This window comes from Arachis stenosperma, chromosome 6, assembly GCF_014773155.1.
Source record: "Arachis stenosperma cultivar V10309 chromosome 6, arast.V10309.gnm1.PFL2, whole genome shotgun sequence".
Taxonomy (NCBI): Eukaryota; Viridiplantae; Streptophyta; class Magnoliopsida; order Fabales; family Fabaceae; genus Arachis; species Arachis stenosperma.
The window spans coordinates 3,984,626-4,045,057 of record NC_080382.1 but is presented as its reverse complement, the minus strand read 5'-3'; the positions used below and the strand labels follow the sequence as shown (position 1 = coordinate 4,045,057).

Sequence of the window (60,432 nt, the reverse complement as noted above, 5' to 3'; positions counted from 1 at the left end):
AGTCTCTATGATGAATTAGGACAAATGGTTGACAGCCTTCGAAACAAGACTTCAATTAGCGCAGGAGGCCCTCTTTGGTTATTATAGCTTTGGTTGAACGCTATTTTTGAAAAACATATGAAACACAAGGAAATTGCCTCCACAGTCAAACAAAGCACTAAAGGACTTCGATTGATTACCTTGGAACCAAATTTTGTCAACTCTCACTCTACTAGTGAACTCTTCTAGGAAGCATTCTGAAACTTCATTCATGCAAAGACTTTCAAATGAAGACTTAAAGCTTGCTCCATTTGTCGACAAAAAATGTGGACCAACCTGGTTTCGACTCTCTTTGGTTCAAAAAGATGAGAATAAGGAACAACAACATTCAAATAACACCATGTGGTCCAATTTTCTTGCCATCTAAGTGTTTCCGACAGAAATTCCTCAATACAAAAAGGAACAAGTTCGAGTCCCACTACATGCTCCCTATTATGTTGCAAGACAAATGTGTTTTTCTCAAGCTATACCAACACTATGTCCAAGCAAGTCTCCTCCTCTTTGCCAAATAAATTTCAACAAAAAGAGAGAAATTCACAAATGTCTCGAGTGCAACGAGAAATATCAAAGCCACTACTTCCCACTCAACTTTGTTCGAAGCTTAATGTTACCAAGTCCTTTGTCGAATGGTGGGCGACTACTCTCGCTACAATCGATCACTTGATGATATCTCCAAAAACCTTATCAAGACTTTTCCAAATATCATCGACATACCCATTCAAAAATCTTCCAAAAGGAAACCTGAATCACCAAAACTTTGACAAGGAAAGAAAGCACGACCAATCTCGACAAAAGCTCCTCCGACTAATAAGGTAACTTTAGACAAACTTCAATTCTTTAATATGAATTTCAATATCACTAGCTTTCGATCCTAAACTCTTGAAAAATTTTCAAACATCAATGTAGGAAGGGTCATCTGATAAACCCACCATCTCATCTCCAAAAAAGACTCTCATTCATTCGAGTGAATCTTCTGCCACCTCAAGTACTTCAAATTCCAGCAGCACTTCGAAAAGCTTTGCTCACTCATCAAACTCTCAACCCCAAGAAGTAGAGGTATTCTATCAATTTTTGTTTCGCAAATAACTGTAATGATGAACCAAAACTAAAATTGAATTTTAAAACTGAACCATTTTAGATTGAGATTCCTCCTAAAAATTCATAACTATTTTTGACAACAAAATCTCCTATCGATGAAAAGAGAGGAAATTCTTCGAACTCCTTATCAAGTGGCCATGTCTTATTACATTACCTACAAACTAATCGAGAAAACCAACAGCTTGATGAACAAACTGAAGAACCTATCGAAGAAGTTGTCCATCCTGTCGAACAGATAAATTCTCCAAATAAACCAAATAAAGAGAATCCCTCAAAGGTTCAAGCAATAGAAGAAGAATTTTCTCCTCACCAAATTGATGTCGGTCCCACTCTTGTATCTTCTCCTTCTAAAAAAAATAATCCAATTGAAAAAGACAAAGAAATGAGCAAAACTACTTCTCACACCAATCCAGAAACCAATACTACATTCAATCCTGATAATCAAGCTGGACATACTCCTGAAAACCTCAAAAAAGTCATCAACCTTCATCAGTTACAATCTCTAGCCCACCAAAAGCATATTTAGATGAGTTTCTTTATGTTATATTTAGTATTTCTTACAAAATAGAAATTTCATCTCCAGTTCAGGCTACTGAAGAATCATGAGGGCATGGGATCCCTAAAGAACTAACTCCTCTTGCTATTGAAGGGATAAAAATTCTCCTTCAACTTTTGAAGCACATTATTGATGAATGGGTGAATCGAGATGACTTAAAGTCCATGTTCTCTGATATCTTGAGTGCTACTCTCGAATATCGAGTTCCTCCCAATTTTTTTGAATTGGTGAAAAAATTCTAGAAAATTGTCAACAACTTATTCATCTCCCACAACAAGCTCACTAACTTCAAGAAAAGCATGGCAAAAATTGAAACAGAATCTGTGCAACTAGAAGCTTCTTATGCATCAACACATAAGATTTACAAGAAGTATGAAATAAATGTTGCTCGTGCTGCCAATGCTCGAGAACAACTAGCTCGAGGCCAAGAGGAACTTGAAAGAGAACTTGCTAAAATTCATGAGGAAGAAGCTTTACTAGAAGGACCCTTTCTTAAAGTTGATAAACGGAAAAAAGACCTCAATCGAGACTCGAGAGCTATGTGGAAAGGAAAACAATATGTTGCCTTTTGGTTGCAGTTGCGCAAGATGGGAATCAAAACATTATACTGATTGCTTTTGCCATTATAGAGGGTGAGACTGTTGATGCGTGGCACTTTTTTTCCAGTAATTTACGAACACATGTTGTAAGAAAAGACGGCATGGGGATAATCTCCGATCGTCGTGAGTCAATCTGGGCCGCAGTAAATTATAGCAGAGGTGATTGGAAACCTCTGAGAGCATGGTGGATGTTTTGTCTTTGGCACATTGACAGTAACTTCTTGAGGGAATTCAAGGTTCTGTACTTGCAAAAGCTTGTGGTCAACATTGGGTATTCAAGGTCAGTGGAGGAGTACAACGCCAACTATAGGAGGTTGCAAGAACGAGGTGAGACATATGTTCGTTGGTGCGACAACATCGATCGTCTCCAGTGGGTGTTGGCGTTTGACGAGGGACATCGATGGGGTCACATGACGACGAATTTTGTCGAATATGGCAAACCCATGAAAGATTTATGTAATTCTTGGAGGACCACTTGGGGTTCGCTGCCGAATGTCGCAAGGCTCTGCGTGATCAAGAAGTCGTGACTACTATTGGTCCAACCAGTCACAACCTCTCCGTCGATTGGTAGGCCGAATATGTATAACACATCCTCCAGTGTCACTGACCTCATCCACTGGCATTACAAACGTATGTGTCTCCGGCCGCCACCTTTCCACAAGAGCAGCTAGCATTGCGGAATGTCCTCTGATCACTCCAACTCTTAAGAGCTGATAAAATCCGGTGGTCCGTAAGGCTTGCTCAACATCCGGATGCTACGTCTCTGGTTAGTCAAGTTTACGGGACAAAAGATTCCTATTAGCCTGATAAAGTTCAACCACAAAAGAAATTAATTTAATAAATAGCAATACGAATAAATTGATAACTTCTTATTACTCACATCTATATTCTTTGTTAGTTCACTATAACATATAACTATATATTATTGGTTAGCAAAATATATGTTTACAAAATATAAAATACCATATTCTAATAAATAATAAAAAATATATATTAATTTTGAAAAAATTAATATTAATTATAATATATATTAATATTTAACATTACACTTAGAATAATAATACCCAAATAAATAATAATCAACTACTAAATAAATGTTAACCAAGTAAATACTAATAAATTAAACAAAAACAACAAACTTACATAATTAAGATGTTTCAAATAATTGGCCACATAATCTTCAAGAAATGTATAATTACCTACCATTTTGAGTATTCTAATCTCACTCTCAACCTTAAAATTAACTCAAAATCCTAAGTCTTAATGAGTGAAAACCCCACCCTCATCTCCCTCAACAATGAAAGGAAACCCTAAATCTCCAACTTCACCACCTCTCAACAATACATGAGCAAGAGCCCTACCACCCTGTTAATATAGACGACAGCCCTACCAACCACCCCTCCCACCATTAACGATGCTTGTTCCCGGAGGGGGGCCTACCTCCTGCATGCGCTGACACAAGACAACACGCATCCCACGTGCTGCTGCATGCTAGACAAGTGGCGCAGCGACGTTAACACGCAACTTGCGTGTTGCTGCATGGTGGACAAGTGGCGCAGCGACATCAACAGCAGCCTGCGTGCTGCTGCATGGTGGCCACATGGCGGAGCGCCACCAACATGCAACCTATGTGTTGCCTTGGTGGCATGCACGTGTTCGTAGCGTCCTCAACTCGCATCCTACGTGATGCTTGGTTGGCCTGCATGATTCTTGGATGAAGAAATCTTCGCTTGAGTATGTATAGTTGCCTCTTGCATGGAACAAGGTTGAGCTAAGTATGTATGGTTGCCTCTTGTCGTTTGTCTCTTGTCCCTTGCAAGGATGACACGTAAGCACGAAGTTGCGTGGTGAGCAACATGAGATTTACGTGTTGGCCAGCATTTTTTACGGCTTTACAATTATGAAAATAATCTCCAACACCAATATTTAAAAAAAACACCATTGCTTTCTCTATATAAAAAATAATTTCTGTAATCTAATTGCATAAATTTCTTTCGATTATTACATCATTTAGAAACATTAGACGACTAACACTTTTAATATAAAAGTGAGATAATTAACTAATATTAATTCAAATATAATAAAATAAAAAAATGGCAAAAACTCAACCCATTCCATATTTTAAAACTTGCAGCAAAAACCAACTTGCTTAGGACTTCCAATGTTGCTGGTTTCATTTTTGGGACAAAACAAGTGTCCACAGAACCACATTAATGATTGAAAGAATAAATAAATACAAACCCATGTTACAAACAAAGATACATCTAGTATCACTTAATCTTAATGGAATAGACACAATGGACATCACATCCTACAAAATGGGAACATATTTCATATGGATTCAGATAACATGATTTATCCAAATTTTTTACTTACAAAACATCATATGCACTTCAAAAACGAAGAACGTCAGAGAATCTCTTCCCATCTGTGTATGAATTTGTGGAACCCATAATGTGTCGAGCTTAATTAATAGTTAATTTTGAAAGCAGCGTCATTGCTGTTGTGTCTGGTGATGGGTCTCTTACTACCAATGCTACGCGCTGCACGTGAACAAATTTCTGGATGTGCAGTTAAAGCATCACCGCAGCTCCGTCTCCTTGACACTTTCGTCAGGTTTGGTGACTTTGGCCGAGTCAGGGGTGACTGTCATGCATGAAACCAAAGGAATTACAGACATGGAAGGAAGAGATGTTTTGGCGACAAAAGTTCAAACTCTAACCGAATTTATTTTTTGGTGAGTTATACTGTATCTTTTATTATGGTGGCTAAATTGCTTAACTTTCTTTTAAAGATAAAAAATAAAATATTTAAAATATAAAATAAAATATTTAAAATTTATTAAATATTATCTATTTGTCTTTTTTAATAAGTTAGGCACTATAACATTCACCTTATTTTTTTTACTAATATCTTTAGTCATCATTTTTATATTTTTTTATTTAGCAGTCTAATAATATATTTTTAGTTTATATTTTATTGTTAATAAAAAATCATAAATAAAAAAATTTGAAAGATCAATACTTTTATTAAAATTTAGTCATTACTTAACCAATAAAAAAAATAATTTTACATTATTAAATATAATTTTATACCATTAAAAACAATAATATTTACTAATTAATAGTTAGAAATTACAAAATCTACTAATCTCTTAGTACTCTTAATAATAAATTATACCGATCCTTTAAATTTTTAGGCTTTAGCATTTTTTTTTCTGATTATTCAAGTTGTTTATTGCATATAAAGATAATAATTAATAATTATTAAATAATAATTTAATTAAATATGTTAAATTATTTAATGATTTTCATCCATCATTTTTCTAAGAAAACAACTTTATTTGAGTAGCAATCTTATTTTTTATTAAGTACATATCTTGTGACTTTTGAACGCTAATATTTTAAAGCAAAATAATAATGTCACTCGCATTTTTTATAATGTCACTCCACAAATGATTTTTTTGCATGGTATGTTTGTATGAAGTATGTTTGTAAGAATTTGTAAAAAGTAAAGTGGTATTATCAAAATAAAAGTGATAATATCTATTTTTTTTTAAAAATTATAATATTTGTATTCGATAAATTAAATTAAAAATAATTTTTAATAAACAAAAATAATACTATATTTAATAAAATATTTTAAAATTTAAAATAATTATAATAAATATAAAACAAAAAGGAATTTTAACATAAATATAATTTAACATTAATAATTAATTAAAAATAAAGTTAATTATTTTTTAATCCATAAAATTATATTGAATTTTTTATTTTAATAAATATAAATTAATTTTAAAAACATCTTCCAAAAACATTTGTAACTTTTAAAATATACAAAAAAACACCTAATCTTGCACCTTTAATTTCCAAAAACAAATTTTTACAAAGGCATGGTGAAACAGAGAGTACCTTCTTGAGTTCACGCTTAGGGGGAGGGTTCTCATAATAGAAGCTTGGTACTGGTTTCGCTCTGATCACCAACTTCTTTCTCAACTCCTTTAAAGCTGCCTCTTCCTCTTCCTATTATTATCATATTAATTAATTACATATTAGATTAGCATCAAAGTTAACTGTGGATTAATTAAGTGACCCAAATTAAATGAATAATAACTTGCCTTCTTCCTTGCCTCGTACTGCTTTCTTTCTTCTTCACGAGCTCGTTGTCTCTCCTCTAACTTCTGATAAAACTGGGCGCATAAATCAAACACATGATGATTAATTAAGAACACAGATCACGTAATTAGAGTGAGATTAATTGTTAAGCAAGACATTACCTCCCTCCGTTTCTCTGCACGCTCTGGGCATTTAAATGTAGGGGCTGTGCCTACGGTTACCTTTGATCTAAATGTTCGCATAGATCCGGTAGATTTCACACTGTTACTAATTATGCTTACTTAAAGAACAAATCATGATCTAATATACCTAAAATTCCTCTTATCATTTAAAAAATAACCACGAAAAGAAAATTGTTCATAATTTTAAGGATACGGTGATGTAGAAGATGAACTATCCTCATCATCACGGTGTTTCTTTCCATCACGTAGCAATGCCTTCTTTGATGAAAAAGGTGAGTTTGGCTGAAAACCAAAAGACACATCAAATGGGAAAATGTTTCCGGATATATTAGTCTAAGGTGAAAACTCAGGTGCAGTCGACTTCAGATGAAGTTGATATCTGAGAGAGAGCCGTTAGATGATTTGAGTGATTTGACTAAATTTTTATTTAACGACTCTCAAGTATCAACTTCACGTAAAGTCGACTTCACCTGAGTTTTCACCTTAGTCTCATTATACTTATCATGTAAGGTGAAAATTTAAGTACAGTCGACTACACGTAAAGTTGATAGCCGAGAACCTTTAGATAAAAATTTAGTCAAATAAATCAAATCATCTAACAGCTCTTAGTTATTACTTTCACATGAAGACTACTACACCTGATTTTTCAATCAGTTTTCAAATCACATGAAATTCTTTATTGAAAGAAATGAAATAATACCTGTGAATTTTTTGATGAATTAGGTGAGTCTATAACAACAGTAATTTTTGGGGACAACAAGTTTAAATCGTTAGGTTTTGGCAACAAGTCCATAGTTTGTGTATGTGTGACATGCCTTTCAGTGGTTTGCTCAGATGGTTGTGGAACAGAAGAACTTATCTGTTTATGTATTTCGGATTTTTGGCTCCTGTCTCTGGGTGATTCAATCTTTAAGGTAGCAACTTTAACATTGGGAAAATCTTTCTGTTCATGAAATGCTGCAATGTTGTTATCATCACCGGTTTTTTGTACCTCAGGTTTCTCAACTTTATCTTTCGGAGATTCGGTCTTCAAGTTAGTGATTTGAGCATTGAACAAATCTTTCTTCTCAAGAACTGCAGCTGCATTATCATCATCAACTATCTTCTTTACTTCAGTTTTTTCGTTCTTTTCTTTAGGCGATTCCGTCTTTACGGTAGCGATTTTAGCATTGAAAAAATCTTTCTTCTCATGGAATGCTGTTGCGTTATCATCATCAACTATCTTCTTCACTTCAGATTTCTCGTTCTTTTCTTTGGGCGATTCCGTCTTTACGGTAGCGATTTTAGCATTGAAAAAATCTTTCTTCTCATGAAATGCTGTTGCATTATCATCATCGACTATCTTCTTCACTTCGGATTTCTCGTTCTTTTCTTTGGGCGATTCAGTCTTTATTTTAGCATTGAAAAAATCTTTCTTCTCATGAAATGCTGTTGCGTTATCATCATCGACTATCTTCTTCACTTCCGATTTCTCGTTCTTTTCTTTAGGCGATTCCGTCTTTAAAGTAGAGATTTTAGCATTGAAAAAATCTTTCTTCTCATGAAATGCTGGGTTGTTATCATCTTCCCCCGTTTTCTGCACTTCAAATTTTTCGTTCTTCTCTTTTGGCGATTCGGTCTTTGAGGTAGCAGTTTTAGCATTGAAAAATTCTTTCTTTTCATAAAATGCTGATTTATTATCATCTCCCATCTTTTGTACTTCGGATTTTTCATTCTTCACTTTGGGCGATTCAGTAGTAGCAATAATCTTGGCATTAAAAACATCTTTCTTCTCAGAAAACGCTGATTTGTTATCATCTCCACTCTTTGGCGCTTCAAATTTCTCGTCTTTTTCTTTAGGCGACAACGATTTTGAATTGGCGATTTTAGCATTGAAAAAATCCTTCTTTTCATGGAATGCTGCTTTATTATTGTCATCGAATTTCTCGTTCTTCTCCTTGAAGGATTCAGTCCTTGCCATAGTCGCTTTAGCTTTGAAAAATTCCTTCTTCTCATGAAATGCTGCTTTATTATTGTCGTCGAACTTCTCGTTCTTCTCCTTGAAAGATTCAGTTCTTAACATAGTGGCTTTAGCAGCGAAAAGCTTCTTCTTCTCACTGAATGAAAGAGATTCATAAGATTCATTTTTCTCACGATCCATTGCTGCAATATTGGGAGAAACCTTCACACTACTGTTATCACTTAAATTTCCATCTGAAGCTTCCAAACCATTCGGCTTCTTGCCTACCATATGTATGCCTGCAACTTCCCTCCCCATAACACTGCATGATACAATAATAATTAAGAAAATCCATCACCTCCAAGATGCAAATTTCATGAAAAACACAATAAAAAAATGTGGAAACTCAAGTTAACTTCATGTAGAAGTCGATATATCTGTGAGAGTCAATAAATAATTTGATAGGTTTTACTAAATTATCATGTAACGACTCTCAAATATTGAATTCACATAAAATTAACTGCACCTGAATTTCTACACAAAAAAAGATGTAATTAATAAATATTATGATGTCATTACCAGAAGAAGTGTTTATGTCATTTTGAGCATTGTTAGCAAGTAGCCTGAAATTTTTGAAACAAAAATGAAAAGAAGTATTCATCTTCAATTAGTGTTGATTCATTATATTAAGTGGGACAAATTGCAGAATCATTCATTAACATGCATACAGATTGATTTAGAAGGGGAATACATGCATTAGTTGAGGAAAGAGAACGTACCGTAACAGCGGAATGGGTTGCGATCAGACAAGACAGGATCTCAAAGGAGTTGAGCGCTGTTTGTTCCTTGTTTGTTGTTGCGAAATGGAAAATTTTCAAGTTTGAGATATTCCTTTACTTTAGGGGAGACTCTCTTTTTAGTCTTCTTTTCCTTTTAATTCTTTTCTAATTCCTGTTCCTATTCCTGCGTTGCTCTTTGTTTATATATAGATATAACTAACTATACGTGTGAATTCCTTGACGCCGTTAATTAACATGACAGCGAGGTTTCAACGCCTGAAATAATCCCCAAGTTTGTTGTAACAACATACCAATAAAACTTAACTTAATCATCTCTATCTTTAACAGGTGATGGGACACTAAACTTTCTTTTAAAAATTTAAGCAATGTTTTGTCTCATTCACCTTTTGGAGTTTTGGTTACTACACTAAGTTCAGTTTTTTGGCATTTTTTGTGTTTGGTTACATTGCAAGTATGCATGTTGCAACTGCACCGCAATAAGGAATTGGGTAATTGACCGTGAAAGAGATAAGCACCAAAGTCAACGTGAATATTCCACTTTATTTTATTTTAACGCCGATACCCCACGTCAACTTCTAACTATATATGTACAATTGACTCGTATGAAAAAGATGTTTATCGTGAGAAATAGGAATTTACAATCTTAGTCATTAAATTAAAAACACGGTTAAGATTGGATTTTTTATCTATAACAATATATAATGGGAAAACTCATTTTTGGTGTCCAATTTTTCTTTTCATTTTTATCCTTTTTAGTAACCTACCTCCAGTTACTATTCCATTTTTATCCACGTTCACCTCATTATAACTTCTCCACGTTAATTTCTCTCACATCACGTTACTGCATCAGTTACAAAATTCTACTACTTAATTCTCCACTACTGCATCAGTTAATTCCTCTCACATCAATTACTCCGTCAATTGTATTATTCCCAATTTTTTCTCTTAATCTCTCCCACTTCACTGGTTACTCCATATCTCTCCGTAATAGAAAAAATTTCTTTCATTTTTCCTCTGTCTTCTCCTGCATTCTTCTCACTTCGCCTAAATATAATGTAAAATCTTCTGTAATTTATTTTTTGTCATTAAATAAAAGTGTATAATTGTTTTTATATGTTTCTTTGATTAATTATAGTTGACAACATACCAATGGAAGATTCACATGGAAGTGGTCGACGAACTTGGCAAGACTATGCCAGACAATGAAGACAAAATATGAGTGAAGAACAGAGGCAGCAACACCTTGCCAGAAGGCGTGCCAGTTACCGAGAGAGTATTAGACGAGGAAAACAAATCGATACATCAAGTGGACTAACATGGCAACACCATTACAAGATATCACAAATATACCTCCTCAACAATACTCTATATCAGGTACTCTAAATTATACTTCTCAGTAACAAATTTATATTGTTAGTTTATTATTTAATATGAATTATTTTTTACGATATATCTATGTTACTGGACTCTTAGTACGTACCAATTATGTATAATCTATTTCTTGAGTGTACCCTTAAATTATCAAATTACATTATTTTCATCTTAATAATGAATTTTTTACATATACAGATACTCACAATAACACCGGAGCTGGTTCAAGTAATATACCAAACGATCCAAATATGGGTAGGAATCTTATATTTATATTTATTTAATTAATAATAATTTATTTTTCCTTAAATTTTGATTCAATAACTCTTTTATTATTGGCCTAAATAATATTATTATATTATCTTAAATGTAATTTACATCATTATAACTGTATTATTATAAGAAAAACATATATATATTCACTGTTTAATAATATATTTGTTATTAAATTTTCTTATTCTGTAAAAAAAATTTAATAGATAATTCTGGTATATTTTTTTAACTTTTTTTCTACGATTTAGTTTGTCATTTAATTTGAATTATTTCTACAGTATCTCTATGTTACCGTACTCTACCGAATGTACTTTTAAATTCTCAGCCTACATTATTTTCATCTTAAGAATAAATTTTTTAAATATTTAGATACTCATAATAAAAGCGAAACTGATTCAAGTAATAAATCGAATGGTAATAAATATGGATAGGACTCCTGTATATTTATTTAATTAATAGTAATTTATTTTTTCATAAATTTTGATTCAATAGATCTTCCATTATTGTCCTAAAATTTTCTCGCGCCGTATCATTATAAAAAAATTAAATTAGATATATGTTTAATATTATAATTGTAGCTTAAATTTTTTCACTGTATAACAAAAAAAATTAGTTGATAATTTCAATATTTTTTTAATACTTTTCCTTCTAAAAAATAAATATATCAGAAGTGATTATTTTTTCACTACATAAATTTAAATTGATAAATTTACTATTTCAATATTATAAGTTATAAATGCTACCAGTTTAATATAATTTTTATATTCACGAATTATTTATCTCTAAAGAAAAATTATACACTGTAAAATATAATCATTTAAAATATATTATTGTCGTTCCCAAACAGTCCAAATATGGGAAGAAATCCTATATATTTATACATATATCTATTTAATTAATAATTATTTATTTTTTCTTAAATTTTGATTCCATAAATCTTTTATTATTGGCCTAAATAATATTATTATAGATATTATTATATTGTCTTAATGTAATTTATATAATTATAATCTCAATTATTAAATAGTTTAATAATTTTTTAATATAATATTATACTGCCAAACAATTTTTATAATTGTATTATTATAAAAAAAATATATATGTTCAATGTTTAATAATATATTTATTATTAAAATTTAGTAGATAATTCTGGTATTTTTTAAATTTTAATTCTACAATTTAATTTGCCATTTAATTTGAATTATTTCTACAATATCTCTATGTTAATGTACTCTTAGTACTATTTATTTGTAATTTATCTATCGAATGTATTCTTAAATTGTCAACATACATTATTTTCATGTTAATAATAAATTTTTTAAATATTTAGATACTCATAATAAAAACAAAACTGATTCAAGTAATTAGACTAAATGGTAATAAATATGGATAGAATTCCTGTATATTTATTTAATTAATAGTAATTTCTTTTTTCATAAATTTTGATTCAATAGACCTTCCATTATTAACCTATATAATATTATTATAAGAATAAATAAAATGTTCTCGCATCGCATCATTATAAAAAAAATTATATTAGAAGATATATGTGTTTAATAATATAATTGTAACCTAAATTTTTTCACTATATAACAAAAATAATTAAATTTTCGATATTTTTTTTTATACTTTTCCTTATCAAAAATAGATATATCAGAAGTATTAATTTCTTCACTACATAAATTTAAATTGATAAATTTACTATTTTTAATATAATTATTATGCTACCAGTTTAATATAATTTTTATATTCACGAATTATTTATCTCTAAAGAAAAATTAAATACCGTAAAATATAATCATTTAAAATACATTATTATCGTTCCAATAATATGATTGCTATTATTCACATGCTCATAATAATAGTGGTCCAATTAATATCTAATAGAATTTTACGTTTCATATCTTTTTTAATATTCTACAATTCTTTTAAACGTTTTATTTAATACACAAAAAAGGTTAAAATATTTTTAATAAATATATATAACATTGAAAAAAATAAATGATAATTTCTTCACTTAATAAATCTATTATACGGTTACACTTGAATTTTTTTTCAAATGGTGACTTCTTACAGGAACTCTAACTGCCTATCATGTATTTGTATTTTACGGTCACTATCTATTTTTTTAGTTATTCAGCGTTTGAATAATTATGATATTAATGGGTATTTTACGTTTTCTATTACTTCCAATCAATTTAATTTGGTATGATTTGTTTCTTTAAAAGTAACCTCTCAATTACCACTGATAGTGTACAGACTTAATTTAATGAAAAATTTTATAACTTTGTTGATGTGTTCTTTTTGCATACTATCAGAAATTCATGGAAATAGATCTGATCAAAACAGTAGACGTGAAGAAAATGTAACTGGTTAGTATTGTACTTTTTTTTCTTTATATATTTACTATTGTGACATAATTTTAATAGGTAAATAAATTTATAAAAAAAATTTATTTTATCCTTATCTGTTAGCATATTAATGTATTCATAGTAAACATTAAGTGTGAGCATAATTAGTGTTAAAAAAATTATTTATTTAAGATCATTACAAGAACCAATTATAAAAAAAGAGTGCCAGTGCCTAACAAAAAAAAATTTTAAATCTATACACAAAAATTTTTTATAAAAATCAATAAAATACTTAAAATATTTATTTGCCAATTAAAATAAAAAATATGTAAACTTTAGCAAAAATAATAAAATAGGTAATTTAAAAAATTTTATATTTTGTTGAATCATTCTGTTATAATTCACACAAACATGACTTTATACAATAATTAAATAAAATGTAAAAAAATTTATTTATTTATAAGATCATTACAAGAACTAATTATAAAAAAAGAGTGTCCGTGCCTAACAAAAAAAATTAAAATCTATACACAAAAAATCTATAAAAACCAATATAATACTTAAAATATTTATTTGCCAATCAAAATGAAAAATATGAAAACTTAAGCGAAAACGAAAAAAATTAATTTAAAAAAATTTTTTTTTGTTGAATTATATGTTGCTCTGTCTCGAAGTATTTCTCAGTCAACTACAAAAATTTTAGTCAAAGAAGGAAAAATAGATGGAACAAGTGGAGAATTTACCAGAAATGTAGTTTTCAAAGAAATATTGTTACCTTCCCCACAGGTAATTTATGTTCTTAGTAAGTGTGTGTAGTTACTTCTTGGTACAATTCAGTCTACATATAATTTTAATCTTTAAATCTTTTTCATTGATATATATATCTATGTATACAAACTTTAATTTATTGAGGATTAACGACTAATAATTTTTTAATAGACAATTTGAGTTCAAAGGAGCTCATCAATATATGCCAGGAGATAAAGACAACCACCTTGAACATTTGTTTTATGCAACAGGTACGTACTAATTATCATTAACTAAGACATACTATATATATACTAGAAATATATTAACAAATATCAATTATAGGAAGAAGGATTCCAAAATCTCTGGAGTGTATGGAAAGATGAGCAAGCAATTGCATCAATCCAACCAATAGACAATAAAGTAATTTTTTAAATTAATTACTGTCAAAATTGTATTCAATATACATACTTCTATTTCTATGTTAGTAATCATAATCATATGTTATCTAATAGGTTCATTCCCTTCAAATTTATTCTATTGGCTGGGGAGGAACGGTTAAAACAGACAAGACCCAATTCTGGAAGATGATAAAAAAGGAAATACTGCTCCAACAACATACAAGGTAACACAATCATCGTAATCAGAATGTTATTGATATGCCTATTATCTATCCCCTTCTATGTTCTTCTTTTACTAATAAAATATGAAGGAAAAAAGTATATGCCTAAAATATTAAAAGATTACTCTGAGATTGTAACGGAGATTATGTTTCTCATGTTGAATAAAGTTACAAAAAATAATTTTAAACTACGGATAATAAATTAAACAATTTTCTTTTTCCAGCAACAAACTCATAGGAGCGGAATCAACTGATGTTAGTAAAGAACAACATTGCAGGTACCTATCATTAGATTAAGAAACCACCCAAAATAGAGGTAATATCGGATACTTATAGATTTGAATGCTCTACAGAGCGTTTAATGGCTTCTTTTGTTGTGCATGTGTAGGAAATCCAACCTCAAACAAGAAATTTCAATTTTGCAGGTTTTATATTTTTTATTGTTAACTTTTCGTTCAAATATAATGAAATTTGTATTGGCATATGGTATATTTTATTGATTTCTAAATTTTGTAGTTCTTCAAGGCTCAAGAATCTATTGATAAGGAGATGTATGAGGAATTGCTAAAGATTTTTTCTCGGTACAAATTCAGAAATTACTTTAGATTTATCTTAACGTTTTTACTTATAGTTTGATATATAATCACAAAAAAAAAGGCATAATTATTTTTCTTCTTTACACTTTTTGTAGGCACAAGAAAGATTCTTCAAATACAGATCCGTACTTTGGTTTACCATTTAAAAAAAAAGTCCCTAAACAAAGAAAAAAAGTGACTTTTAAATATGGCTCATTTTTTGTAAACAATCGTATTTTTCTATTTATTTTTATGACTTTGAGTTAGATAGAAAAAGATAAAATAATATTGTAATAATTATTTTATATGAATTATGTTATTTGTAGATTTGTAGATAGGTGATGTATGTGTTTATTATAATTAAATCATTTTCATATTGTTATTGTTTATAGATAGGTAATATATGATTATTTTAATTTGAACATTTTTATATTGTTATAGATTATTCTATATTATTATTTTTATGTTATTCGAATTTAACATTTTAAAATTCATTGAAATAATTAACTTTAAATCCCATAAAAAAAGCGGCTGTAGTGCCTGTTGAGCCGCTAGTTTACATAAATTAAATATATTATTTATTAAAATTCGTAATACACATAATATTTATTGATATATACAATTTTACACATTTTGAATATAGTGACCTAAAACACGTTAGACATTTATCTTAATACTTCTGATTTAACAAAAATTGAATACATCACAACTCGAATATAGCATAATTGCAAAATTGTGCATATAACGGGTACTCAATACTTGAGATATAGGTATAATATATTTAATATTAGTGTATATGAGATATGTATATTATTTAATAATTTAACTATAATATTACGCACTCGTATTATTCTACTCGTAAATTAATTAAATATTCAATTTAAAAATAAAATTTGTAAATGCAAAAAATTAATTTTTTAAAATAATAAAAAATTAATAATTTTATTTGAACCGATTTAAAAAAAATAAAAACTGATCTTTTTGTTACTATTATTAATACGTATGCAATTTTAAATCACTAGTTTTAAATTAGTCAAGGGACACAATTCACTTCCAATTTTAAATCCCGCTTGCGTGATAAGGTTTGGGTATTATCCCGCTTGCGTGTTGATTTGATAATTGTTTTAAATAAGGACGATGGTATCATCTCGCTTGCTAAGAGCGTAAACTACTATGCAAAGATGGTGATTTTGTCCGGCCTGCGGTGAGGTTGGTGGTGTTATTCCACTCACGAGAAAATGAAATTGATTACTTAATAGACAGTTGGGTCTAAATGACCGAAGTGGCAAGGTTTGAGTGTTATACCGCTTGAATACTGATGTGATATTTATTTCGGGTAAGGTCGGTGGTCTTATCCCACTTGTTCGTGGATGTTAACTGAATACTTGTTATGGCAAGGTCGTGAGTTTCATTCCGCTTGCGTATTGGTTTGGCACTGGCATCAGGCAAGGATGGCGGTGTTATCCCACTTTCATGATTGCAGTGTCGTTGTGGAAATTGTGGTTTTGTCTCGCCCACGGTGAGAACAGTGACATTGCCCTGCTCACGATTAGGCAAGTTGAGGATGAAGGATTTCCTCTCTTACTATGATAGACAAGTTGAAGTGAATGATTCCCTCTCTTATGATGTGATTATGATTAATGTTGTGAGGACGGTGATTTCATCCCATTTATGAATAGACAAGTTGAGGATGAATGATTTCTTCTCTTGTTGTGATGTAGATGTGAAAAAGGTGGAAATACAGACTCCTTCGTATTAATCCCCCTGAGTTAAGGGAGGGTGAAAAGACACTCTTCTTCTTATTGATTTTTCTACATCTCTCTCTAGTTGTAAGGTGGAAAGACACACTCCTTCGATGTGCAAAGGCACACTCCTTCGTAATTCCTCCAAGAGAAGTTGGAAAGGCACTTTCCTTTGTTTATGTTCTTCCTAGGGGATGTGCAATCGATAGACGATATCCGGGTTAGATACCGGGTGTGTCGGGTTCTGACAATTTAATCGACATGTAAGCTCATGGCCAATAGGATAGACATACATCATGTGCATTCGTTTGTAATTGTTTGGGTGTGCATAATTGTTTGGTTTGCCTACTTGTTCATCTATCTGCTACTTGCATTACTTGAACTAATTGTCTTTGTTATGATTGACTTGTATATTTTGTTTGTGGTTGATACTATTGAGACTTGTTGAGACTATCGAGACTTGTTGAGAAAATTAAGATTTACTGGGATTATTAAGACTTATAAGACTAAAAATATTGATAAGGATCAGGGGCGGAGCTAGAAGAAATATTAGAGGGGGGCCAAAAATATTTACACACTAAAAAAAGACTAAAATAAAATTTTAAGGGGGGGCTAAACTGAAATTTACATATAATTTACATGTAAAAAATTAAAATTAGGGGGGGCGATTGCCCCCCTTTGTATGTATGTAGCTTCGCCCCTGATAAGGATGACTGTTTAGTACTGCCAATGTAACACCCTTACTATTATAATGTTACGCTTCCGACTGCACCACTCTAATAGTGAGAAGTATTATGACGACTTCATATACTTAATAATAAAATAGAAACCTTTGACTTGAAACCGTATCACTGTCTTTTTTGAAAAAAAAAACGGAAAATACTTTTTCTTGAAAACGAACAAGCATATACATATGTACAAAACTTCTTACTCAATCAACTTACAACTATTATATACATACATGTCATTACAGTCATGACTCCTATCCTTCTTACGATAATATAATAATATAGGGGAGGAAAATCTATAACATATGTATGCATACAGATTTAAAAGCAAATTATAAGTGGAATCTTTTTTTTTAAGTGCACAGATTTAATTTAGGTTTAAAAATCAATTCTTTTCTAGATTCTCTCTATCCATCTTTCTCTTCTTTTTTTCGTACGCTCTTTTTCTCTCTAATTGAGTACATAAATGGAGTGGTGACTAACCAGGAGGAAGAAACAAGGAGCTCACTGCTGATAGAAGCAATAACGGTGACTGCTGATAATATAAAAATGAGAGAGAGAAAGAAAAAGAGGCAGAACGAAGCAGAGAAGAAGAAACAACAGAGTGACGAGAGAGAAAGGAAGAGGAGTGAGGTGGCGATGGCGATAGAGGCGACGCTAATAGATTCGTAGAACAGCGTCACAGTCGCTTCTTTACTGAGGCAACGACGGCAGGTGCTGCAAATGCATCGAAGCAGTTCGTTACAATGTCATTATACATCGGGGATCTGGACCCTGACGTTGATGAGAACCTCTACGATTTGTTCGACCAGGTCGGACAAGTAGTTTCAGTTTGTTTTGTCCCCACTATTTTCTCAAAATTATTTTTGTTTTGTTTCGTTTATTTGAGTTTATTTTTTCTTTTTATATGATTGTTTGTATGAACAAATGGAGTGTCATTTATTTAGGACTTTTGGTATCATTGTGAAATTATTTTCAAGTTTTACTCTTTGTTGTTCATTTTTGAAATTGTAGATACAGTTGATTTAGGAAGTTTTTTCGGATGTTGTTGTAATACGAAAACAGCCCATTGGATTTTTATGATGAAAGAAGAGAAGAGAAGAGAAAATGCTTAATCCACGGATAAAGGCATTTGATTTAGGCAGTGACTTGACTACTTGCTGATCGCCCGATTGAGGTTACATAATTTCCAGTAAGTATAGATGATTTGTGTGTGAACTACTTTGGTAAGAATAATTGATTGAGACAAAGACAAATTTTTGTGTTTTTATGTGTTTGAATTAAGAAAAAACAGGTTGAAAGTAATCTTTTCTAATTGGAATTGTCCATGATTCCTTTAAAAGAAGAAGTTAGTTTAGTAATTTTATCTAATATCAACAAACTAGAAGAATTGATTTTCGATCATTGGAATATGTAAAATAGATCATTTGTGGTTTCTAATTGTGGAACTTAGGTAAACTTAAATAGTAAAACTCAACTCAAAATCGATTCAGTGAGTAAACATGTAAATTGAGGAGTGTTAAGGGCCATCAAGTTTTGTAAGTTGTATCAATTAATTAGCCATTATTAATGTTTTTAATGGTATGAAATTACATCTAATAATATAGGATTGCTTACTTTTCTTTTGTTGGTTAAGTGCTGGCCAGATTTTAATAAAACTATTGGCCCTATAGACTTTCTCTAATTTTAGAATTTGATACCCTTTCAATATCCACTGCATCATTGTAGCTATAAGTTGTGGTTATTTGTATACGTTTCTTAATCAGAACTAATGAATGATCTAATTTGTATTACTATTTTCAATCCAATACTGATTACTTGGAAGAGGATCTGAAGTGTGTGATTGCCGAAAACAAAAAATTGGCTGAAATACTTTTTTTGTGCTTGTCGAAATAATTTTATCTCTAGGTTTATTATTGTCATTTAATTTTTCAAAACTTTTTCTTACAATTCTAGAATTAGAAGTAGATGACATCCAGGTTGTGTGATTGTGTCCGTTGAAGTAGATCTTAATTCACTTCTCTTTTGCTAGAAAACTTAGTTATTGCAAAGTCATCTTTAACATAAATGTTTATAGACTTAAATATTAGCCTCTCAACTATGTTTATATATTTTTTAAAAGTTTATATAATTTTACTTTAGCTTACTCTTAAATATTAGAAAGTTACATTTTTATTTAACATAACAATATAAGAAAACAGAAAAAAAAAATTAGACCCTTTTTTTTTTCCTATCTTTATTATGCATGTGTTCTACTATGTTGTCTTAATTGTGTGTTTTTATCTGAAATGAAAATTAGTATAATTGATTCTGAGACCAAAGCTTTAGAATTTTCGGCTTTGTATGAGAATGATGATAGCACCACAAATATATCATTTACTTCTCGTAATAATCATCATGTACAAACATTACCTTTAATTTTGTTAATTTTTTTGTCTTTTAATTTATGTTATTTTAAACCATAGATCAGTATTAATGTTATTATTACTTTGGAATTTTGAAAAATTAAGGATTTTTATTTGAAATGCATAATAATTTTTATATTATCTATAAATTTAAAGCAAGACATTTATTACTATTAACACAAAAAAAAAAATATAATAATAATTATGTGCTAAAAAATTAGGGTGGTAAGTTTGGTGTTAGTCGCAATTTTATAATTTTATAATGTTTGGTGTTTTTTTACTTTTTTTTTATTGTATTTAAGTTTTTAGTAAATTTTAAAATTCACCTATTCCAATAGTATTTAACTATTTATATATGTGATGGCAAAATATTAGTTTTAATATATATATATGGAGATAGGTTTTTTCATGTGTATTTATGAAAGTATTTTTTTTTAATTGAATTTGGATCCTCTAAATTTTTAATTTTATTTTAGAGGATAAAGTGTGATCTTCTACTCTTAAATAGTTTCTATTTCATATTTACTTTTGGTCCCACTTATAAAATAAATGGTGAAAAATTACACTTTACTTTCTAAAGTAAAATTCAAAATTTAGAGAATTCAAATTTTTTTTATTGGGGTTGTCCATGGTTCTTTTAAAAGAAGAGATTCACTTAGTAGTTGCATCTATAAATCAGGGACGGATTCATATTCATGGATGTGGGGGCAAGTTCCCATTAGAGTTTAACATTTTTTTAACTAATACATAATAACAAATTTTATTTGTCCTCACTATATAATTAAATTTGAATCCACTATGATTGAATTTCACTCATCAACTTCAATTATGTAAAAACAAATAGTAATTCAAGATTCAAATGAATTTGTTACAATAACCTTTAAAAAGAAGGAGCGAAATAATTATAGATTTGTTATTTTATAATTGTAACTAATAAATAAATTTAAAATTTAAAAAAATCTGTTTATATACTTAGTATATATATACATACATACATATATATATATATATATATATATATATATATATATATATTATTTGTTCAAAATAGAGGTATCTACTAATTTAGTATCCAAAAGATTTAGGCGCAGATAAAATAATTCTTAAATGATTTAAAAACTGCGATAAAAATAACTAATACATATTATATTTATTAAAAGTGACAAAAAACTTTTGTATTTAACAAATGACATATCTATTTAATCTAAATTGTTTTATCAATATTTGAATAAATATTTAGAAAATGCACAAAAATATTTAGAGCAAAATTTGATCTCTAAATATTTTTTTATTTTTTTAAAAAAATTAGTCATTCACAATAAAAAATAAAAAAAAATTCACTTGACATAAAATTATAAATTTTTGAAAATGAAAAGATCTTATTTTTTTAATATTTCTTGCAAAAAATTGTATCAAAATATGACATCTAAAGTCTTTTTTTTAGAATATATATATTTAATGTATATCTAATTTTTTGAGACTTATTTGTTGTTAACACTTTTTAGAATTATTTTTTGTTAGCGATGTAAATTTTTTTATACTATTTTGATTGTTTACTCGTTTAAAATAATAGGTTTCAAAATATTATTCTCTCTTCTATAAATTACCACTAGATTAGCATTTTAATTTTAAAATAATAAAAATATTTGGTTGTCAATAAAATTTACTCCAATATTGATTAGATTTGATTACAAATATATAAAATTATTCTGCTAAACTAATTTTAAATTAAATAAATTATCTTCTTAAACTAATTTAAACATTAAATTAAGAATGACTAATAAAAATATTAATCTTATATTGACTATTAAATAAAAAATGGTTAAATAAATAATATAATAATAAAAAACATTAAAATAATACTGTTTATTTATTGGTGTTTTTTTTAAAAGTTAACTTTAGTTTTTTCTATAACAATATCAGTTGATTTTTTTTTAAATATGAATATTATAAAGAATCGATTTCATAATCGTATGAGAGATGAACTTTTAAATGATTGTTTAACAATATATATAAAAAGATAGACATTTAATTATATTGACAATAAAAAATTTAATTTATATATTATTTTAATATTTTAATTTATTGATTAAATAATTTAAAGATTAATTACGTTTATAATAATAAAATATAATTATAAAAATTATTATCATATTATGTATATATTCTCTTCAATCACAAAATTTTCATTGTTGTCTATTAATAATAATTTGGAATAAGTATGATTTTGGTCCTCAACGTAGGGGTTGAAAATATTTTTCGTCCCTCGCCTTTTTTTCGCTCCAAAATGGTCTCCAAAATTTCAGTTTGTTTTAAAATCGTCTTTCGGACAAAAATACCCTTCTCCCTTCACCCCAAAATCAACCACCACCACCACCACTAGAACAGAAGCCCAACCAGAACCACCACCACCACCAGTATCATCATGGTCATCATCATCATCAGAACTTTTTCCAAAATCAAACAAAAGTTCAAACTGAACAAGAACCCACCACCACCACCATCATTATCATCATGGTCATCATCATCATCATCAACATCAGAAAAATCAAAATCAAGCAACATGAATAATCAACAAATTCAGCAACAATAATATTCCAAATTCAAATTTCAGCAACAACAATATTTCACAACAAATTTCACAAAAAATCCAGAAATTTCACAAAAAAATCAGTTCACAGAAATGGTGGTGGTGCGGTGGTGCAGGGCGGTAGAACGGAGGGGCAGCGAAGAAGAAGAAGAAGAAGAAGAAGAAGAAGAAGAAGAAGAAGAAGAATAAATGGTGGTGGTGCGGTGGTGCAGGCAGCAGAGCGACGGGGCGGCAAAGAAGAAGAAGAAGAAGAAGAAGAAGAAGAAGAAATGGTAGTGGTGCGGTGGTGCAGGACAACAGGGCGGCAGGGCGGTGGTGCGACGGCGGTCCCCCTTCTCTCCCCCCTCCCCTTTCCTGTGCCCTCCCTTTTCTTTCTCTCCCCACCCCCTTAGCCCCTTTCTGTATCCCTTTCTTTTTTTTTTCTTTTTTTTTTTATTTATTTTATATTTATTTTATTTTATAATTTTTTAATAAAGGATAATTTGGTAATAAAAAAATAAAATTGGTAAAAATGACGATTTTAAAACAAACTGAAATCTTGAAAATCATTTTGGAATGGAAAAAAATGAAGAACGAAATAAATTTTCAGCCCCTACATTGGGACTAAAATCATACTTATCTCTAATAATTTAGTGCAATATAATATAAAGTTATCAAAAGTGCATTAGCTATTTTCATTGTTTATAACTTTCAATTTCACCTCAAAAGTATTAATAAATTAGAGATGTAAGAAATACTAATTTCCTCTCTTCTTGATAATTATTAATCATCTTAACATAAGTGCTTTTGTTGTTGATTCAACTTGGTACATTTTATTATATCCTACAAATATGATATATCTCTATGTAAATGTGGATTTTGTCTCAAATTTTATTTTATTTATTTTTTTTGTTGAAGGGTAATCATATTAATGGAGTGTAAGATTTAAACATGATAGCCTTTTTAGAAGCAAAATCATAATCATTTATATATGAAAAATTTTAATTTGAATATCTTATATTCTTGATAATTGTTGTATTTGTTTCGAACTATAAAAGTACTTTATTTATTCATGGATAATGTATTGAATATTTGAACATAAATTCAAACTATTTATTTATTTTAAAATATTTTATATAAAAATTGGTGAGTTTGAAATCATTATTGTATTTTTTTTTAAGTTAAAATATTGGTTATAGAATGATTTATGTTTTGTTATATATTCATATATGAGCTTTCTGCGTATAGATTAAGAAAATAAAATAAAATAGATTTGTGAAAAAATATACTCGAGAATTAGAGAACATATTAGAAAAATATTATGAAAAATGTGTTTTAAAAGTTACCATTTAAAAAAAGTTAATAAAAATAACTAAATTAATCATTTAATTTGTATATTAAATAAATTAACTGTTTTAAAAAATATATATTAATTTTTTTGCAAAAAATTATACATAAATACAATAAAATAGATTAAATACATAATTTGTGTGTAGTGGGAGCTAAACACTAAAGATCTAATAATATAATTAAATATCACTTAATTAGTATTCATTATTTATATAGCTACAATAATATAAACTATTTTTATTAAAATTTTAAACACACAAATATAATAATTTTTTACATATAAATAAAATTCGTTAATATAGACTAGAAAAATGATAAGATTATTTCGTCTAAAAAATAAATAATAAAACAATTTTATACACAGTACAATAAACTTTTATGCACCAAAATTTGTTCAAATAAAAAATAACAACTATTAATATAAATGATCATGTACCAATAAATTTTTATAATAGATTAACATTTAGTCTGCACTTAGCGCGAATAAATTTAAATGTACTGCATAAAAAAATTAATATTTTATGAATAAGAGTCTTTATTAAGTTTAGTTAATATTTTTTAATTAATATCTTTTATTTTTTTTAAATCTTAAATTTGAATTTTAAATATTTAATCTTTCAAAAAAATAAATTAAAAAATAATTTTATACTTATTGGTCTTTATTAAAGTATTTTTACTTAAGTTTATATAATTAATCAATAATCAATATAATATAATATTGTTAGAAGAGTTCCCGAAGATATAATAGCATAATACCCAACAATAGCACCATCGCCGGTGCGCCACACTCTCTCTCCAAAACCCCAAACCCTAGATTCCCCAATTCCATCCCTCTTGTCGTAATTCTACCTCAGCTCGTAACCAAGGTAGTTTTAAACAACACCACTCACTTCTATTCTTTGGTTGATGACAATGAGCTAGCTGGCATTTCTTTTTCTCGCATCTGATTTTTCCCCAAATTTCTTTACGATATTGTTTGTGTTGTAGTAGTGGAATCAGTGAAACCCTATGGCTGATGCTGAAGTTGATCAGAACATAGAGGAACATGAGGAGGAGGAAGAAGAGGAAGAGGAAGAACAAGACCAAGACCAAGACCAAGTGATAGAGAACGTGGAGCATGAGGAAAACGAAGGGCAGGAGGTGGCGGAGGAGGAGCCCGTCGCGGAGGCTGCAGCAGCAGCAGCACCACCACCAGAAGTAGCAGCACCAGCAGGGGGAACTGGTGGTGATGGCGGCGGCGGCGAGAAGAAGTGGCCCGGGTGGCCAGGCGAGAGTGTGTTCCGTATGTTAGTTCCTGCGCAGAAGGTTGGAGGTATTATTGGACGTAAAGGAGAGTTCATTAAGAAGATTGTGGAGGAGACACGTGCTCGCATTAAGATTCTTGATGGTCCTCCTGGAACTTCTGAAAGGGCTGTAAGTAATCCTAATTTCCCTTCTATCAATTGGAAGTATAATAACTTGAATGCATGCTGGTGACTCGTTAAGCTCAAGCTTCTTTATTATTGCCCTGGAAGGATGGTTTTGTTGTTGCTTAAGCTAATTGCTATTGATGGAGAATTATTGATATGGGATCTCTTATTTGTTCTTTCTGATGTTTTCCTTGCTCCATTTGGTTGATGATATTGGTTATTAGAGCAGTTGATGGGTGATGATATTATCTAATTTTTTACCATGGATTTTACTAGTGATTGTGGTTATTGCTTGCATGTTGCAATTATAAATTCAGGTTTATCATTTTTTAATATTTTTACTTGATTTAATATATATAGCAGAAAAAAAGAAAGAAAGAAAAAAGAGTGTGAATTGACATGTAACTATGTAACTTTGTAAGACTCTAGATAAATTACGTAATCTGCCACCCAAACTGCTTCTAAGTACTTAGAATATAAATAATGGGCAAAAAACACAGTTCATTTACATACTACAAGCATAGTTCTTTTGGAAGAAATGGAACATTATCTAATGTGATTGAAAGTTTGCCAAAGATGTTAGAGAGGAGAACAGAGTGAGGCTCTGTCTCCTTGTCAATCTTTAATAAAAAATTTCAGTCTTATGTTTTAGTAGGTAGATGTTTACATGAAAGTATAAAAGCAACCAAGAAAATTCACATGGTCAAAGGGGTAACCTTGCTTAAATGTACTACAATAGTAAAGAAACCAATACAAAGCAAATGAAGCGAATTCCAAAAAGAACAATGCTGGCAAGAATCCCTAAAATATTAATTTAATTCTAACAGAAAATGAATCTGTGCAGGTTCAATGTCCCAATTTTAAAGGCAACGACTCAATCATCATTTAGATCCCAATCTTGAAGAACCAAAGATCCAGATGCAAGGATCAGCTTTGAGCGTTGCAAAGTGCTGAAAAGTTTATTTATTTGTAGACATTTTGTACCAAAGTACCACGAAGCTCTGCATTTCATCTGGTAAATTCAGAACCTCGATGATTGATGTCTTGCCTCAAGCAGATTGCAAGCAATGAAAAAACAGCTTATTGCCAGCTCTTATACAATATTAAAATCACCATGTATTAAAACTGAAGTATTTTTATTATCATACATATGATTAAAAGAAAAGGATTAAAAAACTACCTAAGTTCTAACTATATCAATCAATTTTCCTCTTAACACACAGAGCTTCGCTATGTATTAATGATTTTAGTTTTTCATAGTAGTTCTTCAATAGAAATCCTTGCCATACTGATCTATAACAAGCTAAAATGCATTATACTAAACCAAGACTTGGTCATTGAAGAATTAGAAGGCACTTCCACTTTGACATGTGTCTTACATCTTGTGTTATGTTACAAATTAGTGGTAAACTATAAAGATTATTTTCCACTATGAGACTTCAACCTTTTGCAAGCTTTGGATTTAGTAAAATGTAAAATATTAGCTGGTTTAGTTGATCAAACAAAAATAGTAACTTTTTTTCTTAATGGAACATTAGGGCCTTAGGGGTTATTCCATACATTGGTAGAGGGAAGGGATATCATAAATATGGTTGAGGAAGGTTGTTCCTTCTGGTATTTTGCTGACAAGTGAGGATAGTTAAGGATTAGTTGGGAAAGAAAATATACTAGAAGGTGGATCAGCCATTGTTCTAAATCCTCTAAACTATTGAAATTTTATCATTGAAAATCGTTTCTTGTATGCTTTTGTGTTGAGATTTTAGCTGGCATGCAACATGCTTGGGGTTGGTGTGTTTTATTGTTGGTTAAAGATATATATATTTTTTCTTTTTTTTGCAAGCATTGGACAGAATGTTTAGGATGATGATTTTTGTTCACGTTGATCAGGTAATGGTATCAGGAAAAGACGAGCCTGATTCATCTCTTCCTCCTGCTGTGGATGGGTTATTGAGAGTTCATAAGAGGCTTCTTGATGGTTTAGAGAATGATTTCTCCCATGCTTCTTCAGGTGTGGCCGGGAAGGTTTCTACAAAACTATTGGTGCCAGCATCACAAGCAGGAAGTTTAATTGGGAAGCAAGGAGGAACTGTAAAATCTATCCAAGAAGCATCAAATTGTATAGTTAGGGTTCTTGGAGCAGGTTCTCGTTATATTTCTTAAAATTTTTGTTAATTATTATTATTATTATGTGTTGTTGCGTAATTATGTTTCTTCTGCCCCCACCGCCCACCCAAAAAAAAAAGAAAAATTCAAAACAAAAGAATTCTTTCTATCCATGAACTTTTATGGTGGTTTCTCACATATTTTGCTGTGTTTTTTCCTTTAGTCCTTGGTTAGGCTGTGACATTTTCTAGTTGCTAAGCATATGGTTGTCTACTTGTCTTACTATTCTGCAGAAGATCTTCCTGTTTTTGCTCTTCAAGATGATAGGGTGGTTGAAGTACTAGGGGATCCCACTGGGGTTCACAAGGCAATTGAACTTATTGCATCCCATCTAAAGAAGTTTTTAGTTGATCGCTCTGTAATTCCAATTTTTGAAATGAATGTAAGTGTGTGATTTTATCCGAATAATTTATCGTTTTGACAAACTGAGGCATTTACATAAACTGTTATTTCTCCAGATGCAAATGGCAAATCCTCATCGAGTGGAGCACATGCCACCTCACCAATCATGGGGTCCACCTCAGGGTCTTCCTCCAAATGCCGGTGGAGGTCCTGGTTTTGTACCTACTCCTCAATACATGCCACCTCCGCGACCACTTGATAGTTACTATCCCCCAGCTGAAATCCCACCTCCAGTGGAGAAACAGCCCCATCACGGTATATCTGCCTATGGAAGAGATTCTTCAATAGGTGTTCATGCGTCTTCAAATACCCAATCTGCACCTTCCATAGTGACTCAGGTACCTACTAATTGCAAATTTGGTCTCTTGCACTCTCCAAAAGTGAATACATCTTTTTGTTGACCTCATTTTGCACTTGCTATTTTGTCAGATCACACAGCAAATGCAAATTCCCCTATCTTATGCCGATGCTGTTATTGGAACAGCTGGAGCAAATATAAGTTACATTAGACGGGCTAGTGGAGCTACGGTTACTATACAAGAAACAAGAGGTGTTCCGGGAGAGATGACAGTTGAAATTAGTGGAACCGCTTCTCAAGTCCAAACTGCCCAGCAATTGATACAGGTAATCCTCCTTATCCTGCATTTAACGGTTTAATTTATGCACCCAAACCACGTGGGAGCTTTGTACATTATAGGTCATCTTTTTGGTTTCAAGTAAAAGATATTCTAAGCTTTGGGATAATCTTAGCTTGATTTATAAGTATTTTAACCTAATTAGTTTGCATGGGAATCAAGCAACGTGATTATGAATTTGTGGTGCAGAATTTTATGGCGGAAGCTGGAGCGCCAACAGCGGCGGCAGCAGCAACAGGGCAGCAGCCACAAACAGGGGGACCTGGTGCAGATCAAGGATATAATTCTTATCAGGCTCATAGTTCTGTTTATGCATCTCCACCATCCAACCAAGGCCATACCGGAGGCTATGGCTCAGTTTATGGTGCAAACTATGGCTATTGAGCTGAGCAGTTCTACAAAATCTGCTCATTGTTGAAAGTGTAGAACTGATTTATGTAATAATTTGACGAACATTAGGACGCACTGCTAAATTATGCTTCTTTTTCTTCCTCCCTCCATTTTCCTGAATCTTTATGAATGTGATTTTTGTATGGCACTAGCTTTCTGTTTGTATTGGTAGTCATTTGGAAATGCTACACACACTATCCATGGCCTGATGTATTATTTACTTGTTTTGGAAAGTTGGTGCACCTATGACCATATGATGATACTCGCTCTGCGTCAATTAAGTGCAATTTCTTTCAGGGGGTCCATAATTACGTACTAGATAAATATAAAGTCATTGATACGTTTATTCACTTACACAACAATAAATGCCTAAATTTAAAGCCAGAAACTCTAAAGAAAGAGATACGTCATAAATCTAGAATGAGTATAATAATTCAGTAAATAAGAACATAAACCATAATTGTGATTCTTGAAAACGCCAAGTCAGCAAGTTCTTCGGTCGGTATTACTATGATTAGATTAGTCAGTCACAGCTCACATTGCTAAAGTTCACGCCGACCATCTACACATAGCCGACATATCTGATATCTAATCTCGGCTTTCAACTTACCATTACTTCCTTACAACGTTTATTCATTATTATAATTAATATAGTTATAACACATACGAATAATAACGGAACAATTATTTAATCTCTTGAAATTATTCAATTAAACGTGTTCTTAAGTGTTTTCTGCATTTTTTTAAAAATATTGGAAATATTGTAATATATTCAAGCTCACTCGCTCTCTTGCATGATTTGACCTTTTCCTTTCAACCTTTTACATAGTTGAAACTAATATGTACGTGTCATGGTATGTTCTGATCTCTTGCATTTTATTCCGTAAATATTGATATGATTGGAATGGAAGATGGAAAGAGATGGGCCACCTGTAACTGCTTTGTTACTTTCGGGAATGTTCTCTGTTCATAGATAGCTATAGCCTAAGGTTCCTTGTTTTCTAATCTTCCATGCGCCACAAATCAGACATTAAAATTAACAAAAATACTATTCGTATATTAAAATTAATTATTAATATATTTATATAAAAAATATATATAATTTAAATTTTTTAATATATATTTATATTTTAATATATATTTTATATCGATAATTAATTTTTAGTGATTGATTTGAATGTAAACGAAAACAAATAGGATGAGTGGAAGAATAAAATTGGTGTCCCAATCCTTTTTCTTTTCATTATAATATTGTTACTACTATTATTTATTTTCTGATACAATTACCAAAATGGGACATAAGAGATAACTTCTAGACTCCTAGTCAATGTTTTTCCGGGGTAGTTCCGGTATTTGAATATTTTTCTCTCTCTCTCTCTCTCTCTCTCAACACTCTTGAAGACCCTTTTTGTCTTTGTCGGCTTGTTTTACTTTATTTTTCAACTAGAAAGTAAATGTGTGTGTGCGTGGATTTACGTTGGAAAGCTTCAAACTTTGGGTTTGATTCTTTTTGGTTTACTTTGTTGATTATTTTGTACATCACTAAGCTCCAACCATCGCCACATACTAAGTGTTGATACCCTCTTGATGCCTCTGAATCTGATTGGACTCAACATTTACACATACATATATGACACATAATAATTACTAATCACTCCAATAAGGTATTTATCATACTTCTCTGATGTTATATAATTATATTCTTTCAGTTTCTGTAATAAATATAACTCCTTTGTTGATGTGATTCTCTATCTCCCATAATTATTCATTTATCTATTATCTTGTATGTAACGTTTATACTGTTTAAAGTTTCTGCAGCTGATCATAGTTGTATGATTTATAATAATAATAATGACTTCTTTTTCTTCAGGGTTTTCTGGATATTGATTCGTTTGTTTCTAATTTAGCATCTCAATGGGACTGTTTAGTGTTCATTGTATATCAAATTATCAATCAATATCGTGTAATTTTGATCTTATAGTATGCTGAATAAATCCTTCTATGTTCTAACTTTTTTTTTTTGTGCAATCAGTTTTGTCTTTTGCCTTGAAATTTGGTATCAAGTTTGATCTGTTTCAACTTTCAAGAAATTGGTTGCTCCCTTGATTCAATGGCGTCTTCTGGAGTGTCAACTGCCATGTTATCCAGAAATTTTAGCACATCATTGGCATCGGCATTGCTGGAATGGTTTCTGATCTTTTTCCTTTTTGTTGATGCTGTATTTTCTTATGTCATTACAAAGTTTGCTAGTTACTGCAAATTGCAAACCCCATGCCTCTTTTGTTCAAGGCTTGATCATGTGTTAGGAAAGCAGAAAACAGGATTCTATTGGGAATTGATTTGCAGTGCTCATAAATTGGAGATTTCTTCATTGGTTCTTTGTCGCGCGCATGATAAGCTTGTTAATGTTCAAGGAATTTGCCAAAACTGCCTCTTTTCTCTTGCTAACATCAATAAAACCAATGCTGAAAATTGCAACTTAGTAGGTAAATTTGGGGATGAATCTGCCTCCAGGTTTGATCAGGATCTATTACTTGGTGACCGGATTGAAACACGGTGTTCTTGTTGCAATGAGCAAAGGATTTTCAATTCTTATGATGAAAGATTGGCTTTCAGTAAGTCAATTGAGTCTGAAGTTGTGGATCTTGATGAGTTAGAAGCTGTTAGAGACAATTTACATGACAAGAAAAGGAGAGCAAAACCATCAGTATCATTCAGAGTTTCAAACCTTAGAAATAGCCAGCTTGACCCTTTGTCTCATGTAGGTTATACAGAAGTCAAGGTTACTTCTGATACTGAGTCTGAATCTGAACTTCCCTTATCCGAAGATGACGATACCAATATACCAGTTTCTGTAAAGGATGATACCAAGGAAGATGTAAAACTACCATGTGAAGACATAGAGCCTACCATCATTGATCTAAATAAGGCTTCAGGGAAGCCCAGGAGTTTAGCTCCTCCACTTGAGCCATTACTATCAGAGCCGGAAATTCAGTTAGAAAATACGGATACTCATGCTATAAAATCTGTATCAGAAGCAATGGGAAGTGAGAATAATGAAGAAGAACTTGATTGGCAACAGGCTGAAAAAAATGCTGATGCTACCACAGTATCAAAGGAAAGCTGTAAGTTATTCTCAGCTTTTAGTTTTCTGTACCATGGAACTCTTCTGTTTGAATAATTTAGGGGTGCATCACAATTTGTTAGCTGATGAAGGATTGAAGATGAATAGTTTATAGCCTACTTTAACCAAATCATTTTTCTGAATGAATAAAATAGTCAGTAACTCTATATTCATTTTTTATGTCTAAAAGTTTTAATGTCTAATTATATTAGGCCATAAGTTCATGATTTTTGGTACTTACAATGAACATTTTGTGCAATACTTTTATAGATGAATTGACAACAAATGAAGTTGGGCTAGCATCTGATAAAAGATCTGCCATGGATTGTGAGGAAATCATCAAGTTAGGCAATAAGCAAACAACATCCGAAGCAGGTTCTGAACCAAACCCGGTTTCTAGTGACAGTTTTCAGCAAAATCCCATTATATTGGATCTTGGTGATGCTTATAAGCTAGCTGTTGGTAACAAAGGAAGACAGTTATCCGGCATTCTTGCTGAACAATGGCTTGGTAAAGATTCTACAAGAGTTAGCGAAGATTTGAAGATGATGTTGTCACAATTCTCTGCCACTCGAGGAACTGATCTGTCTATGAATGATATCAGTCCCAGATTGTCTATAAACAGTGACGAAATGAAGAATTCTGATGTTTCTAACTCTACCGGAATGCAGATACTTCAAAAGATGATATCACTCGAGCGAAATGAGTCCGGCTTGTCTCTGGATGGAAGCATTGTGAGTGAAATCGAAGGTGAAAGCGCGGTTGACAGACTAAAAAGGCAAGTTGATCATGACAGGAAACTGATGAGTGCTTTGTATAAAGAGCTGGAGGAAGAAAGAAATGCTTCTGCAGTTGCTGCTAATCAAGCACTAGCCATGATCACAAGGCTGCAGGAAGAAAAGGCAGCATTACATATGGAAGCCTTGCAGTATTTAAGAGTGATGGATGAGCAATCAGAGTATGATACCGACGCTTTGCAAAAGGCGAACGATGCTATTTCTGAGAAGGACAGAGAGATTGAGGAATTGGAAGCAAAGCTTGATTTTTATAGGAAGAAATTCCCTGATGAATCAACGAATGAAAATGTTTTGGTGACAAACTTTGAGATGAAGGTGAAGGATATTGGATTGGATAACTCACAATGTTCTGCCATCGAAAGCGAAGAAAGTATTCTTGGAAAATCAGTTACTGAAAATCCTATTATATCTGACAAAGCTCAAGAGTTAGTCACATCTTTGGAGGGGGAAAATGTTCAACTTGTGAAAAATTCATCATTGAAGTTTCAAGAGGAAAGGCTGTATATTTCGGAACGGTTGAAGAAGCTGGAGAAGCAAGTTTACCTTTTCTTGAATATGCATCACTCAGAGGAGAAGTGCATCAATTCTGAAAGTTCTGGAAAGGAATCCCCAGTAAACTGCGAAAAGTTAGACCGCAGTCTCATGATGCCAGATTCTGTTTCCATATTAAAAATGAATTCAGATACCAAGGATTGTGATTACTTCTCATCCAAGGAACCTAAAGATTTCGACGAAAATGGTGATTCCCCTTTGCTCTGTGGAAATAATGATTTAGCTTCAACTGGAAATGTGATTCATAATTTCGTTGGAAGGCTTCAAATTCTTGAGGCAGACCTGAGTTTCCTTGAGCATAGTATGAACTTACTAAGCAATGGAGATGAAGGACTTAAATTGTTAAAGGAAATAGCTGATCATCTGCAACAGTTACGTCGAATCGGGATTAGAGAAATTGATCAACAAGATGTTTGATGTTGTATTTAAGGTTAGTAATTATTGTTAACTATTGCACAAGAAATCAAAGCATTTCCTTTTTATCCCTTAAAATTAGTTACATTGCTGCATGCTGCTTTTCTAAATTAACTTGTGCATGATAAATATGTGGTTTGACTTATATCAAAGTTTTAGGCATGATATAGAAAATATTTAACCTATGTTTTTTTTAAACATTTTACAGATTCATAGAGCAGTGCTCAGTGATCAGGAGGAAGGTAAATTGTACATTAGTAAACCAGGTTACCAGAGACTGGTTGCAACTGTACAGTAACAATAGCTTATTGCTTCCACTCACAAAATAAGGTAAAATAGAAACAGGATTTCAAATTATATATGGAGAGCTTTTTATTTATTTATTTTGTTTTTCATTTGTCCCCTGCATTTTTTTTTATTTGGGGTTAGCTTTCATGGAGCATTTTGCTCCACTGAGTTTGCATGGTTTTCATGTAGGATAAAATTTTTATACTTCAGTTTTGACATTTGTAAAAGATAACATGTACGTAAGAGTGATTGTTTTGTGTATCTCGCGTATTCTTGTATCAATGTGAGTATTTTAGAGAAGTGTGACCTAAAATTAGTATGCTATGTATTGTTGTTTTCACGTGGACAAATCATGTTAATACACGTGATACTATCGTTTGCTTTGACATGTCAGTGTTATTTACTGACACTTTGTTCTGACATGTGTCACTGATTATCTACGTCAACATAATTCTAGGACCAAATTTTAACTTGAGTGAAAATTGAAAGACTCGTTTTTGAAGTCTCGTTGCATGAAATGAAATACTAAAATTATTTTCCATCAATTGATTTGTCTAAATTTAATTTAATCAATCTAACATATACTAGTGACAATTTAAAGTGTGAATATAAAAATGTTTAAATTAATATGCTAAACTATAATTGATTCATTAAGATACATCATTACTTTCACCTCAAAGTACTCGATCTTTTATTTTTCTATTATGACCACTGTCTCTAACTGGTCAACTCATCATTACTCATCATCAAAACAGTTCAACAAGTCTCGTCAATTAAGCCCTATAAATATACTCCACAACCATGATAAATCTATCTGTCGCTTAATTTTCATCATCATCCCTACTTGCTTATAACATAAGAAAGGTGTATATTGTGTTGAGAAATGAGAACAACAAACACAACATTCCTTAAGTAAGGATTTTTTGTGTGTGTTTAATTTTTGTATAATTTTTTTAAAATTTTTTTATGTTATTTTTTTTATTTTTAAAATTTATAAACAATCGAACTCTAAATCTTTTGAATATAAAGTTTTGATATAATGAATATCACTTATTCTAGTAATACAGGAAACAAGAACTGAAGAAGAAGGAATTACATGTTCCTAATTTATTGTTGTTGGAGTCAAAGCCAAGGCCCAAGGGGACCCACAGGTCAAACCCAAATTAACTTTGCAGGCCCCTTTCTTTTCAAATTTGGCCCACCTTCGAATTAAATTCATCATCATCATACCATAACATACATATGCATATACATACCCCATTCATTATTCATTTCTCTGTATTTGATGACAGTTTCTGCTATATACACTTTGAAGCTCCGCATAGAGGATTATGAAATATACTTATTGGTATTTGTACTTTAGGTAGGTGTCAAATTCTTCTTGTATCATGCATGATGCATCATCCATGCTTATAATTGTAGTATGTAATTGACTTTCACTTTTAATTCATTCCTACTTTAATTTGTGAAGAAAAGTGAGCGTTGACTTTCTTATATTATAAGGATGTTTTCAAGTATTTTAAAAATATTAATGTTTTAGTAATTTTAACGATTAATTTTTGTTATAAAATATATAATTGAAATTAATGATTAAAATTATTAAAACATTAATATTTCTGAAAATATTTAAAACATTTTTTATATTATATATATTATAATATAAGAAATGATATTTATACTAATTTTTATGTAAACTTATATATATTATTTTATGGTATAAAAAATAATTTCTTTTCATTTATTATCAATTATTTTAATTTTAAAGATAAAGACTATGTAAAAAAAATATACATATAATATTTTTCGATATATATTTGAATACATTGGGGCAACTTCTCATGTAGTCAAACTTGTCAATATCTGGCTAGCTACTAATAATAAATGTTTATTACGAGTGGACCATTTCAGTTTTTTCACACAAAATGTTACTTGAGGTCAATAGAACATGTTACACACATGTATATATTTTGATACACATATTGCAGCCTAGTTTGATAGTAGTAAACTAAATTAGAGGGGGAACCTGCAAGCTATACATCAAATTTGTATTAATTAATTAATTAGGGTCAAGCTATATAGCTAAGTAGTTATTGTTGGGGTGATAAGAAAATGTACTTGTAAATTCATATCTTGATAGATGTCATTTGGCTCCCCTAGATATTCCTTTTATGACACATGCATGGGATGAGAGTTTTCCAACAACCTAACCACGTACACACTACTGCACTGTTTTTTTTCCGTTGTACTCTTTCCAACTAATTTCCTTCACTATGCAAACTTTTACTTACCCCTCCCATACTCGGGCTAATTTTTTGTGGATATTGAAGAAAATTTTGGTATAATACTCAATTATTAAATTTTACGGTGTTTTTTTAAATTTTGGAAGCGGAATAATATGCTCTTTGTATGTTGTATATTTTAAGTAGGAATGTATTGTTTTGCATCTAAAATTTTAAAAAATACAATAAAATTTAATAACTAATTGTTACACCAAAAATTTTATCAATATCTAAAAATATATATGCTATGCTCACTGCTCTCTTTTATTATTTATAAACTGTTGGCTACATTGTCAAAATATAGCTTATCGAATTTGTTACCAAAAAAAAAAATTCTGTTAGGTAGACAATGAAAAAGGGGGACTATATGAACAATAGACTGCACTTTAGATCCAGTAAAACAAAAAATATTCTATCCAAAATTTATCTACCACAATCCTAATCTCTTACCTCTTACCTCTTACTTTCCACTTTTTTCTACTTTTACAGCAGTCGCTTCACTCTCCTTTCCATGTCGTGCTGTCACCAATGCACTTCACCGCTGCGCGCCTTAGCTTCTTCTCTAATGCGTCGCACGGCAGCGCTCCACCTTCTTCTTCCCTGTGTATGTCGTGCCCCTTGCTCTCGACGCCGCCATTGCACCTTCTTCTCCTATGCGTTGCGCCGTCCCTGTTCTCCCTACAAGCGATGCTGTTGCTGCGCGTCTTCTTCTCCCCTTTGTGACGTTGCACTGTTGCCGAGTCAGAGGCCTTGTTCCGCCGTTGCTCCAACATTACTGCACCTCTGCCCTTGCTTTCACGTTGCTGCGTTGTGTCGTCGCTACTTCCATCGCGTGCCGCTTTGCTTTATTCACCCAAATGGTATACATAATAAAATGAACATCCGACTTAGTGGATAAGAAACAAATAACGAGGTAAGATAGCAGTTGTGGGGGCATTGGAGTCGCGATACAGCAACGGTAGTGACAGGATTGCGAGAAAGCGGTTGCGGCAAAAATAAAAAAATTAAAATTATGATTAAACCTAATTAATTCCAAATTTAATTTTTAAAATTCAAATTAACTTTTCTTTTTTAACCTATTATATACGTTGTTCAGACAAAATATTGTTCTGCTATACTCTTAAAAAAAAGTAGAATATACACTCAAATTTTTTTAAAATTACTTATGTCAAACAGTTTAATCTCTCTATCACTCAAAATAAAATATTTAACATATGTATTGGACAATAACTTTCAATGAAATCCTGTTATAAGATAATTAGATTCTTAACAAATGTCAATATAAAACAAATAAGATCTCTTTAGAAAAGAACTAATTCGTATAAAAAATGTCTTAAAATAATAAAAATTTATTGAAAATCAAAATGTCCAATTTAAATTCTTTTAGGAATTAATTTGGATGTTGACTTAAAAAACATAACAAGCTTTATAAATTAGTAAATTATAATTGTTGGATGAAGGATTTATTAATAATTTTATATTCAAAAATCATATATGAAGCCAAATTTAGCAATTTGAGTATGAAAAATAAGACACTAGAAAACTGGCCTATTTATAAATCACTGACCACACCTATTGTAATGTCTCAATATTTTTTTTTTAAGTACACATGTCTCAACACATTCGAAATAGTAGTATAAGTGTGTAACCTCATCTCGTCATTCAATGTTGAATGTGGAAAGGAGGCAGAAAGTGTCAAAACAATGTGGGGGCATCTAGCTCCAACAAGTCACATGCCAAAGCGCAGAGCAAGTGAGCCAAAACAATGTATATAATTGCAACCTCATTTAAGAACAAGCCTCAAATAAACGATATTGGCATAGTAGTAGTGTTAACAACACGAAAACGAAAATGCGTCAAATAAGAAATTCAAAAAACTATTAAAGCGTGCTATCAATACTCAACATTAGATAGCTGTCATCTTATTACAACATTCTTGTATTATAATCTACTCAACGTGTTCTTCTATTATACTCTTCACTTTTTATTTTCATTACGTGTTCCTTTGCTTTTTTAAAAATATACTACATACATAATTAATGCTTATACAACTTGTTCAGAAATACTTGGATTCGGCGAGGTTAATTTGTAAGAGAACGAAAGCTTCCAATCAAGTATAAGAGTAAAGTGACCCAAAAAAAAAAGTTATGCTATATATATACTAAAATTAATTATTAAAGTCAATTATTAGTATAAAATATATGTTGGAATATAAATATATATTGAAAATAAATTAAATTACACATGTATTTATATACAAGTATATTGATGACTAATTTTAGTAGTTGATTTTAATGTATAAATAATATTTTTGTAAAAAAAAATTAATAATAAAATTTTTTAAAACAAACGTAGATAAATTAGTTTAAATTAAATTTTTTTATTCTAATTATAGAAATTAATTTAAAGATAATGTATTCATATCTATTATTCTGACGAAATTTATTTTATCCATATTTTTTTTAAAATTAAATTCTCAAAAATTTATTTATTATTTTATTTTAAATATAATATATGAGTCGGCTGAAAGTGATACATGTCATCTTATATTTATAGTGTATAAGGACTTTATATATATTCTTGTCAAATTTAACGGGATGTCGGGATATAATGAATTGAATATATTACAATCCATTTCTAAAATGCATTTAGGCCTATATAGAAAATGTCTTAGACGTAGTTGAAAATATTTAACCTTAACATACAAACTATTTTTACTAAATAAGTGTATGTAATACGTTTAATGGTTACATTATGGTAAGTAATTAATATTTATACAGTATTTTGTACAGATATTTTTTATAGTATGGACGTACTTTACCTATGTGGTCCGTAATTTTCTGTCGGCACTCTTCTCAATGATATTGTACTACGTACAGTGCTCAACTGTTATTTAACAACGGACTTTGTAAGAATTCTTTCTTGGTACAAACAAGGCTTTCCTCTGTTCACTCAACTATTTTCTTTTTTTGGTAAACTTACCAGCTTTTTGCACCAAATGCACAGCTCAAGAAAAGTAGTAAGTTTTAAAACTGTGTCAAACCTATTTGTGTACGTTTTATTATTCGGTTTCTGTAAATAATAGTTATTTTAAAATAGAAAAATATTAAATGGTTAATATATTTTTATATGTATGAGACTCATGTTTTTTATTAACACTTTGGATGGAAGATGAAAAATAAGAGAAAAAAAAATAAAAAAAGAAAATAAAAAAAAGTTTATTTTTTTTATATTGTTTGGATAAAAAAAAATGAACGAAAAAAAAATAGGAGAAAATTTTTCTTTTGTTTAGATAGAAGAAAAAGTAAGAAGAGAGAAAATCATAACAAAATGAAATTACATTAATACCCTTCCCTATATTATATATAAATAATAATATACCAATGTATTTTTACCATTGTTTATACGAAGGATAAATTTATATTTTTACCATTGTTTATAGTTTTCTATCAGTTTTCATCTCATATCCGAAAAGAAAGGTTTTCGATGGCCTCCGTGCCACTTTTTTGTTTTTCTCCCAATTTTCTATTCTGATCCAAACAGAAAAAAAGTTAATTTTTCATCCATTTTTCATTCTTACATTTTCTTTCCACTCAATTTTCTTTAAACTAAACAATGCGTAAGTAAAAATTGTTGTATTTTTTGTTAATTAAGTAGAAAGTTAACTACCAAAAATATTGTTGAATTATTTTGGCACTGATATAACTAACCTTAAGATTTACTAACGAGAAACATATCTTTAATAATATTAAAAACGTGTCAAAAGTATCCAATTGTAAAGAGAAATATGTTTCATTAACAGAATTGGATGACGTGGCACAGGCCTCAATTATAAATCCTAATTCTAATTGAATCTCAATAAAAATCTTAATTCCTAAATTAGCCTTCAATCCTCCACCATCGCGACGCCATAGCCACGATTGTTGTTAGAGCTTCATCTTATTCTTTTCTCAACGCCTTTATCGTCTTCTTTTCCTTCTCCCAAATATGCGTCATTGTCCTCTCTTTCTCTTTGCACCACTATCCTACTCTTCTCCTCCCCAAGTCAAAGCCACCGTCACTTTCAACACTATCAAAAATCAGAAATTACAACACATCTCCGGCCCAACATAAAAACCAACAATCGCCACAACACACAACCATCAACAAAAAGCTAAAACCACAGCAAGCTAAGAGTTAAAGAAGAAAAGGACTACCAAAACTAGAATGTGAGCACGACAGATCTGGAATGCGATGGTCAATAGAATAAGAAAAATACGAGTACTAAGGGTCAATAGATTTTGTGATTTGTATCCATCAATTAGCCATCATTAATGTTTTTAATAGTATGAGATTACATTTAATGGTATGAGATTATTCACTTATTTTTACTGGTTAAATACTGGCCGAATTTTAATAAACGTACTGCTCCCATAAACTTTCTCTAAAAAAAACTATGACATCCATAACTAGAAGATGAGCATGACTACTGGTGGAGGTGAGCATGAAGTGAAGCAACAGCAACAAGAAGAGGAAGCCGACGGAAAGGCAACAACAACGACGGAGTTTTGATAAACTGAGTGAAATCATGATTTCAGGCTTATGGAGAGGAAGAATGATAGAACTGACAATTATTGGAAGAGAGAAAAAATCAAAGAAGACAAGAACATCGGCTGGTTGAGAGAAGATAAGAATGGTCAAGGTGGAACTAGTAGAGCAGAGGTTTGATTTTATTATGATTTGGGAAATTAATTAGAATTTTAAATTAGGAAAATTAGGGAAATTGAGAATTTTAGGGATTTTTTTAAGGACATTCATAAAAATGGATGCCATGCTTGCATCTTCATTTACAGATGGGTATTTTTGACACATTTTTAATATTATTAAAGATATTTTTGTCGTTAGTAAAAGTGAAAGTTATTTACGTCAATGTCAAAATAATTCGGAAACGTTTTTTATAGTTAATCCTTATAAATAAATTTTAACTTTTTATTTATTATATTTTATATCAATGACTCGGATTTAATTTAGAGATGACAAAAAACTCGCACATGTGAATATCCGTGGAGATTACCCGTGATAAGAGGAAGAGTATAGGACCTGCAAAACCCTCAGGAGAACGAGGATCTGTCTCGAGAATAAATGAGAACAGAAGCAGGGATTGAAGTACCTGTTTCGTGAAAACTAGTGAAATCCATACGAAGAAGAATTTACTTAAATGTTCTACATATATGTGTATATATATAGTTATGTATGTAATCCTAATTCATTTCTAATATTTATAAAAAAATTTCTATTTCATTTTATTTTAATTTGTATATTAGATATTTTGAGTGTTTGTTGATTATATTAAATTTATGTTGAAATTGTGTTTTAATTTAATATGTTTGGTGAATTGTATTAGATTTGTTTATGACTGTGTTAATTTTTTTAAAAATTTTCTAAGAACTTAATATCCATGCGTATTCGTGGGTATGTATCCGTCTTCTGCAGGAAAAAATAAATGGGACCCATAAAAGAAATGGGACGGGAACGAGATATTTAAATGGGGTGGGGTGAGGGAGGGGTCTCCGCCCATGGAGATCCATTGTTATCCCTATCCGGATTTAAAGTTTAGAGTAAAATATATTTTTGTCTTATAAGTTTGTCAAAAGTTTTAAAAATATTATTAAATTTTATTTTGTTTTAATTTTGTGCCTAAAATTTTTAATTTGTATCAAATATGCAAAATTTTTGAAAAAGTTTAGGATCAATCCAACAAAAATGATGACAATTATATTTGGCTTGCTTGTATTGAAGATTGTTTTTGTGTAATTGTTGTTGAATTGATCCTAAATCTTTTGAAAAATTAGTCATCGAGAATATCTTTAATGCAAATTAAAAATTTTTAGAATAAAATTAAAATAAAATAAAATTTAAATTTTTTTAAAAAATATTTAACAAATTTTAATGACAAAAATAAATATACTTTATCATAAAATTTAAAAATTAGAATTTAGAATTTAAACTTTAAAGTTTATGATTTAGAATTTAAAATTTAGAGTTTACCACTTAGGCTATAAAATTTAAGATTTTAAATTTAGGTTTTAAATTTGAACGACTGCTACACTTGTATTTTTTGAAGTGCATTAGAATTATTGTCTGTATTATATTCAAAATAATATTAATAAATTCTCCATTTTAATAAAATATTAGTCATATTTATTTTTTTATTTAATATATTAGTGAATTTGACTATTTTTTTTCTTACACAATAGACATACCTGTGAAAATACTATTAAAAGATAAATTAGAATACGATTTTTTTTTTCATATTCTAAAAATATCTATGATTTTTTTATATGGTCAACATTTATTAATGTGAAAAAATTAAAAAGTAGAAAAAAAAAAGTTTTTCAAGAATTATTGTGTGTAGTTAAAATTGGAATGAGAGGATAACGAGAAAGCTAGGACCTACATATATAGAGTGGGGAAAAGCAAAAAATAGATTGAGAAGACAGAATTGAAATTTAAGCAGAGAAAGCAATTGAGAGTTGAGACATCCTAACCACCCATCATGTTTGAAGAACCGAAACACCTTGCTTTAGTCATCATCATCGTTATTTGATTCTATTCATGGTCAATACTTACTCAATACAATACAGTGTGTAGTACTCAGAACAACCATTATATTACATATGGCATCTTGTAATAATAATAATGATAATTCAAAATGATATTATTTTTGTTTGGTTTCACAAGAATAATAAAATGGATGATTTTGGGAATGGAATGAGAGTGAGAGGGGCAAAGCATGCATCAAGCATGTATGAATTAATGTACATTAGTTGTTGGGGGGGTTGCAGTTATATGTGTGACCCACATATGATATGTTATATGTATGGGCTCTGAGTTCTGAGTTCTGAGGGCTAAAGACGCGAGTTTGAGTTGAGTTCAGTTTGACCTTTGTATATATTCATGATTCATATTAATAATACAGTTGGATATTGACTGGACAACACTCTCTTCTATCTATTACAAAATCTATCATGTGAACCCTTTTGGGTCCCATTTTCATCTCCAAATTAAATGAAATGAAATGTAATGTGATTTTCGCCTTGCTTATCCACTGTCCTTTCTGCCAAACCAACATTCACTACCCAATTATATTATTCTCTTCCCTCTCCACTCTCCTTAATCTTATTCTCTGCTAATCCATTACTGTTAATCCTGTTTTGCTATTGCTATCACTACTAGAAACTCAATTTGTTAAAAGTTCTTTTAATAAACATTTCGTTTCAAACACAATGTAAATAATCTAAATTAAAGATAAACAAAACAATAACTTCTTATCCAACCAAAATTGGATACATAAATTAAAGAATGAAAAATGCTATTTGTGTTAAGTAGTAAGTGTGAGAAATATAATGAATTAATTTAATAATTAAAAAATAAAAAAAGTGAAAATTTTATAAGATGAGAGATTTTGTTAAATTTTTGTGTCAACGTGTCTCATATATTTTAAATACGATCGATATTTATTGATACCCATCCGACACGCGTATTATGTGTAATGATATCTTAATAAAACATAAAAAAATTTACTTCGGACACATTTAGACGGAAATGGATCCTCTCCATTTTTTAACACTTAGAGAGAATAAAGTGTGATCTCTCACCTTTCATTCTATAAGTGGGACTAAAATTAAATAGGAAAGAGAAAATAATGAGGGATGAGATTCTACACCGGACATCATCCAGTTTTTTTTCCACTAGAGAGGATTCACTCCCCATTTAAACACACTTAAATACCATCGCATGTTAGTGTGTCCAATATTATTCATAACCTATATTTTTGAAATAAATTTATAAATAGTATATATTATTATTTATTAAAACAAAAAATATTTTAAATACTTTATATAATTAAAACAAGACTTTAAATAAAAAATTAATTTATATTTTAATATCAATAAAATATCAAAATATCATTACGATTTATTTAAAGATATTTTATATTTTATATATAAACGTGTCATGTGTCTTATAAGAAAATTTTAAAATTCATGTGTATCGACGTGTCTAGTATCATATCGTATCTGGTGTTCGTGCATCATAACGAAAGACTATTAATTTGATACTTTAAGATTTTGAATTATATGCGATATTTATTATTTAACTTATTTTTAATATAAAATAAATGATATTATTACATTAGATATTTTTTATACCGAATACTTTTCGTTTTTTTATTATTATTTCTTATTATTGATCTATATTTCATATAAATCTACTCTTGCGATCAGATTTTATCTTTTTTTCTTTGTATATCCAAATTATTTATGATAGTCAAATTATATATTTTCTAAAATATATATTAATATTAAATAATAAATATTTCTCATATAAAGCCTTTGTTTCAGAGTTGAAAGAAGATATACACCTCTTTTCATAATAAATTTATCTAAAGCAATTTTGTTTATATAATAAAAATCTTAAAAACTTTTCTTTTTCTTTTTTAATAAAAACCTCTCACAGTATAAACTTAGAAAGTTTCTTTTGATAACATACAGTACTACATAAAATTTCATTTTACCGTGTATATTGACAAATTAGGGGTCAACGTAGTTTGACTAATCCAACTCTGTACAGTAGTTATTATCAAGTCACATTCAAATTCGTTAAAATTAAATAGTCCTATAAAAAAAGTTGAACATCACTGTATAACAAATGGTTACGTTTCCTTGATTGGTAAATGAGAAATGCAGTTGTAAGCTTAGCTAAGCTCCATTATTAACAGTTTTAAAATTTATTGTAGATGGTATTGATAAGATAAGAATGTGTAGAGAGAGATAACGGAGGAGGAGAACAATGATTTGCACGAAGGTCAAGGAACGTGAGCGGAGATAACGAGAGTGTGACAGCGCGTCGGACGAAGCGCGCGTGACGTAATGAGTGAGAAGCCATAGGAATCTGCTTACGCAAGTCCTACGTCATGTACATTAATAGGTCAGATCAAACTGGACAAATCCACCACCCTCCGCCCATTGCCATCTTTAATTCACAACGCCCAACGTCCTTTTGCTTATTTATTTTAATATTATTATATTTTTAATTAAATAATTATTAGTTAAAAATTATAAATTAATTACTGAATTATTAAAAGAAATAAAAAATTGAAGTTAATTTAAGACGGAGAAATGTTTTAATAAAAAATAGAAATGTGGATTGAGACAAGATGTTTTTGAATTAATAAGAGAAAATGTTATTTGAAGGGTCCGTGTCTGAGATCACGTGAGGTACTTTGAGGGACACGGAGTTCAAGAGAGAGTGAAAAAGCAAACAAAAATCACAGCGCCAAACCCAATGCACCAAAACCTACCTTGTTCCGTGTGGTAGCATCAATTTTCAATAGCCGAGGTGCTGGGATAATAAAACCCATTTACATTACATTACCACTGCGTTTTTATTTCTTTCTTTCTTTCTCTTTGCTGCAGGTGGTGGGGTGTCCCTGTGCTTCTTCTGCTTCTCTGCTCTCTTCACCTTTCTTTTGGACCCAGAAAAACTAAATAAAAGAAAAGAAAGTCTTCCTGTGTATATATATATATAAACAAGTTAGCGGGTGTTATCAAAATAAAAATATGCAGCAGCACCTGATGCAGATGCAGCCCATGATGGCAGCTTACTATCCCAACAACGTCACCACTGATCACATTCAACAGGTTCTCTTCTCTTCTCTTCATTCTTCTACCTCCCCACCACTCAAACGCCACCTTTCTTTCTTCTCTTGTGGAAGGGGTGGCATCCCTTTCTTGCTTGTGGTCAGGTTCAGGTTCAGGCTCAGTCTCAGGAGGGTTTGTTTTGTCTCAGCTTTGGTGGGTCTTTTCTTTGTATGCCACTTTTGGTCTTGTGTTGTGTTCTGCTTTCTCTTTTAATAAATACTCTCTCTTTCTCTTCTTTATTCTGCTTCTGCTCACTTCTTTTTCATTGTCAGCTTCTGTTACCACTTACTACTTGTTGGTATTGGTTCTGCTTTCTGGGTCTTGTTCCTTCTTGCCCCCCTTTCTTTCTTTTCCACCACCACCCACCACCCTTCCTTCATGTGTTTACATATATATGACGTGTCCTTCTCTCACTCTTCAGTTTAGATCATATCTCAATCCAAACATAGACTATCATCATCATCATTAACCTTGTCTATATATCTTTGACATACCACTTTCATTATTATTATTATTAATTTGAAGTTATAATCTTTTTCACTAATGGAATGATTTGTTCTAATAATAGGACAGCTACTTCATAAATACAACAAGATGAAAAAGTGTAAAAAAAAAAGGGTTTGTTACATCACATATCTTAAAAGGCTTTTTATCCTTCCTTGTGGTTTACACTTTATTATATGTATCTTGAGATAAAATACTAGATAGACAACACACACATAGTAGAAACTAACAAGGACGTTTTGTTTTATTTGTTTCTCTCCTTTGCTTCTATTTTCGCTGCATTTATATCATATGATATTATTCTTTTGAATTCATGCAGTACCTGGATGAGAACAAGTCCTTGATTCTTAAGATTGTGGAAAGCCAAAGTTCTGGCAAGCTCAGCGAGTGTGCTGAGTAAGAATCACTAATACTCTTAAGACCTAGATTGTTTCTATTATGCTTGCTAAGTGCTATCACCAATCTATTATTGTAATGTTCAAGAAATAACCTTGCCAACAACTAAGACATTAGCATATGGTGGAAAAGTTTTAGGTATCAGTTCTTCATTAACTGTGATATGACCGATTCAATAATGGCAGCAATGATGTGTTTGAAATTATTAGCATCTTGGTCGCCACTTTCTATAGTATGTTGTATATGCTGCACACCTATGAGCTACCCTATGAATATAAATGAACCATCCATCAATTATAATTTATAATTACACTATTGGTTAATTAGTTCTGGATTCTGTTTAGGTTTTTGTTGAATGCTTTCTCTCACTTTCTAGTCTCTAGGTATTCTACATAATTAGTAATCTTTATCAATCCTGTGATTCTGGTTTATAATAATTCAGGAACCAAGCAAGGCTACAGAGAAATCTAATGTACCTAGCAGCAATAGCTGATTCTCAACCACAACCACCTACCATGGCTGGCCAGGTACATTCATATTGAACTATTAATATATGTGATCATAATTTAAAGATGAGTAATGCTAGATAATTATTTTGTTTATCTTAAAATTTAGATTCTGAATCTAAATCTTAAATAATAAATCCTAAACGGCAAAACTGGCTAACTGAAAATTGGTTGCATGTATTTTCTCTTTAATGATGTAGTACCCGGGAAGTGGGATGATGCAGCAGGGAGGACACTACGTGCAGGCTCAGCAGGCGGCGGCAGCGGCAGCGGCGCAGCAGATGACACAGCAGCAGCTAATGGCGGCACGGTCCTCCCTCTTGTATGCGCAGCAGCAGCCATACGCTGCGCTCCAACAGCAAGGCCTCCACGGCCAACTCGGCATGAGTAGTTCAGGTGGTGGTGGTGGTCTACACATGCTGCACGGCGAAGCCAGCAGCGGAAACATGGGAGGAGGAGGAGGAGGGTACCCTGACTTCGTGAGAGGCTCCGGTGCGGAGGGCAGGAGCATAATTGGAAGCAGCAGCAACAGCAAGCAAGAAATGGGTGAAGGTCGAGGTGGCGGTGGTGGTGGTGGAAGCTCTAGTGGACACACCGGGGAAGGTGGTGAAACAATTTACCTCAAATCTGCTGATGAATGATCATGGAGTCATGGCAATTCAACTACCTAGGCTTCTTTTTTTTAGTTTATTAATTAGTTAGGAGAAGAAGAAGGTACGCAATGAATGTAAGATTAAATTATCAGTAGTAGTAGTAGTAGTAGCCTCTAGCTAGGTTGGAAAAAGCCAAAAGACTTGTGTGTTTGAAGAAGAATGTTTGGCTTTTAATCTTTCTTGTGATTTATGGGAACTGGGAATGAAGGCTAAAAAGACAATCAACATAGAGAGAGTGTTTCAAAGACCACTTTTTAATTTGCCTTGACTTTTCTACCATACTTGCAACATAAATGAAATGAAATAAATGCATGCCTTCACTTGGTTTATGTATGCTGTGCTGTAACCACACTAATTAATAGTAAATTTAATGTGTTTACATGTCAGTTAAATTCTAAGATATTTTGTGGTCTTGAGTGCTGAGTTTGACTCAGCATTGAATGGGTTTGGTGTTTTCTTGCGGGAGAGATGAGAGGTGCACATTAAAAACCATTGGGTGCTTCTAAAACTTTTCTGTTTCTGTATTTTGATATTTGAACCAATTTTCCGTTGTGGTGGCAAGTTTATAGGAGTCGGTGGTGCACTGGTGTTAGCGGTGCCTCTAACATGATCAGAAATATGTCTGGGGTCTCGTCTTTTTATAAGTGTTGATTTCACTAAAATATGAAAAAGCTCGGCAGCTTCATTTTGAAACTGAACCTTTATTTCTATCCTTGTGTGATGATTTAAATATATGTTAAATTATAAATTTTACCTAAATTTTATATGGAGAAAATCTTGAAAGTTAATCCCTCTTAACTAACATTATAGCTAATATTTATACTTAAAATTGAACAATACAAAATATTTAAAATTAAAAACAATAATACATCCAAACTCAAAGAAAAAAATATTTGAAAGTCAAATAAAATAAAATCAAGATATAGAATTGAGGATTTATAAATTATGGTTTAGAATTTAGATTCATTTAGAATTTAGGGTGGCTAGAGGTGACGACGGTGACTAGTGGCGACAGTGGTGAGTGGTTTATAGTAGTGGATGAAATTATGATATGAAAAGAAAAAAAAAGAAAAAAAATGGTAAAAGTAGTTTATAAGCAAACAACTTTTAACTAATCAACTTTAAACAACTTCAATTAATAATTATTAAGATTAATCTCTACATACAACTGATTCCGCTCAAATGCGTCTCTAACAGATTTTTAATTTTTGAAAGGATTCCGTTTTTTTTTTTTTCGAATTTTTTGCCTTCTCTTTCTTCTTCTTCATTTACGTGCTTTTCTCTCTATTTTTTTTCTTCGTTATTCTCGATTTCCATTGTTTTTTACATCAAGCTCTGAAATCATTTTTGAAGTGTTTCATCTTCATCATCGTGTTTCTCCTTGTTCTTCTTTTGATTTTGTAACATTATGTATTTTTTTCTTCTTTGTTTGATTTTTTTTCTCCAAAAACAATTATGAGAATATGAAATAAGAAAATGAAGAAGAAGCAGCAGAAGATGATTCAACCAATTTTGGGTGTATTTTCGTAATGGTTTGGATGCATTTCTGTAATCGTTTGGGTGTATTTTTGAAATTATATTATCTTCAAAACGATTTCAAAACTTGATTTCAGGAACCATGAAAATAAAAAAAAAAACGAAGCAAGAATACCAGTGATAAACGTAGGTAAAACACCGAATGAAAAGGCGAAGAGAGAACACACGAAGGAGATCGAACAAATTTGACAAGAAATTCGTTTTCATGGAGGAAGAAGAAGAATAGTCGTTTATAATGCATGGTGAGTAGCGCGCTTTGGAAAAAGGAAGTGGTTGAATAACATGCGTATATTTACTCTTGAATGTGGGAATAATGCGCGTGTGTTTTGTTGAGCTTGTGCTAACTTGTAAGATTTGTAAGTCAAAAAAACTTGTATATATAGCATGCCTCTAATTATTAATCTTGTATTTTTTAAAAGTAAAATTTTAATAATTACTAATAATAACAATTAATTAATATAAAATACAATTTAAAAATACTTGTTGACGTATTGCTATTAATTACCTAGCGAGATTGTCAACAAATTTGTAATTATTTTTTTTTTTATGTTGGATGAACTTGGCCAATTAGTTGTTGATTTCTTAGCACTATTTTTCTACATATAAACTATTGATATAAAGTATAATAAATAAAAAAAATTTAGGTAACATATGTCTTAAAAGACATATATTAAATTTACTATTTTTTTTCAAATTTTTTAGTTTAATTTAACAAATACATAATAAAGATTTTAAAATTTTAAATTTTAAATTTTTTTTTTATAAAAGATTTTTCAATTAGTAGTTTTATTTATAACCTAAAAATACATATTAGTTAAATTTTAAATAAAAAATCAAAATTTGTTAATTGATAATATACAATATTCTTTACTTAGTAAATATTATTTAAGGATGAGCCAACTGACGAGTATAAATCACCTACTATTATATGTTTTATTTTTATACCTATCACAAGAAGAGTTCAATTATAAGAAGTTTATTATTCTTAGTTAGCTAACTTTTTGAAATTATTTTTATCCAAAATTTTAAATAATAAATTCTAAATCTTAAATTCTCACCATAAATTTTAAATCTATAAAAAATTAGAATTAACAAATAATTATATACAAAAATATTAATATTAACTAATAAAGAGTTTATTCCTTATTTTATAATTGACTTATATTTATGTCTACTGTAAAATATAGTAGTTACTCTCATAAAAAAATTTATATATAAAAATATTATTACTAATTATAGATCATTTAAATTAAATATTAAATTATTTAATAATTTATAATATTATTTACACACAAATATTTTTATAAAATTAGTCAATACTAAAATTTATATATGGTCGATGTAAAAGTATTAGTTACAATTCGTTTGTCAAAATCACTCAAAAAGCTCTTCTCTTATATTTATCACTCGCTTGATGCTGGAATAACTTATTCTCGTTAATTATTCATCTTTCAATACAGTATTATCGAAGTACCAGCAATTATCATGTGATGTTAATTTTGATGTATAATCTATCTCAAAGTGTTAAAGGTAAGTCTCGTAATTGGTAGGAAAAGCAAAAAGAGTAACATTCGTGATTTAGTTTGATACTTTAAGTAGATAAATTTTTAATTCAGTGAAAATTAATATTAAAAGTAATATAGAATAAAGAAAAACTCAAATACATAAATAAGAACAAAACAATTTAATTTGAATTTATAAAAATATTATGTAGGTAAGAATGATGTATGAATAATGAAATGTTTGTTAATGTATTATATCAAAAATAATATTTTTTACAAATTATTATTGAACTCTTCTATAAATTTAAACTCTGATATGATTTTAAACGTAAAAAATATTATTTTATCAATCAAGTTATTAGAATCAAACTTTAGAAGTAGTTATGTACTCAGAATTACAAGTACAAATTAAAACATGATTAGAAGTGATTACGTACTCAGTTACTTATTCATATTGAAATCATAATGGTACAAGTATATATACAAAAACAAGTCTTTCAAAAACTACTTTAGCATGATTAGATATAATTGTAATTTATAAAGATTTGGAAGTACTCTAGATATTCTAATATCATTTCAGATTCATTTACATCTTTTAATTTTTTCTTTAGTTTCTCTTTTTTTTTATTAATTTTTATTTATATATTATTTTTTTATTTTTATGTAATTTTTAATTGAAATTTATTATTAATTTATATTTTAATTCTTTTTTTCTTTTTTTTTATCTTAAAATTTTTTATTGATATTATTTTTAACTTGCAAACTCAATGTTTAATACGCGATTATTTATATTGACCGTCTTACAAAAGATCTGCATAACATAATAATAATTAAAAAAATTATATATTATTTAGCAATATTAAATTTAAATTACATTATATTAGTTCTAAAAATCACCATGAACACAGTAACATCCAAAAACGTACATACTAGGAACTAAAAAAAGATAAAAAGTATAAGGATGAATAGTATTTCAGTTCGTATTAATTATTATGAATATTAAATTATTTTTAATAATTTTTTATTAATTTATATATATTTAAATTTTGATAAATATTGATACACATTATATTAATTTATATTTATAAATTTTAATAAATATAAGTGTATATGATTTGTTTTATGTGTGTAAATTTTTATAAATGTGAGTATAAATTATTATTAGTCAAAACCAACGAATTATAGTTTAAATAACATAATTTTTTCATCATCACTTAGAGATTTTAGATTCGAAAATCACTCCTTACTTTAAAAAAGAAAAAAAATTTATTATTAATCAAATATTGACCCAAAATGATAATATTATTAGCTATGTAACATTGTTGAAACGACATTAATTCTATTAGAAACGACATATATATATATATATCCCGTGGCATGATATAGAAGCTAAGTAAGTAGTAATTACTAAGTAGAATCAATTTGGAACTCAAGACACATTCATAGAAGAAGGTGGTGAGTGGAAAAGTGATGATGGAGCAAAGAAGGAAGAATGTTGTTGTTGATGATGATGATCCAATAATATTGGCATGGCGTTCTGATCATCCAAGTCGGATTTAGATTCTTTACCAGTGAGTTGGTGAACAAGTGATCGAAACTGAGAAGCATGGCATGTCCTCACCAACACCGGCCTCGATATATATGTTACCTTCACAACTCCTCCTCTTTTGCCTTTTACTCTTTTCCATGGCTCCTCTATTATTCCATTAGCATTATTATTTTGTCTCACCTTTCCCATTTTTTCCTCTAGGTATATGTTAAGCGAGCAAGATACATAGCATGATTTGCCTTTATATATAGCCTTCCAAAGACGAGGCTTCCAAGAAAGAACGTGTGTAGAATCTCTCCAATCAGAAACAAGATGAAATAAGACAAATATGAAAAAACTCAATCGATTGGATTGACCTAAAAAAATAAAAGTTACATATACATTTACTCGTTTACTTGTATTATTATTTTTTAATTCTTAATATTTTTTATTTTTTAAATTTTATAAAAAAATAAAAATAATAAAATTTCATTTTTTTAATTTTTTTATAACATTTTAAAAACTAAAAATATTAATTAAAAATAAAAATAAAAAATAAAAATACAAATTAAACTCACCCTTTGTTGCGGTTGGACATATGCCTTAAGATCAAGCACACTAAAGTATGATACTTAGCTAGTTAGCTTTCACTATTAATTATTATTATAATGTTACATTATTATTGGAGGCTGCCTTATTTTATTTGTTCTAAAATGACTGCGGTCCAGTCATTTACGTTTGCTGCAGTTGCTGGTTGTTTAAACTTTAGACCTTCTTCCACATTGTTTATTTGATTATATTAGATTATTATCCTTTGTGAGAATGGTTCACGGCTAATTCTTTTTATATGAAAAAATTAATGTGTAATACATAGTTAGATTTATATATTAAAAATTTTAAAAAATTAAAATATATCAATTTAAAAGTCATATTTATATTTTAAATAACAAATTTATTAATTCCATTTGATTGTATTCTCTAAGTCTTGATGAAATACATCATATTTCAACAATATTACAATACATCATCACATTTCCAATATTAAAAATAAAAAGCATCAACAAGTCATCTAGTACTCCAGTCCCTTCCATTTATGTATGTGGTTGTGTTTTAATCCATTATTATTGGTATATATCATTTTATTATGATACAATCATACTATATGTGTACTATAAATAGAATGAGTACAAAAAATTAATTTTGAATTAATTATATGAATGGTTTTTATTATAAAATTATTTTTTAATTTATTTTTTTGAAAAATTTAATATTTAGTGTTATAACTTAGAGTATAAATTTAAATTTTAAAATAAAAAATAATTTTAAAAATATTAATTGATATATAAAAAATTACTCTAAAAAACTGTTAAAAAAGTTTATTTACTAAAAAATTTTAATACTAAAATTATTTAAAAAATTATTTTTTATAATATTTAAAAAGAATGACTAATTTTTTTAAATAAATATATCCTTCAATTATTTTTTATCTATCTTTTTGTCATAAACGTATTATCTTTCTAACTGCTTATCAAATTCAAATCCTTATTAATATATTCTTTCATCAATGACATAGGTATACATAGAAAAGATCTAATTCTTCTTAAGAGCTTTACAATTTAGAAAGAAAAAAAAAAAAAAAGACAGTAGAATCACTGGGTTATTAGCATAAGAGCTTCCTTTATTTGTCCATTCATTCTTTCATCCTTCTCTCTTAACTATACTAGTTAGTAATAATAAATTAATTAATCAACATAGATATATAAGATGGTAAACGACTGAACCTCGGTGACATGAGAGGTTATATTAATTAATTAATTTTGTGTTTGAATGTCTTCAAGGACTTTTCTCCTTTCTTTTTATTTATAGACTTTTTTGAAGTCGATAAAATTGAGAAAGAATAATAAAAAAAATGAATAAATTTTATTGATTATTAATAGATTGAATTGAATTAAAGTGTAAATTATGAATGTAAAATTAAATATATGTCTATGAAAGATAAAAATAAAGATAAGATAAAAAAATAACATAAAAATAAGATAAAATAAGATTAGATAATAAAAACTAAATTTATTAGGCTAAATTTATGAGTCACTCGAAGTAGAAAAATAGTTTAATAGAAGCTTCCAAGGCAAGGCCAAGGCCATTGCATTGTCATTGCCTGATACGGAGAATAAGGGTTCACTGTTAAAGAAAAACACCAGATTTGGAAGTATTGAAGGATCTCTTGCAGTACATAATGGTGCCTTGAATTTCGTTCTGTGTTGCTGGAAAAGTGAATCATCTCCCTACATACATATTATTTTGCGGCAATAATTTCTGTTATAGAAACGGCAGATTTGAGTATGATAGTCAGGTAGACCGTAGAGAAATAATATGTGTATAAGAAAAAAAAAATAGATAAAAGAGTTAATCTAAGGATGTATTTTGTTTACAACATACTAAAATTAACGAATTTGGTTTTTTTAAAGTTATTTAGCCACTTTACAAAAATAAGTTAATTTATACTATTAATCACTCTTAATTAGATTAAGATAGTGGACTCACAAATAAATAAATAATAAATATTATAAATTCAAAAATGATGACTATCATACTAGAGTATAAATTAAAATATAAAATATATATTAAAAATAAATTAAATTACATATATTTATACATACATAAATATATAATAATTAATTTTTGTGTGCAAAATAGCATTTTTTATTTGTCTATTTATAAAAAGAATTTGATTTTTCTCTTTAAATATTACAAAGATTAATCTTTTGTAATAATTTTAGTAGTAAAATTTTTTTTTAATAATTAAATCTTTTTATAGTTCTTTTTAATAATTTTTCTTTGATACTAACTAAAAAAAATTAATACCCTAGTTGAATTCTGATATACAATGTGATGAATATCATTCTTTTTCTACTGTCAAGTTAAATTTATCCTTAACTAATTACTAGTTAGCGTATAAGAAAAAACCAAGGTACTATATGTTATTTATTTTTTTTGATTATAGATTACACGCGCGAGAGTAAACATTTGAATTCAATGTTGATGTACAAAATCAACATATAGATCATGGTGACTTTAATTTATATTTAGTGATGACTGATGTGAGTAAAAGTAGTAGTGCTCGTGGTGCGACTCCAAGAAATTAAAATTAAGTATAAGTTGTGTTATTTGTATTATTATTTTGATATACTTATACTTTTGTCTATATATTTTATTTTTTATTTAAAGGTGGATATGATGAAAAAAAATATATAATAAATATGAATTTTTTTAAATAAATAAAATAAATATTTTATTTATCGAAATGCATCGTTTCTCTTATCTCGTTTATATACGAGATAAGGGCAAATAGAAATAAAGTGTATATATTGTTTATAATGTAAACGAGATACATGAAATCTTAATTCGTTTACATTGTAAATGAAATAAGAGAATAATTATGACGTTTACAGTGTAAAGAAAATATGTAAAGACCATTTTTCAGCAACTATAAAAGGATGTATAACCCTTTGTATTCTCCACAAACATTTCATTACTTCTTTTCTACATATTTCTTCCGAAAATAAGCCAAAATGTCTAGTAGCTAGTAGTGGATATTTGGTTGTAAGTGTGTATCGGAATTGTCGTATGAAAAATAGTGATAATTGAATGATATTTGAGTGTGAGAATCCCATTCTATTGCGTACTCAACCAGTAAGTTCTTTGTTCAAATTGAAGAGACTGATATTGGGTAGCATCGGTGGTAGCGGGAGAAAAGAGATTGAAAGGGTGGGGCATAGGTTGCTAGCACCAATGAAAAACGGAGTTTTTCGGTTTCGTCTATTTTGACTCCATGGCGACAAGCATGTGCGCCTGATGTTTGACATCTATGGGAGAATCATGGCGGAGTAAGAGATGAGTTTTCTGCGGAGGTTAGTGACGACAGTGGCGGTGGATTTGGCTTGTCAGACTTTGTCCAGGATGACTCATCTCTCGCACCACCACCGATTCATGTTACTAGTCTAGTGGAAGACATGGACGTCGACGGTGAGAATTCCAACGAGGAGTACGTTGCAGATAGCAACGACTGCGATTCTTCTGAGGATGATGATGAGGAGGAGTTTGTACCAGAGATCCTGTTTAAGGCATCACATAGGTATCTTCTACCTGCTCTGCACCCAATTTCAGCATTGTCATCTGTACCAAGTCACTACAGTATGTTGGATCTGGACGCGATGCAAGAGAAGAATCCATTTTCCAATACGGGTGAAGACGATTACAACTTGGACGATGGTGTGGAGTTTAGGATTGGCCACAGATTCAAAAGTAGAGATGCAGTAATGCAGGGTGTGAAGAATTACAGCATTCGCAGAAGTACTGAATACTGAGTAATAAAATCGGATCAATTAAAGTACCATGTGCGTTGCCGACAATATACAGCGGGCTGCTCTTGGAGTCTCCATCTTGTTCTTCCACAGAATCTCGGATACTGGTAAGTTAAAATTTCATTGTGTTCTATATTCTCAATTGTCGTTGTCATGCTTGTTGAACCTGTTTACCACTGTTGTTCTATTTCGCTAGGGAGGTGCGTAGGATAGGAGGAGCACACACGTGTTTAGCGTCCACTATATCGCAGGACCACCGATAGTTGGATAGCAGTCTTATTTGCCGTATCATCCTCCCATTGATACAATCCAACCCGTTTGTCAGCATCATTGTCCTAAAAGTTGCAATTAGGCAAAGCTATCACTTCAAACCCTCGTACAGAAAGGTCTGGATGGCGAAGCAAAAGACAATTGCGCAAATATATGGTGACTGGGATAAGTCGTATAATAAGGTGCCGAGGTTGCTACAAGCCCTGCAGAGTTGTTGATCGGATCCCGTAGCACTGGCTGCTCGCTTTGAAAGAAGTGTTGCTGACAGTTGCTATAAAAGTTTGACTAATCTATACAACTTAACCAAATAAAAGGGTAACTCGCTTACCTCATCCCATAGAGTAATTGATCTAACTTCCGACGTCATCGCATGACTCTCTACTCGTGTTTGTCACTTCTCTGTTATGTCATGCCCATCAACCCGTTGACATTTGCATGATCAACTACCATTCAATCAATCTGTCATAATATTGTTATGCGAAAAATGAAGAATAGTAAAACCAAACTAAACAGTTACCTCGCAGCCATAGGGTATATTTAACTTTGTTGTTCAGCTGGACATCACTTAGGAAACCTCTGGTATATCCAAGATACCAGCAAAGGAGTGCAGCTTGTGATGTCTGTGGTAGAGCGGTGGGCCGCAGAGCATAGGGAATGGTATGTCCATGCTAGCACTACAGATCTCCAAAACAGAGATCGACACCTCTGAAAGTCATCCAGTATTGGAAACCACCGGAGATGAACTTGATTATTGGACTTATCAGTTATCAAGTAAACCCGATCATTAATAGTATGTAGCACGTCGTATACTGTCGGAGGGTGGCTGGATCATCGGTATCGAGCGGCATTTGTTAGACACGCTTTCGAAACTATGTCAATTTCAGGGAGAAAGACTCCTTTCTTGGAGCTCCCTGCTGTTGGACTACAGTAGGCCTGGCACTGAGTAGCTTCTCAACCAACTTCCAGGCCCCGGTCCCGTACCATGTGTGAAAGTCACGAAAGCAACCATCCACGGGCTCTCTATTAGCACTCAGCCCGAAATGGTATGCGATGTCCTATAGGATGATCGTACACTCACTCCACGTCATGTGGAAGGTGTGGGTCTTTGGGCGCCAACGCTTAACAAATGCCATAATCAGGGAGTTGTCGAACATAAAATCTCGGTGTGGCGTCACCAAACCCAGCCTCCTTCAGATATGGGACAATAGCATTTGGTGGTGGGAGTGTGACTCACTTTCCTCGAACAAAGTAGGAGAGACTTCTGGTAAACAATAAAAAAATTGACTTAGGAATTAATTTGACTTACAAGTAAACTATTTAAGCAAATAACTACAAACATTTAAATTATAAATTTATTTACATAAAAAATTTTACTTAAATAATGAAAATATTTAGTAAAATAATGAACTTAAACGTTTGTATAATATAATGTAACTGAAAATGTTTCGTAAGATAACTAGTGATTACACTAAAAAACATCTATTTTATTTAATTTAAGTAAAATTATTTAGTTAAATTGTAAATAACAAAATTTATTTCACATCTCCTATATATGGTAGATTAAGTGAAAACATTTACTTAAATAATCAATAAATATACCATCAACTTGATAACTTTGTTTAAGTAGCAAGAAAATTTAAGAAAAAACATTTACTTAAATATTTATTAAATACAAACATAAGCATTTTGCTACTTAATTAAGTTTATTAGGAATTGTTAATAATCTTAATTAATAACTAAATTAATAAATATATGCTTAATAATAATTTAAATTGAAGAAAAATAAATCTAAACAAATATTTAACAAACATCCATTTTAAAGTATACCTAACATTTTACTTTAACATTTAAACCACTCCTAACTATATAATTATTTGGCTAACATATACTGCATACTACCTCTATAAAAGTACCCTAAGTATGGTAACACATTTATACTTTAACATAAGCATAAAATGAAAAACAACACCAATCTCAAAGTCAGCTACTTTGCAATGTGCCAAGTTGTGTTCAGTCTGTTAATGTCTTTCATCGTGATTATTAGTGCGCGCCATATTTTTTAAGTAATTCGGAAATATGATTAAAAATAGTAAAAAAGGCCAAAAAATGAAAGTCAAAAGCTCTTATTCAATTCAAGGTTATAGACGAGATGCATATATATATAGGTATCTTCCACTTTTATCTCGTTTACCGTGTAAACGAGATAAGAGCTTTACACAACACGTGTATAAACGTGCTACGGCGACGTCGTTTCGTACTTTATCTCGTTTACAGTAGTATAATCTTATTTCATTTAAACTGTAAATGAAATAAGAGAAACGACACATTTTGATAAAAATATTTTAAATTATTTATTTCGATAAATTTATTTTATTTAAAAAAATCCATAAATATGCGTATTTTCTATAAAAAAAAAATACTTCTATATTTAAAAAATAAAAGAAAATATTGCAAGTATCTTATCTATCCAGAAGCACGTGAGGTCATACAGAAGAAGCATCTGAATTCAATGTTCAACGTTTCCTCTTTGTCGTATGTAGTAGGAGACTTCCTTATCTTTATTGATATATAGTGTTCAAACATTTATTCATATTCAAGTGTAGTAGTTATCTGTAACGATACAAAAGGTTAAGCTGATTGATCAACTGTGTATAGTGTGTCCCATGAAGTATGAATGATATATTTGAGTAATTTCTAGAAGGTGTTAAATGATGGCTTTTTTTATTTAAATTAAATAAATTTAATATTTACTTATAAAACATTTATTAATTTAAATTAGTGTTACATATTTTGGGTATTGGGACACAAAAATTATAAAAAATACAATCTGGTGACTGGTGACTCAATATATTATTACATAGCTAAGGAAGAGGAACTAAAGTTGAGTAGGATTTTTAAAGAGTTGTGTAATGGAATTCGGAACATGCAAGTCCCACTAAAACTCAAACTGTTTTTGTAGAAAGCAATCCAGAATGTTAT

At 30.2% G+C, this 60,432-nt stretch overlaps 4 protein-coding genes across 6 annotated transcripts; 3 read left to right on the top strand and 1 right to left on the bottom strand.

The window, feature by feature from the left end:
* Nucleotides 1-6,343: 6,343 nt before the first annotated feature.
* LOC130933506 (uncharacterized) lies at nucleotides 6,344-9,437 on the bottom strand. Its single transcript, XM_057863141.1, has 6 exons — nucleotides 9,308-9,437; nucleotides 7,290-8,850; nucleotides 6,783-6,871; nucleotides 6,569-6,674; nucleotides 6,410-6,481; nucleotides 6,344-6,364 (listed from the first exon to the last, which is right to left on the bottom strand). The coding sequence occupies exons 2-6, from the start codon at nucleotides 8,844-8,846 to the stop codon at nucleotides 6,344-6,346; spliced, it is 1,845 nt and encodes a 614-aa protein (XP_057719124.1). The 5' UTR covers nucleotides 8,847-8,850; nucleotides 9,308-9,437.
* A 15,358-nt stretch (nucleotides 9,438-24,795) lies between these two features.
* LOC130935941 (flowering locus K homology domain) lies at nucleotides 24,796-29,314 on the top strand. 2 transcript variants are annotated; one of them, XM_057865876.1, is made up of 7 exons: nucleotides 24,796-24,927; nucleotides 25,052-25,474; nucleotides 27,358-27,610; nucleotides 27,867-28,015; nucleotides 28,092-28,373; nucleotides 28,465-28,659; nucleotides 28,860-29,314. In XM_057865876.1, exons 2-7 carry the CDS (start codon nucleotides 25,070-25,072, stop codon nucleotides 29,052-29,054), a joined length of 1,479 nt encoding a protein of 492 aa, XP_057721859.1. In that variant the 5' UTR covers nucleotides 24,796-24,927; nucleotides 25,052-25,069; the 3' UTR covers nucleotides 29,055-29,314. The 2 variants fall into 2 exon arrangements, with proteins under 2 accessions (XP_057721859.1, XP_057721858.1); XM_057865875.1 differs by having other exon boundaries at nucleotides 25,049-25,474.
* A 1,207-nt stretch (nucleotides 29,315-30,521) lies between these two features.
* LOC130936827 (myosin-binding protein 3-like) lies at nucleotides 30,522-34,621 on the top strand. The gene is made up of 4 exons (XM_057866987.1): nucleotides 30,522-30,724; nucleotides 31,093-32,185; nucleotides 32,455-33,963; nucleotides 34,156-34,621. Exons 2-3 carry the CDS (start codon nucleotides 31,171-31,173, stop codon nucleotides 33,948-33,950), a joined length of 2,511 nt encoding a protein of 836 aa, XP_057722970.1. The 5' UTR covers nucleotides 30,522-30,724; nucleotides 31,093-31,170; the 3' UTR covers nucleotides 33,951-33,963; nucleotides 34,156-34,621.
* An 11,155-nt stretch (nucleotides 34,622-45,776) lies between these two features.
* On the top strand, nucleotides 45,777-48,576 carry LOC130933260 (GRF1-interacting factor 1). Of its 2 annotated transcripts, XM_057862821.1 has the most exons (5): nucleotides 45,777-45,892; nucleotides 45,970-46,194; nucleotides 47,018-47,094; nucleotides 47,537-47,621; nucleotides 47,801-48,576. In XM_057862821.1, the coding sequence occupies exons 2-5, from the start codon at nucleotides 46,114-46,116 to the stop codon at nucleotides 48,239-48,241; spliced, it is 684 nt and encodes a 227-aa protein (XP_057718804.1). In that variant the 5' UTR covers nucleotides 45,777-45,892; nucleotides 45,970-46,113; the 3' UTR covers nucleotides 48,242-48,576. The 2 variants fall into 2 exon arrangements, with proteins under 2 accessions (XP_057718804.1, XP_057718805.1); XM_057862822.1 differs by lacking the exon at nucleotides 45,777-45,892 and having other exon boundaries at nucleotides 45,900-46,194.
* The last annotated feature ends 11,856 nt before the right edge of the window (nucleotides 48,577-60,432 follow it).

What these genes read in the sequence shown, in the direction of transcription:
- LOC130933506 (XM_057863141.1), bottom strand. Translation starts at nt 8,846, where the DNA reads ATGGGGAGGGAAGTTGCAGGCATACATATGGTAGGCAAGAAGCCGAAT. An exon ending in ATTCATCAAAAAATTCACAG is followed by an intron (nt 6,872 to 7,289) that starts GTATTATTTCAT and finishes TTTGGTTTTCAG; the next exon opens with CCAAACTCACCTTTTTCATC. An exon ending in AGTTCATCTTCTACATCACC is followed by an intron (nt 6,675 to 6,782) that starts GTATCCTTAAAA and finishes AAGCATAATTAG; the next exon opens with TAACAGTGTGAAATCTACCG.
- LOC130935941 (XM_057865876.1), top strand. Translation starts at nt 25,070, where the DNA reads ATGGCTGATGCTGAAGTTGATCAGAACATAGAGGAACATGAGGAGGAG. An exon ending in CTGGAACTTCTGAAAGGGCT is followed by an intron (nt 25,475 to 27,357) that starts GTAAGTAATCCT and finishes CACGTTGATCAG; the next exon opens with GTAATGGTATCAGGAAAAGA. An exon ending in TTCCAATTTTTGAAATGAAT is followed by an intron (nt 28,016 to 28,091) that starts GTAAGTGTGTGA and finishes TTATTTCTCCAG; the next exon opens with ATGCAAATGGCAAATCCTCA.
- LOC130936827 (XM_057866987.1), top strand. Translation starts at nt 31,171, where the DNA reads ATGGCGTCTTCTGGAGTGTCAACTGCCATGTTATCCAGAAATTTTAGC. An exon ending in CACAGTATCAAAGGAAAGCT is followed by an intron (nt 32,186 to 32,454) that starts GTAAGTTATTCT and finishes ATACTTTTATAG; the next exon opens with ATGAATTGACAACAAATGAA.
- LOC130933260 (XM_057862821.1), top strand. Translation starts at nt 46,114, where the DNA reads ATGCAGCAGCACCTGATGCAGATGCAGCCCATGATGGCAGCTTACTAT. An exon ending in AAGCTCAGCGAGTGTGCTGA is followed by an intron (nt 47,095 to 47,536) that starts GTAAGAATCACT and finishes ATAATAATTCAG; the next exon opens with GAACCAAGCAAGGCTACAGA. An exon ending in CACCTACCATGGCTGGCCAG is followed by an intron (nt 47,622 to 47,800) that starts GTACATTCATAT and finishes TTAATGATGTAG; the next exon opens with TACCCGGGAAGTGGGATGAT.